Here is a 72,089-nt window from a genome sequence, read left to right as displayed (position 1 = left end):
ATTTTCATCCAAAATAACACTTTTGTACCAAATTGCCATAACGTTTGTAACTTTTTACCATTTTCATCCAAACCATAACTTAGTTTATTTTTTCTGTTAAGTTGAGGATATTTGGATGAAACTGGCAAATATAAAACTACAGAGACGATTTTGGCAATTTACTCGAACCCTTTTTAATTCCTTTTATTTAATAGTTTTGTCACATAATTTTATAAATTTTCATCCAAATCACTAACTCAGTTTATTTTTTCTGTTAAGATGAAGGATGTTTTATATTTTATAAATTAAGACAAAAATTAATTTACAACTTCTTTAGATAAATCAGTTTTATAAAGAGAAAACGTCATTGGTGTGCAACACATAACAATCAATTACAACTTTTAGTATTTATCAGTTGTAGAGATAGAAAAAAATTGTAAAACATTACATATTTTTTAAATGTGTTAAGCACCTAGGAAATATGTTGGTAGAAATAAAATATTTATTTAACTAAAATTATGAGGGTAACTAACTAATACTTATTCTGAGTGGCTTGAGTAAATAAACTTTTACTTCAAAGCATTATAATTACAATTTGGTGGGTAATTTTAAGGTTTGGTAACGATACGTTGTTTGATAGAGGGGGGGGGGCACTGCCTTCTGTTTTTCCTTAGGAGCGAATTTAAAAGAGTAGAAGATGAATTACAAACTTGGTACATATGATAAGATTTTTTTTATTTGACCTTTTTTCAATAAGGTCACCAACATTTTAGTTTTATAAAATTTAGAGGTTTAAGTAGATTTTATTTTTATAAAACTGATCTATATAAAAAATTAGAAATTAATTTCTATCTTAGTTTATAAACATCATTCACCTTAATAGAAAAATTAACTTAGTTAGTGGTTGGATGAAAATTTATAAAAATTATGTGACAAAGCTATTATTTTTTCATATAAAAATTGCATGTATATTATTTTTTATTATATATGTGTGACACCCCAGGAAAACCATGAAACCACGCAACTTAACTAGCTTCCTCAGTAACCACGCGCTAAATTTCGGGACGAAATTTTCTTAACAGGGGGAGAATGTGACAACCCTCTTACTTGCAGGTATCCATACGATTAATTAATATTAAATTGTGCTTAATGACTGTCTTAATTACAACTGATGACGTAACTGTTTTATGAGTCCTGCATTTTTTTAGCTTTTTAACATACTAGTCTTGTGCAGAAAATTGACAAAATGGTCCTGTATGTTTTCCTAAGTGTTGGGAATTAAAAGTGTTTTCAAATAGTTACATAAAAGACACTATAAGGAATTACTTAGCACTTTAACGAAACGGTATCTAACCAAACAACCGGACATTAACCGGAACACCAAAATTTTGCTAGAAACATTGTTTTATTATTTTTGGACTAGTTATGGTCCCCGAATACCCCAACACATTATATAAAGCGTCATACAATTAATACACTAGATATTACACTCAACACCCTAACCATTTATCTACTTACCCACAAAATTACAATAACCCCCCCCCCCTCTCATGCCATTTACGGTCCAAAGAGAAGGACCCCACCAAGATTTTATTTCAATATTTTATTAGATTGTTGCTTGTTTACTTGGACATGATATTGAGGGAAAGAGATTATAAGTATGGGGCATAGATTACAAAGATCATTTCATATCATTTTTCTCACTTCAACACTCAACTTCACCCCACTCCCTCAACCTCTCTCTCTCCCTCTCGGCTCACCTTAGAACCGCCACCACCATCACCACCTTGCAACCACCATCATTCCATTTTTAAGCTTAATTCAAGTGTTAGAAGGTGATTCATGGAGCTCGGTGTTTGAGGAACTTAAAGAACCTTTATCCTTTGCTTTCATCATCCATTTTTCATCATCTTCTAGTGATCTTCCCTAGCCTTTGAGCTAGTTGTAAGCTTCTTGCTACTAGTTTTTACTTCTCTTTTTGTTAGTTAAAAAGATATACATTGTTATAAAGAACATGAACACTAAAAGACTTAAACAAGAATCATGAACATGAAACTTAAAGATAATGAAATCTTGTTAAAGTAATGTTGTTAAATACATGCATGGCATGTGATTGTTGACTTCTTGATAATATGATGTTGATCATCATATGGAGCTTGTTAAAGTATGATTAAAAACATGGTTTAAAAAATTAGAAGGTGATTATGGGTTTACATGAAATAATCATCTTCTTGATCAAACATGAACTTGAAAGTGAAATGATTTTCTTGTAAAGTGACAAACCAAGTGAACTAGTAAACTTGTAAATCCAAGAGTTGTGAATGATTTTTCTAAAAGAAACCAAGTTAAAAAGATGATTCTTGAAGGATCATGGTTTTTTACTAAACTTACACTATATTTTAGTAGAAAGACAAATAAATAAACTCTAGAGAAACAAGAAAATGCTATGGATAAACATTTTTGTAAATTATCTTTACAAGTTGTAAACACCAAACCTTTGCAAGAATGAGATTTTAATAGAAGTAAACACACTTTTGAGGGTAACTAAACCCACTAAACACTTTACCAAGTTACTACGCGTTTTTTGTGAAATATCAAGTTCATGATTATTATATAAAGCATATAGTTTTTGCTCTTGGTGATGTAAAGTGTTTGTTGATGGTTATTGTGATTATTTCAAAAAAGAAAATGACATGCTAAATAGCATGGACACCTCCATTTACAAAGGAAACTGATTGTTATCTGTACCATGTTAGGACGTGCTTAATTCCTGATTATTAGAGTAACTAATCTAACCGAGCAAACCAATGTGAGTTCACACACACACTTTCTAACGCATGGGATTCCCAGTGGTTGGGAATGGGTTAATAAATTAAAACGGAACCTACATATCCTCCTTGGGGGTAGGATATGTACCACCATCCTCCATGGGTAGGATGCCAATATTAATCCTGCGTATTCTCCTTGGGTAGAATACGTATGTTCGTCCTCCTTGGGTAGGACAACAGCCTTAAAACTTACTAGACAAAACTCTATCATGAAGTCCCTCATTTTTATATCAACTTTATCGCCAGGCCAATGGCGAGCGGGTCATTAGTTAATATCGCTATTAGGGTTGACAAGCCTCACACCGTGCCGGTAGGACGGGCGTGTACTAATGGATCTGGGCACTCAGTCAATGATGATAGACATTGACTTAGGGCACAACTTACTTTCGTCAGTTGTCTATATGGTAACAGTCTAGTGGTTCACATGGGGAAGCCCCCACTGATTATGGATATGGTTTGGGGAAAAACAAAGATACTTGTTAACTCGTGGTTTACGAAACAACTTATGGTTTTCAAAACAAACTTTTAAAACTAAACAACCAATTGTGAACTCGCTCAACATTGTTGTTGACTTCTTGTTACATGCCTTGCAGGTCATTAGGTACCTAGATGGAGCTTGCACGAGGAGGGGTGGTCGTTATGGGACATGGACTGTAGAGTTCCACGTTAACATTTAAACTTTATGAACTTATTGAACTTATGTTTTGGTTTTACATTTTATGCTTCCGCTGTTTTATTTTGAACTTAGTTAACTCGTTTTCGAACACCAATTATATTGCGTGATTGGATATTATCTATTTTAAATACATTGTTGATTGGTGGCTTGATCCTGGTCAGTCACGCCTCCAAGCGGTGATACTCCGCTTGTGGATTTTGGGGGTGTGACAGATTGGTATCAGAGCCATTGGTTATAGTGAACTTGGTTTTAAAAAGGGAAAAGCTTTTTGACAAAACCATACTATAACCTGTACAGTGCTCAACGATCCACAACGACGCTTCACTCCACGTGCAAGACTCGACAAAATAGGTGGTATGATTTTTGTTTATATTGTATGTTTGATAGTTCACATAGTGCATTAGTTAACGCGATAACTGCTATTTGAACCTTGTATGCTTACTCTCTTCTGTCATCTCACGCTTACGCACTTTCACGACACTTTTCTCACTTACGTTGCTTCGTTGTGAAGATCATGAGTGGATGTTTGAACTTGACTCAAGCCCAGCTGATGGCTCTAATCAACGAACGAGTGGCTGAGGCACTCGCAGCTGTCCCTGCAGAAGGTATAACCTGCCATATCAACACATCTTAGGACGTTTAGATCCTACCCTCGCGAACCAACTCTTGTGCTTAACCTTGTCTTTTATTCTCGCGCCACAGGTCAACATGCTCAGCCTCCCGTATGTACGTTCAAAACATTCATGGATTGCCGACCTAGTACTTTCAGCGGCACAGAAGGAGCTGTAGGTCTTCTTCACTGGTTCGAGAAGATTGAGTCTGTTTTTAAGATGTGTGAATGCCCTGAAGCTCGTAGGGTGAAATTTGCTACTGGAACACTCGAAGGTGCTGCGTTAACCTGGTGGAAAGCACAGGTTCAACTGCTAGGGCTGGCGGTTGCTAATGCCACCCCATGGAACGACTTCAAAGATTTGATCAAAGAAGAGTACTGTAGTCGTGACGACATCCACAAGCTAGAGGTGGAATTTTTCAATTTGAAGATGGCGGGGTCTGAAATCGAGGCATACACAAAGAGATCGAACGAATTGGCTATCTTGTGTCCTACTATGGTGGATCCTCCTATCAAGTGTATAGAGCTGTACCTTAAGGGTTTAGTGCCAGAAATTCAGAGCCACGTGACCTCAGCTAATCTTGGCACCATTCAGCAAATCATCCGGTTGGCTCATCGTCTCACTGATCAGGCAGTTGAGCAGAACAAGCTGCCCAAGCGTGTTAGCGCTACTACTACTTCTGATGCTCCAAGTGATAACAAGCGCAAGTGGGATGGAAATTCGGGCAAGGGTTCCACTTCAGTTCAGTCTCAGTCCCAGCAGCGAAAGACAGATGAGTACAGGAGCCCCAGTCAGCAATCTTCTGGGAATCAAGGTCAGGGTGGATACAAGGGAAATCACCCTAAGTGCAATCGATGTAATTTGCACCACAGCGGGCCGTGCAACAACGGTCGCTGTCAGAGATGTAACAAGCTGGGTCATGAAGCCAAGGATTGCAGGAGCTCACGTCCTGCGAATCAGAATCGTCAACAGTAGCCACAAGCTCCACAGAATCAACAGCAGCAACAGCAGGGTAATAGGGGATGTTATCTGTGTGGTGCTGAAAGTCACTTCAAGAGAAACTACCCCCAGTTGAACCAGAAACAGAACAACAACAACAATAATCAGGGGAACGAGAACAATAACGGGGGTAAAAATGATGGCAATGGTGCCAGGGGACGTGTTTTCGTGCTGGGTCAGGGTGACCCAAGGAACGATCCCAACGTTGTGAGGGTATGTTTCTTCTGGATGATTTCTTTGTTACTGTTTTATTCGATTCGGGGGCCGATACTAGTTATGTGTCCTTAAAAGTTAGTCAAATGCTTAAGCGCACCCCAACACTTTTGACCACCAAACATATGGTAGAGCTAGCAAACGGTAAAAGTTTAGAGGCCACACACATAGTTAAGGGTTGTAATCTTGTCCTTGCTGATCAGACCTTTTCTATCGACCTCATTCCTATCGTTCTGGGTAGTTTCGACGTTGTTATTGGGATGGATTGGTTATCTCATCAGCAAGCGGAAATTCTTTGCAACGAGAAGATTGTCCGCATCCCTCGTCCTAGGAAGAACCCCTCGTGATTCGTGGCGACAAGAGTGGTGCTGTTGTGGGCATCAACTCTTTCCTTAAGGTCCATAAGTGGTTGCGAAAGGGCCACACTGCTATTCTAGCCCTCGTTTCCGATACATCCTCAAAGGAAAAGAAGATAGAAGACATTCCTATTGTGTGCGACTTTCCTGAGGAATTACCTGGTCTTTCGCCTCATCGACAAGTCGAGTTTCAAATCGAGCTAGCTCCTGGAGCAGCACCAATAGCTCGTGCACCTTATCGTCTAGCTCCATCAGAACTTGAAGAACTGTCCTCGCAACTACAAGAGCTCTTGGACAAGGGTTTTATTCGCCCTAGCTCTTCGCCTTGGGGAGCTCCAGTATTATTTGTGAAGAAGAAAGACGTACCTTCAGAATGTGTATTGACTACCGCAAACTCAACAAGGTGACCGTGAAGAATCGTTATCCTCTTCCACGCATTGATGACTTATTCGACCAGTTGCAAGGGTCGAGTTTCTATTCCAAGATTGACCTGAGGTCAGGTTACCATCAACTGAGAGTCCGAGACGAGGATATCTCTAAAACAGCATTTAGGACTCGTTATGGGCATTACGAGTTTCTGATTATGCCTTTCAGATTGATGAATGCACCTGCAGTCTTCATGGATCTCATGAACTGAGTGTGCAAACCTTACCTGGATAAGTTTGTCATAGTTTTCATCGACGATATCTTGATCTATTCGAAGAGACAGGAAGAACACGAGCAATACCTGAGGCTTATTTTGGAACTTCTTCGAACAGAGCAGTTGTATGCCAGATTTTCGAAATGTGACTTCTGGCTTCGCGAAGTCCACTTTCTAGGCCACGTGGTAAACAAGGATGGGATTCACGTGGATCCATCCTAGGTTGACTCGATCAAGAACTGGCCTGCACCCCGTACACCAACAAAAATCCGCCAATTCCTGGGTTTGGCAGGATATTACAGAAGGTTTATCAAGGATTTCTCAAAGATTGCGCAACCTCTCACTTCACTGACTCAGAAGGGTGTCACCTATCGTTGGGGGTGATGTACATGAGTCCGCATTTCAGCACTTAAAAGATAGACTTTGTAATGCGCCTATCCTCTCATTGCCTGAAGGCACAGATGATTTTGTGGTTTATTGCGACGCTTCCATCCAAGGACTTGGTTGCGTGTTGATGCAACGTGACAAGGTCATTGCCTACGCATCGCGCCAACTTAAAGTTCACGAAAGGAACTACACTACACATGACTTGGAATTGGGAGCAGTTGTTTTCGCACTTAAGATATGGAGACATTACCTGTACGGTACCAAGTGCACCATTTACACCGATCACAGGAGTCTCGAGCATATCTTTAAGCAAAAGGGATTAAACATGTGACAACGTCGATGGGTCGAGCTCTTGAATGATTACGAATGTGCGATCAAATACCATCCGGGCAAAGCCAATGTTGTGGCTGACGCCCTCAGTCGAAAGGATACTACACCTAAACGTGTGCGAGCGTTACAACTTACCATCCAATCTAGTCTTCCTACCCATATACGAGATGCTCAGGTTGAAGCGTTGAAAGCAGAGAACATCAGGGCTGAGTCCTTACGAAGATCGAGGAAGCGGTTAGAATAAAAGGAAGACGGCGCCTACTATGTAACAGGGCGCATCTGGGTCCCACTTTACGGAAACTTACGCGAGCTTGTGATGGATGAAGCGCACAAGTCTCGTTACTCAGTACATCCTGGTTCGGATAAGATGTACCACGACTTAAAGACTACATACTGGTGGCCTAGCATGAAAGCCAACATAGCAACTTACGTCAGTAAATGTTTGACTTGTGCGAGAGTCAAGATTGAATATCAGAAACCATCAGGCCTACTCCAACAACCAGAGATCTCGACATGGAAAGGGGAGCAAATTTCCATGGATTTCGTTACTAGCCTGCCTAGATCTCAACGCGGAAATGACACTATTTGGGTGATAGTGGATCGATTGACTAAGTCTGCACACTTCTTGGCTATCAAGGAGACGGATAAGTTTTCTACTCTAGCAGACGTCTACCTAAGGGAAGTAGTATCAAGGCACGGAGTGCCAACCACCATCATTTCTGATCGTGACTCACGTTTTACATTTGAATTGTGGCAAGCTATACACAAGTCCTTTGGTTCTCGATTAGACATGAGCACGACATATCATCCACAGACGGATGGGCAATCTGAACGCACCATCCAAACCCTTGAAGACATGCTTAAGGCATGTGTAATCGACTTTGGTAATGGCTGGGAAAAACACCTTCCATTAGTGGAGTTTTCATATAACAACAGTTACACACCAGTATCCAGGCCGCTCCGTTCGAGGCATTGTACGGACGGAAGTGCCGATCACCTCTTTGTTGGGCAGATGTTGGCGACAGTCAAATCACAAGCCCAGAACTTGTAGTAGATACAACCGAGAGGATTGCTCAGATACGAAAACGAATGGCGGCAGCTCGTGACCGTCAGAAAAGCTATGCTGATAAGCGAAGGAAACCACTCGAGTTCCAAGTTGGGGATCGAGTGCTACTTAAAGTCTCACCTTGGAAAGGTGTAGTTCGTTTTGGCAAACGAGGCAAACTCAACCCGCGATATGTTGGACCCTTCGAAATCATTGAGAAAATTGGCAAGGTGGCCTACAAGCTGAATCTACCAGCAGAACTCAGCGGAGTTCACAATGTTTTCCATGTGTCGAATCTGAAGAAGTGTCTGTCAGATGAGACCCTCATAGTTCCTCTCAAGGAGCTCACTATCGACGATCAGTTGCGATTCGTCGAGGAACTAGTAGAGATTACCGATCGAGATGTTAAGGTTCTCAAGCGTACCAGAATACCTCTTGTTCGAGTTCGTTGGAACTCTCGTCGTAGCCCAGAGTATACCTGGGAACGAGAAGACCAAATGAAACTCAAGTATCCCCAGTTGTTTAGGAAAAGTGCAACCACTACTGAGGCTGAAGCTACTGCCGAATTTCGGGACGAAATTCCAAACCAACAGGGGGATGATGTGACACCCCAGGAAAACCAGGAAACCACGCAACTTAACTAGCTTCCTTAGTAACCACGTGCTAAATTCCGGGATGAAATTTTCTTAACAGGGGGAGAATGTGACAACCCTCGTACTTGCAGGTATCCGTACGATTAATTAATATTAAATTGTGCTTAATGATTGTGCTTAATTACAACTGATGACGTAACTGCTTTATGATTTCTGCATTTTTCAGCTTTTTAACATACTAGTCTTGTGCAGAAAATTGACAAAACGGTCCTGTATGTTTTCCTAAGTGTTGGGAATTAAAAGTGTTTCAAATAGTTACATAAAAGACACTATACGGAATAACTTAGCACTTTAACGAAACGGTATCTGTCACACCCCAACCGATGGCGGAATCATCGGGGCGCGGCACTGAGCGAAACAGATTGTTCAGAAGTTTCCACAACAACTATCATATAATTCAGTTAAATAACACGTCCCATACCGTGTCCCAAACAATAACAAGTTATCATAGAAATCAGCTAAACAATATGGGAACTGTTCCGACAACTCATGTTCTTAGTTATTACAAACCGAATATAAATATTGTTTTAAGACTTCTAGACAGCTATCCGTAAATCTTACTGACTACAGGTGCCAGTACAAGATCTACAGATAATTATGGCCCTGGAGCAGGTACGTGGACACTGTCCTAAGGTCACAGACTCCTAGAAGCTTATTATGGCCTCGCTTCCCTAGCACGCTAGTAGCTTAAACACCTGTCACATACGTTAAAATAAAAGTCAATACATATAATGTAAAGGTGAGTACACAAGTTTGATATAGCATATAGAGTTCGAATAGTTTACGCATAACCAAGCACGTACACAAGGGCAAACGATGCATGTAAATTATCAACATGGGACCATCGATACCAACGACTTCGAGTTGACTGTCCGAGACAGTTCGCAATACATGATTACCACCGTAATCCATGCAAGTAATTGTCCTTAGCAACCCCCGTGGGAACGGGTGCTGAGTCCAAACTATAGTACTACGTTGCTAAAGCAGGTAGATAGCACTCCACGTGTAAACATAATAAACAGCAATCATTTAGACAAGTAATACATGCAAGTAGGTTAGCGTTTCAAATAGTTTGTGTTGTTTGTGGATTTGATAGATTACGTATGTAACACCCAAAAGTGCTGAAAGCAAAAAGGGATCGAGTATACTCACAGTGGTTGACGTGGATTGAAGGGAGCACTGAGAATAGGTTAGCCTGAATGGTTCGATAACACAACGATGAGTAACGCGGAAAAGTAAACAATGTACTTGGATCGAGTAGGCCATTCGATCGGACAGCAGTTCGATCGAGTGGGCTGTTCGATCGGTTTGAAAGTCCGTTCGAACATCCATTCGATCGGCCGGCTGGCTCGATCGGCTGGTTCCTTCAAGTGGATTGTTTCTCCCTTTGATGTGAAGGATGTGTTTGTGTATGATGGTTTGTACTACCTTTCAGGTTGGCCGATCGAACAGCTGTTCGATTGGTTAGCCCAACCGATCGGCTAGCACTTCATTGTTTGGCTCGGAGTTCGGATGTAATGATAGAATAGAAGGAAACAACATAAAATAAGCACATAAACTTGGTCTCTTGGTTCCTAACTATAGTCTAGGTCTCTAAGACAGCGATCCGGACTAGATCGTGTCTAACCTAATTCCCTATAGTTATGGCTCTGATACCAATCTGTCACACCCCAACCGATGGCGGAATCATCGGGGCGCGGCACTGAGCGAAACAGATTGTTCAGAAGTTTCCACAACAACTATCATATAATTCAGTTAAATAACACGTCCCATACCGTGTCCCAAACAATAACAAGTTATCATAGAAATCAGCTAAACAATATGGGAACTGTTCCGACAACTCATGTTCTTAGTTATTACAAACCGAATATAAATATTGTTTTAAGACTTCTAGACAGCTATCCGTAAATCTTACTGACTACAGGTGCCAGTACAAGATCTACAGATAATTATGGCCCTGGAGCAGGTACGTGGACACTGTCCTAAGGTCACAGACTCCTAGAAGCTTATTATGGCCTCGCTTCCCTAGCACGCTAGTAGCTTAAACACATGTCACATACGTTAAAATAAAAGTCAATACATATAATGTAAAGGTGAGTACACAAGTTTGATATAGCATATAGAGTTCGAATAGTTTACGCATAACCAAGCACGTACACAAGGGCAAACGATGCATGTAAATTATCAACATGGGACCATCGATACCAACGACTTCGAGTTGACTGTCCGAGACAGTTCGCAATACATGATTACCACCGTAATCCATGCAAGTAATTGTCGTTAGCAACCCCCGTGGGAACGGGTGCTGAGTCCAAACTATAGTACTACGTTGCTAAAGCAGGTAGATAGCACTCCACGTGTAAACATAATAAACAGCAATCATTTAGACAAGTAATACATGCAAGTAGGTTAGCGTTTCAAATAGTTTGTGTTGTTTGTGGATTTGATAGATTACGTATGTAACACCCAAAAGTGCTGAAAGCAAAAAGGGATCGAGTATACTCACAGTGGTTGACGTGGATTGAAGGGAGCACTGAGAATAGGTTAGCCTGAATGGTTCGATAACACAACGATGAGTAACGCGGAAAAGTATACAATGTACTTGGATCGAGTAGGCCATTCGATCGGACAGCAGTTCGATCGAGTGGGCTGTTCGATCGGTTTGAAAGTCCGTTCGAACATCCATTCGATCGGCCGGCTGGCTCGATCGGCTGGTTCCTTCAAGTGGATTGTTTCTCCCTTTGATGTGAAGGATGTGTTTGTGTATGATGGTTTGTACTACCTTTCAGGTTGGCCGATCGAACAGCTGTTCGATTGGTTAGCCCAACCGATCGGCTAGCACTTCATTGTTTTCAAATATGTCACTCGATCGGTTGGCATGTTCGATCGGGTGACATTCCCATGTTTCGAAAAGTCTAAGTGTTTTGAAGTATAGTATCTCATGATCCGAGCAGTAATAATTACAATCGAGTGGCATAGTCGATCGAACAGTACCTCGTCAATACTACACCTTGTGAGTTGGTGGGTCTAAGTGCTAGTCGATCGGTTAGCCTAGTCGATCGGCTGGCATAGTCGTTCGGTTGGGCTGTTCGATCGAACAGCCTAGCCGTTCGGCCAGCTTCTCGATTCGGTTAACTTATCACTTAACACTTGGTTATTCCCGTTGTTTGTTGGTGTTTTAGAGATATTTTGACTACGAGTTGAACCACAAAACTGAAATCCCCACTTAGCCTACTGACTCGAGCAGGAATCACCCAAACTCGGTCAGAGACGGTTTGGAACCCAAGTTTAACGTTTAACCCGAAATCGGTATATCTCTTGGTAGAACCCGAATCTTGAACCATGTGTTTGTTTGGATTGATTTATAAATCGGTTCAGCTCGTTTTCACCTTTTTTGAGTGTAAAAGAGTTGAAAGATAGATGAAAACTCATCTTCCAATCCTTTTCCCACCGTGAAATGTTAAGATCTTTGGTAGATTTTAAGTTATTGATGTGGAAATCGGTTAGATCTAGCTTATTCATGGTTGAATGAAGTCAAGAACATGAAGTTCTTGATGAACACCAAGAACACCATGATGACATCACTCAAGAACACCTAGATCTTGGTGATTTCATGGATGAAATTCGGATTTTGAAAGATAGAAAGATGGAGAATCGATTAATGAACAAAAACGTACAAAGATTAGAGTGAAATACTTACCGGTTTGAGAGAAATCTGAGATTTAGTGAGAAGAAGAGGCTGGTCGGTCAGAGCTTTTCCAAAAGTGGAAAGTTTGACAAGGACAGCCCTATTTATAGGCTTCCAAAAGAGGAAAGGTCAGCTGATCGAACAGCATCCCTGATCGAGCAGCTGTCCGATCGAACAGCCTGTTCGATCGGCTAGCCTGTTCGATCAGGTTGTCCTGTTCGATCGGCTTGCCTGGTTTTTGAGTGTTTCGCGACGATTTTCGATATTTCGACTTCGATGAACGATGATTTGAGAATGATAGAATTCCTAATCAAATTACTTTTAGTTCCAACTACTATATTTAACATACAAGCATCCTTACACCACGATTTAGATTCGACTTCGATTGAGTTTGATTCACCTTTGAGTCTTGATTGATTCGATTGATTCACCACACACTTTAACATAAAAAGTAAACATGCACAAGTAACACATAAGGCACACACACACGTATAAAAGCATTAAAATCCCCACACTTGAGTTCGATGATTGATTTGATTAGCTTGATTATTGATTGATTAGCTTTATTGCGTTGTTACTTCCTATCATTCACAGTCGATCGTTGATTCACCGTTCGATTATCGGTCGATTAGTTTGATTATACAACACTTACTCCAAATAATACGAAAATCAAAATGAAACTAAAATGAAATTAATCTTTATTAATCTTTAATTCCAATAACAGTCAACACTTGACTTTGACTTTGACTTTTGGAAAACACGGGGTGTTACAGTATCTAACCAAACAACCGGACATTAACCGGAACACCAAAATTTTGCCAGAAACATTGTTTTATTATTTTTGGACTAGTTATGGTCCCCGAATACCCCCAACACATTATATAAAGCGTCATACAAATAATACACTAGATATTACACTCAACACCCTAACCATTTACCTACTTACCCACAAAATTACAATAAACCCCCCCCCCCTCTCATGCCATTTACGGTCCAAAGAGAAGGACCCCACCAAGATTTTATTTCAATATTTTATTAGATTGTTGCTTGTTTACTTGGACATGATATTGAGGGAAAGAGATTATAAGTATGGGGCATAGATTATAAAGATCATTTCATATCATTTTTCTCACTTCAACACTCAACTTCACCCCACTCCCTCAACCTCTCTCTCTCTCCCTCTCGGCTCACCTTAGAACCGCCACCACCACCACCTTGCAACCACCAACATTCCATTTTTAAGCTTAATTCAAATGTTAGAAGGTGATTCATGGAGCTCGGTGTTTGAGGAAGTTGAAGAACCTTCATCCTTTGCTTTCATCATCCATTTTTCATCATCTTTTTCTAGTGATCTTCCCTAGCCTTTGAGCTAGTTGTAAGCTTCTTGCTACTACTTTTTACTTCAACACTCAAAGATATACATTGTTATAAAGAACATGAACACTAAAAGACTTAAACAAGAATCATGAACATGAAACTTAAAGATGATGAAATCTTGTTAAAGTAATGTGGTTAAATACATGCATGGCACTTGATTGTTGACTTCTTGATAATATGATGTTGATCATCATATGGAGCTTGTTAAAGTATGATTAAAAACATGGTTTAACAAGTTAGAAGGTGATTATGGGTTTACATGAAATAATCATCTTCTTGATCAAACATGAACTTGAAAGCGAAATGATTTTCTTGTAAAGTGACAAACCAAGTGAACTAGTAAACTTGTAAATCCAAGAGTTGTGAATGATTTTTCTAAAAGAAACCAAGTTAAAAAGATGATTCTTGAAGGATCATGGTTTTTTATTAAACTTACACTATATTTTAGTAGAAAGACAAATAAATAAACCCTAGAGAAACAAGAAAATGCTATGGATAAACATTTTTTGTAAATTATGTTTACAAGTTGTAAACACCAAACCTTTGCAAGAATGAGATTTTAATAGAAGTAAACACACTTTGTAGGGTAACTAAACCCACTAAACACTTTACCAAGTTACTAGGCGTTTTTTGTGAAATATCAAGTTCATGATTATTATATAAAGCATATAGTTTTTGCTCTTGGTGATGTAAAGTGTTTGTTGATGGTTATTGTGATTACTTCGAAAAAGAAAATGACATGCTAAATAGCATGGACACCTCCATTTACAAAGGAAACTGATTGTTATCTGTACCATGTTAGGACGTGCTTAATTCCTGATTATTAGAGTAACTAATCTAACCGAGCAAACCAAGGTGAGTTCACACACACTTTCTAAGGCATGGGATTCCCGGTGGTTGGGAATGGGTTAATAAATTAAAACAGAACCTACATATCCTCCTTGGGTAGGATATGTACCGCCATCCTCCATGGGGAGGATGCCAATATTAATCCTGCGTATTCTCCTTGGGTAGAATACGTACGTTCGTCCTCCTTGGGTAGGACAACAACCTTAAAACTTACTAGACAAAACTCTATCATGAAGTCCCTCATTTTTATACCGACTTAATCGCCAGGCCAATGGCGAGCGGGTCATTAGTTAATAGCGCTATTAGGGTTGACAAGCCTCACACCGTGCCGGTAGGACAGGCGTGTACTAATGGATCTGGGCACTCAGTCAATGATGATAGACATTGACTTAGGGCACAACTTACTTTCGTCAGTTGTCGATATGGTAACAGTCTAGTGGTTCACATGGGGAAGCCCCCACTGATTATGGATATGGTTTGGGGAAAAACAAAGATACTGGTTAACTCGTGGTTTACGAAACAACTTATGGTTTTCAAAACAAACTTTTAAAACTAAACAACCAACTGTGAACTCGCACAACATTGTTGTTGACTCCTTGTTACATGCCTTGCAGGTCATTAGGTACCTAGATGGAGCTTGCACGAGGAGTGGTCGCTGTGGGACATGGACTGTAGAGTTCCACGTTAAACATTTAAACTTTATGAACTTATTGAACTTATGTTTTGGTTTTACGTTTTATGCTTCCGCTGTTTAATTTTGAACTTGGTTAACTCGTTTTCGAACACCAATTATATTGCGTGATTGGATATTATCTATTTTAAATATATTGTTCAATATGATTGGTGGCTTGATCCTGGTCAGTCACGCCTCCAAGCGGTGATACTCCGCTTGTGGATTTTGAGGGTGTGACAATATGTATCAAAATTAATTAAATAAAAGAAATTTAAAAGAGTTAGAGTAAATTGCCAAAATCGTCCCTGTGGTTTTATATTTGTCAGTTTCATCCGAATATCCTCAACTTAGCAGAAAAATAAACTAATTTAGTGGTTTGGATGAAAATGACAAAAAGTTACAAACGTTGGGGGCAATTTGGTACAAAAGTGTCATTTTGGACGAAAATGGCAAACCTGCCCAAACCTCAGGGACGATTTTGGCAATTAACTCTTAGTTTAAAGTGTTCAACTATAGTCTTTAAACTCTATCAAAAAAAAAGGCCCTATCAAATTAGATAAACGAGCAATAATTATCAAAAAGAGATGTTTAATTTCAATGCCGAAAAGGTATCCGTTAAGGTGATCCTCCTTCGCCCTTCTTGTTTCTTATTGTTATGGAAGCATTTTCTTGCATTATTTCTAAAGCTTGTGACATGGGGAGGTTTAAGGGGGTTAAGTTACCTAATGGGGGCCCGGTAATTTCACATCTCCTTTATGCGGATGACGCTTTAATTGTGGGGGAATGGTTGGAGGAGAACATTAAAATGATTGCCAGAATTCTTCGGGTTTTTTATGCGTGCTCAGGGTTGAAAATTAATTTTAACAATCTAACTTGTTTGGTATGGGAGTTAATGAGGTAGATGTTAATCATTTGGCTACGGTTTTGGGTTGCAAAAAAGGGGACTCTCCGTTTAACTACTTGGGAATTCCTTTAGGGGCCAACATGAACCGTGTTAAAAACTGGGATCCTATTGTGCAGATTTTCAAAAATCATTTGGCTGCTTGGAAAACAAATTCTCTGTCTATCGGCGGGCGTGTGGTTTTAATCAAATCGGTCTTAGAAAGTTTACCCATCTATTATTTCTCTATTTTTAAAGTGCCGGTTAAAGTGGTCTAGAAGTTGGAGTCTCTTATGAGAAATTTTTTATGGGGTGGTTCAGAGGAGGTTAGAAAAATGCACTGGGTTGCTTGGGACAAAGTTACTCATCCTAAAAAATATGGTGGGTTACGTATCTGTAAGCTCAAAATGGTGAATGACGCTCTCCTAGCGAAGTGGGTGTGGAGATATAGGGTGGAAGAGGAGAATATTTGGAGAAGAGTCGTTACGACTTGTCATGGTAGGAGCAGAAAATGGTCGAGTTTACCATCCAACCCGGCTTTGTCTAGGGTGTGGAAAAACATTATGAGTATGGAGTTCAAAGTTTTGGTTGAGGGTAAGAGGATTCACAACCATATTAAAGGGGTTTTGGGCGATGGATGTAGTATTCATTTTTGGATTGACCATTGGTACGGCGAGTCTCCTCTTATGTTTAAATGGCCAAGGCTGTTTGCTCTAGAAAAGTATAAATCCTGCTTGGTTTGTGACCGGTAACCAGCGGAGGGAGAAGAAGATATCAAAAACTGGAAGTGGACTAGACCTCCGTCATCCCCGGATGAAGTTTCAGAGCTGGGTAACTGTTCGGTTCAGCTGGGCGGTATTTTTACAGCTTCAGTGAAGGATAAATGGATGTGGAAGCCAGATGTTTCGGGTCAGTTCTCTACTAAATTGTTTACAAGGATTGCTTTGGGTACTTTGAACGAGGAAGACTTGTATCCGACGAAGAGTTGCGGATGGGTTCCAGCTAAGTGCAATATCTTAATTTGGAGGGCGGCGCTCGATCGTATTCCGACTAGACAAGCTCTCGTCAGGAGAAATATTGCGGTTGAATCATATGTTTGCGCTCTTTGCGGGGAAGTGACAGAAACCGTAGATCATATTTTCACGGCTTGCAGTATATCGCTAAAAGTATGGAATCGGTCATGCGTTTGGGCTAAGCTTCCGCCGTTTTTTGCTTTTTCTTTCAAGGACATTCTCGACTATCATAAAAGTGTAGGTGGGGATAAGAAGACTAAAGAGTTAGTCTGTGGGCTTGTTGTCGTGGCAGTTTGGTGTATATGGAAAGCTAGGAATGAAAAGATTTTCGCAGACGGAAGAGGCGACAGTGAGGAAATTTTGGGGAGTTTAGATCACTTGGATTTTTTTTTAGTTAAAATGTAGATCCAAACATAGAAACATTGTTTGGAGAGATTGGTGTAATTTTCCTTTGTATATGTTGTAGTTGGTTTTTGGTGTGGTCCTGCGTTTTTTGGTCAGGCCGGCCTGTTTTAATGAAGTTTACCCCTTTAAAAAAAATTAATTACATTATTATTTAATGCTATTCGTTTATAATTATTTATATTTTAAACAAATCACCTATATATATATATATATATATATATATATATATATATATATATATATATATATATATATATATATATATATATATATATACTAAGTTAGAAAGTCGTATATTATACGAGTTTGAATCATTGATATATTAAATAGTTATTAATAAAGGAAATATTTGAGAAATAAAATATTCATAAAATATATATGAAAAAGAAAGAGTAAAATGTCAAAATCGTCTCTGGGATGTTTCATTTTTGTTGCATTTGCATCCAAATCACTAACTCAGTTCAAATGTATCCTTAACTCAGGGACGATTTTGGCAATTCCCAAACCTCAGGGACAATTTTGGTAATTTACCCATTAATTTTTTTATATTTTATATTTAAAAAAATAATTATAAATATAGTATATATACATATACACACATAATTTTTTTCCTAAAAATAATAATAAATTAAATGATGTTTGGTACGATGGGAGAGACGTGTGGTACTGATGTTTGGTATAGCGAGTAGGGAAGATGAGGTATGAGCGTCGAGATAGACAAAGTGGTTGTGGCGGCGGCGATGGTGGTGATGGAGGTGGAGAAAAGAGAATGATAGAAGAGAGAGTGTGTGTATGATGTTTTTGTATATATAAAATTATAAGTGTGTGTGTGTGTGTATGTATGCATATATATTATAATTAATTTATTATTATTATTTTATTTAAAGGTAAAAAGAATATTAAATAATAAGTGTGTGTGTATATATATATGTATGTATATATATTATATTTATAGCTATTTTTTATTTAAAGATAAAAAAGAAAATTAAAAAAAAAGAATAAATGGTAAACTATTAAAATCGTCCCTGATGTTTGAAATTGCGAAAATCATCCCTAAGTTAACGATACATTGTTTAACTAAGTTAGTGATTTGAATTAGGGGTGTTCATGAGCCGATCCAATCCGATCGAGAGTCTGCTCATGCTCGGATTGAGTTACAACCAATCTGATCCGGGCGGATCGAATTTGCAAAACCGAGCGCAAAAGTGATGCTCATACTCGGATTGAATTTGAATCGATCGGCTCGGTTTCGATCGGTTTTTATCAAATCCTAAAAAAATCAAGCGTTTCGCTTGGTTTTGGTCGATTGAATTATAAGGCTTCGTTCAACAAAAAAAAATTCTAACTTAACTAAAACATGTCCAACACTTCATTAACAAAAGCAATACATAACTCAAATCATGATTCTAAAAATGTTCTTAACAATGCATATAATCTGTGTTGGTTTGACGATTAATTAACATAACAACATAACAGAAACATTTGTAACAGAAACATACATACTGCATACAAACATAAATTATAACAGAAACATACATACAATTTGTGTTGGTTCGACGATTAATTAACATAATAACATAACAGAAACAATTATAACAGAAACATACATACAATCTGGAGCGGCGATATGTTGCAGATTGAAGACTGGAGCACAATCAGATCATCTTCGATTATGGTAGCGAGTGACGAGTCCGACGATTAGGGTTATTTTTGTGTGTGTGAGTGTGACTGTGAACCAGAGAGTGAGAGTCAGAGACTAGAGGCAGAGCGACGATATGAATTATGATATGACTGAATATTGTTTTAGGAATAGGATTTAGGGTTAGATTTTCATATTAAATATTAAGTTAGGCTGAATATTTTTTGGGCTTTTAATTTTTTTTTTTTTTGGGCTATTATATTTTTTTGGGTTTTTAATCTATAAAATCTATAATATATATAGGGCAGGAGTTGGCTACAAAGCCATTTTTTTTCCTACAAAGTGTAGGAAGTCTCCTACATGTGACATGTGGCAATTGGAGTTTTTAATCAAAAGGGTATTAAGGTAATTTAATTATTATTTTAATTATGGATTATATTAATAGATTAACTAACTAAGCAGATAATTAAGGAAAGTAGATATCTCATTGAAATCAAATCGACAGTTTCATTTAAATTATACAATTGATATAACATATTCCTAGAGTATTCATATTACATCTTACATCTGGTTCTTCATAACATCTTTACTGATCAAAATCATGGTGTCAAATGTTATGGTTGATTGTGGTGATGGTAAAGTTTTATGATATTGCATAACTTGAATTTTTGTTTGATGTGTTGTAGCAATTGTATGATTTATCTAACAATAATTACGATATTGAATTAATGTTGGAGGATTTCTTGACAGTGTGTTTTAACAGCAAGCAGACTAATACCGTTGTGCTTTAGGAGTTTATAATTGGATTAATTAGAGGATTTGTTGTCGTTGTGTTTTACTAGTGTCTTTTTGTGGTTTCTTGATCTTGTGTTATATAATTTTTGGGTTCTTCACGATGTGTTATATTGTATAACACACCATACAAGTTAAATGACGTTGTGTTATACTGTATGATTCACGATATGTTTTCTTGGCTTTCTTCACGATGTGTGATATTGTATGATTCACGATGTGTTTCTTAGCATTGTGTTTCTTCATGAAGGAGAGAGAGAGAGAGAGAATCGCTAGAAATGTGGAGTGATTTATGGGATGACTATTATTTCCATGTTTAAAACAAGCTAAATGACACATCTACCCCTAATTAATTAAATCATCATATTTTTAAGACACACATACTACCAAAATGTCACCAAGATGATCTCAACCATCAAACACACTCATCCAATGATACAAGATCACTTCCTACACTTTGTAGGAAAAATACACTTTGTAGAGGAACCTCACCCTATATATATATATATATATATATATATATATATATTAATAAAAATAATTCGAGCAAAATCGAGCGATCGATGAGCGAGCGGAGTTTTGCTCATGCTTGATTGAATTTGAATCGAACCGATCCGAGCGGCTCATTTACAAACTAAGCGGGAATCGAACAAACATTTTTCGAGCGATCGTCGAGCAGTTTAAACAACCCTAATTTGAATAGAAATGACAATAAAAATGAAACCTTAGGAGTCCAGTTAAAAAAAAAAAAAAAAAAAAAAAAAAAAACCTTATTTTGGATGTAACAAGTAAAAGTGCTCAAACCTCTAAGGACGATTTTGGCGTTTTACTCAAAAAGAAAATAATAAATAGTTGAGAAATAATAAGCAGTAAGAATTTCGTTGTTTTACTTATTTATTGTGTATAACTTGTGCTCATAGAAAATAAGCGAGAAAATTTTCATATGTTTGCAAGAATTTTGGGCACACGAAATTGTGACACGTAGCATAACCAATTACTAATTTATTAGGTATAGTTTAGTGTCAAATATGTGTAAAAATGTAATTATTTTGATTATAATATAACAATCTAACTATAATTATTTGCATTAAATTTAAATTTAGTGTGACTTTCAACCCATATGCCTTCTCATTTTAGACTACTTTTATTTAAATTTTAACCGTTTGACCCTACAGATAAAATATAACCTATATCGATCTGTTCATAAGAAAATAGATTGAAGTTGCCACATCTACATAACATATATATAAACATATAAAAAAAGCTAAAATAAGCCATGATATAAATTAAAATCTAAAAAAAAGATAATTACATGAATATTTTCGACTGTAATGATATAACAAAAAATACAATGAGATTCAACAAATCACATCAAATATTATTGAATAATTACTTAATTGAATCCTAAATGGTCAGTTTCTAGAATTCACAAAAATATGATCTGAACAATTTAATCGATAAAAAACAAAAATTTGAATTCAAAACGCTGTAAACAAATTTGAAACAATTAATTAAATTAATTAATGTAGTCTTCTAAAATAGCGGAGTTCGTGAAAATATAATAACAATATAAAATACTAGGGTTGTTCAAATCGCTCGCCGCTCGTTCAAAAATTGCTTAGAAAATACTTGTTTGATTTGACGCTCGATTGTAAACGAGCCGCTCTGCTTGGTTCGGCTTGTAAACAAGCCAAAATGAGCAAAGGTCCGCTCGGCTTGGTTTGGCTCAAATTATTATTTTTAATTAGTATATATATATATACATATACATATAAACACACATATATAAACATGTATATACACACATATATATACACAAATATAAATTATACATATATATACACACGCACACACATATATATACACACACATATATACTTAAATATAAATTACATATATAGTTTTTTATATACCACTCTATTAGATTTTGATCCTCTATATACAAATTTACAACTATATCTATATGTACTAGCCCAACCACACTTGTAAAAAAATTAATATCAAATCTAAAAGTTAAACCCTAAACCGATAAACGATAGGTTGCTCATCACCTCAATGTTTGATGTAATTACCCTAAGTCGATCATCTCCTTCTCTCAACGTAATTGTTCGTGCAATATGATCATCACCTCGGCGGCCAAAACATAGTTATTCATAAAAAAATATTATACCATGAAATGTGCATGTTTTTAAAGACATAAAAACTTAAGACCAAACATTGTCACTATCTCTCTCAGCAAATTTAAATCGGGAGACGTGGTTGTCCGAATCGCTCGACGCTCACTCGGAATATTTATTGATCGAAAATGTTCGATTGATTTGAGGCTTTGTTTTAAATGAGCCACTCAGCTCGGTTCGGTTTGTAAACGAGTGAAGCACAAGCAAAGGTCCGCTCGGCTCGACTCGACTCGTGAACAACCCTAGATATAATAAAGTTTATTTAAAAGAATGATAAGCAACGTCTAGGGGTGCTCACAAGTCGAGTCGAGGAAATCTCGGGCTCGGTTCAATTATAAACCGGGCCAACTCAGATTTGAAACCGAGCTGAATATCTAAGCTCAAGCTCGGTTTGGTTTTTAACCGAGCAGGCTCGGCTCGACTTGGTTTTGTTCGAATTTAAAAAGAAAGTTTAATACATGGCTTTCAAAATTCAATAGTCTAAAATATTATTCAACAAGTTAAAACAATATATCCAAAATAGGGACAATTTCATATATACATCTAGAAACTTGTAAAATATCATATATATATATATATACACACACACACACACACCCTTACAAAATTATAAATATCCTATATACCCTTACAGAGTAGTTGAAATATCATATACACCCGATTCATTAAAACAATTTAATAAATGACAATTTTACCCTTATTTTCTAAAGCTTTGAGATCTCATATATGACGTTTAACTTCAAATACTATATTTACTCATTTCTAGCTTAATTTACTTAGCTTAAATATTATACATGAAGAATACTGTTGTTTATGAAAAAAATAATAATAATAAAAGTGGGTAAAAATGAATTTAAGCTTAAAATATGTTATATAAGAATATGAAGTTAAAATATGGTCATATATGAAAACTTGAAGTTGAAAAAATAAGGGTAACATTATTATTTATTAGGTTGTTATTAATGAATTTGGTGTATTTAATATTTTAACTATTTTGTAAGGGCATATATGATATTTTTAGTTTTGGTTGAGTATGTATGAAAATTTTTAAGTTTGTAAGGGTGTATATGAAATTAATCTAATTCTTCAAAATAAGTAAATCTAATACATTATAAGCCAAAATCATGTTCACCCAAACACAAAACATGTTTCAAATTTCAACTAAATACAATATAAGTTTTTTAGCGGTATCAACCCCCTAAATATCTTGTAGATACCAAATTGCACTCATAAATACATACAAATAGTAATCAATTTTTTTGCAATATATTATATGTATATAAAAATAAAATATATTAAAAGTAAATTAATCCGTGCTCATACGAGCCGAGCTATCGAGCGAGCCAATCTGGTTCGTTACGAGCCGAGCCGAGTTAGGCTCGCTTTCTAACTGAGTTGAGCCGGCTTTGCTTAGTTTCAAAATGAGCCATATCAAGCGAGCTTTTTTCGATCTAAATCCAAACAAGCTCCGAGTCACGAACTTTTTGGATACTCATAGTGCCAACATCAGAAATTATCTATAATTAATTTCATATTAAATTAATTTAGCTATAATATAATTACTATTATAATTAAATTCATATTAAATATCTAAACATATATTCTTTTAATACGAGAGAATTATTATTTAATATGAGAGAGAAATGAAAAAAAAAATATTATTTAATATTATTATTAAATATGCGAGAGTGGTGAGATAACAATAGTGAGGAGATATCAGAGAGAGTGACATGTATCCTCAAAGTTTTTTATTTATAATAAAGTATATATACATGCACACACACATACACACACACACACACATATATATATATATATATATATATATATATATATATATATATATATATATATATATATATATATATATAGGGTTAGGTTCATTTGTGAACAACCCATTGATTGTGAACACTAGTGTACTAATCATAACCCTTGATTATCAATACACAAATGTAAATCAATGTCCAGGGTAGGATTTGATGATATGGTGTATTTTATGATTTGATGATGTAAATCAATGGACAGGATTTGTTCACTCATCCACAAATACAATAGTGTTCACTCTAGAACCACACCGTATATATATATATATATATATATATATATATATATATATATATATATATATATATATATATGCATATATATATACACATATATATAGGGCTCGGTTCAAATGAGAACCACCAGGAGTTGTGAGAACCGTGAGAACTTTTTCTTCCCACGCGAGTTGGGCCAAAATTTTTTAGCATAAACGTAGTTGGAAATATTATAAACACATCTGTAAAAAAATTAAAAAAAAATTGTCGGGTTGGTAGTTTTGACTGATGCAAGGTTTTTTTACGTGCTGGTGTAAATTTTGTACGGAAATAAATATTTTTTACGCCTCATGTAAATGTGGGTATGCGGCATTTTTTTATTTATTTTTTTTTTTTTTGCTTAAACAAGTGAATTTTTTATGACTTTAGGGCAAAAAAAATTGGAAAAACTTTTTGGATGTCCTAGTTCTCACGGTTCTCACAACTCAATGTGGTTCTCATTTTAACTCATCCTATATGTGTGTGTGTGCGCGCGCGAGAGGTTAAGTTATAAGGTGTGTTTTGTATAAATAGTGTAAGAAGTGATGTGAACTTTTAGATTTAAATAATTTATAGGTTGCTAGAGTTTGAATATGATCTTTTAGTAATCTTTATTCTGTTATTTGTGAGTGTTTTTTGGATAATAAGGCTCTGCTGTTGTTTAATGTTGATTATAGTGTGTTTGAAGTTTTTATGGACTGTGAGTTTTAGATGTGTTAAAAAATATATATATAAAACTAGGTTTTGTATACCACATTCTTATACTTTTTAGAAAGTTTGGACCATGTGACCTGTAACATTCTAAAAAGTTAGTAAAATGGCATAGTAAATGATTACAAATTCAATTATTATTTAAAAGTGACAATCTAATTAATGTGATAAAACAAATTTATCTTTTCCAAGTTTAATGTGCATTGAATTATATTGTTTAATATTTTTGAGAAAGCACGTTCCTTAAATTGCGGTTCAAGAAAAAAATATAGTACTTTTTTTTGAACGGCAAATCACTTTATATATAAATATAAAGAGCCAGCAACTGGGAGAACAACAAAACGAAAGAAAGGAAAAAGAAAAAACGAGACAGACGACAACTACATCAAGTCGACTACATCAAACGAAACCCAATTCTCCCATTTCGGCTTCTTTAAATTTGAGCGAATACTAACCCAAAGAAAAGAATCTTCCTTGATGAGCTCCACCGTCTTCATAATAGGGATGAAACTATCTTCAAAGACTTTGGCGTTTCTCGCACTCCAAATTCTCCAAACCGTAGCGATAACAACCGTAGAAACTAGCCTCTTCCAAACTCTGCTCCCTGGGCAATCTTTAACAAATCTGACTAACTCCAAAAGCGTCTCACAATTTAGCGGGAAACGAATACGAAGCCAAGCCAGGACATTCCACCAAATACTTTTAGCCCACAAGCAATTAAGAAAAATATGATTAGGACTTTCAACCTCCAGCTCGCACCTAGGGCAGCCCACATCGTGAACGGCCACCCCCCTACTTCCTTGGAAGCAACTCGACCGAGAAGAGCCCGCCAAAGCAGAATGTTACCTTTAGCCGGGGCCCAGCTGTTCCAAACTAAATTCGGGTCAACCACCGGGGTGGGCTGCCGAACGTTTTCCAGGTCAAGACACAACTGCTTGACCGAGAAACTCTCCTCAACTGAAGATCGCCATTTCCACGCCCCGTTCTCCTCAAGGGAATTAAAATATGCCGAATCCATTTTGCCGATGTCATTCCACACACGAGGGATCGTCTTCTTCAAGGGAATTAAAATATTAGAATTATTATTATGAATTGACAAAATTACTTTGGCCCATAGATGATCCGGGTTCGAGTTATATCTCCACCACCACTTAGTTAACATAGCCAAATTAAAATCTTTAATGCTCCCCACACCTAACCCACCTTTTTTTTTTGAATTTAAAAGACCTTCCCAACGGACCCATCTAAGTTTCTTAATCGAATCAGAGAATCCCCAAACAAAGTCTCTGCGGATCTTCTCAAGCTTATTGAGCACACTCTTCGGAGCAGAAAAAAGAGAAAGATAATAAGACGGTAAACTACCTAAAACCGATTTGGCTAAGGTAACTCTTCCAGCGAAAGATAGATACTTGGCCTTCCATTTGGATAATTTAGCCATAAATTTTTCTACCACCGGATCCCAATATTTAGCTCTCTTCATATTAACCCTATGGGGATTCCGATATAGGTAAAAGGAAGCTTACCGACTTCACAATTCAGAATATTTGCCAAACGCATCTTCTCACCTTCATTGACTCCAAACCCGAAGAGCTTGCTTTTCTGAAAATTCACTTTAAGCCCCGTTACCAAATTTAACCACCGAAGGAGATGACTTAAAGTAACCGCATTACTATCCGACCAACGGCCAATGAAAAGGACATCATCCGCATAACATAAGTGGGAAAGAGTTGGACCACCATTTGGAAGGTTAAACCCATGGTAGAGGCCGGCCCCCGTAATCCTGTTCATAAACAAGTTGATAATTTCCATAGCTAAAATAAAGAGAAAAGGGGAGATGGGGTCCCCCTGTCTAAGCCCTCTTTTAAACTTGAATTCCTCCGTTGGAGAACCGTTGACCAAAACCGAGCCCGTCCCCGAAACAAGACATCCTTTAACCCAATAGTATTAAAGCCACAAGAAAGATTACAACTATAAAGAAAGATTATAACTATAATTAGATCTTTCAATTTTGTTAACTCATACGTTTTTGTTCACGCTTAATTTGGAAACCATTTCAAAACTTTAACCACCGGCCAAAGATTTGTAAATCTCGTTAGCTTTATCACTTTCAACCCTACGGCCCTCTTTCATCCCCTCCATCCGTGTGATATTCGCTGTCGCGCACAAGTCATCGTACCACCATACACAACCGTGTCGCCATATTCGCCACGAAACCAATTGACAGTTGCCTGTCATCTTTCCGGTTACTGGTTACCGCCGCTACCATCGCGCACTCCGCCATAAACCATCGGCCGCTGCCATAATCTCTGAATAGTTTATGTTCGACTCTGGAGGTAACAATTGTATTCTTTATTTTGTTATAGCTACCGTGATTTTTGATTTGTTCCGGCGACGAGGGTTTAAATTGCTAAAATTGAATTGTGAAGAATACGAACACAATAATAATTTCTATACATAATAAAGTATTGCTCGCTTGATTTTCTTTTTTTCTTTTTATTTTCATTTTTCATTTCATTGATATGGGATTCGATTTCGTTAGAGAAGATAAGCAGGTAAAATTATTTTGTTTGTTCGGGATCGGTTTCTGGTCCGGTCATGTTATAAGCCTTTTAAAACCAGCACACACAATTAGGGGTGTAAACAAGCCTAGAGGCTCGAGAGCTACTCGTGATCGGCTCGGTTAAAAGCCCGAATGAGCCGAGCCTTAACGAGCCCGAGCCCAAGCCCGAGCCTGAAATAGAGCTCGTTTTGTTATCGAGCTCGAGCCTAAAATACAAAGCTTGTTTAGGCTCGCGAGCCTAAACGAGCTCATACAAAATTTTAATTTTTTTTTATATATAATATATATAATATATTAATAATGATGATAACATTGATGAGCCGAGCTCGAGCCGAGCTTTGGCTCGTTTAAGCGATGTTGAAGTGAGCTCGAGCCGAGCTTTTAGCTCGTTTAAGGTTGTTCTCAAAATAGTTCGAGCCGAGCTCGAGCTTTGGGTGTTACTCGCGAGCCAAGCTCGAGCTCAAAGAAGTAGGCTCGAACCGAGCCGAGCTTGAGCTCGAGCTTCATAAAAACCAAACGAGCCGAGCTCGAGCCTAGTCGAGCTCGTTTACACCCCTACACACAATCCACAGTTTTGTTGTTCTCGTGGAGTTTTTCTGCCGTAACTCTAATATAAGTACCTAGCCTTAGGCCTACACTTCTCCAAACAACTTAATATAATGAGATGACTAGCTATTGAAATTCTAATATCTTGAAGCCTTTTATTATATAGAACATATGGGAACTATACCCATTTTTACGAGCTCCGACAGTGAAAAATTTTTCTAAATATAGATGGATTGTATTGAGATGTTTAGAAACTAATCGTTTAAAATAATTTATGATGTTAATAACCGTTCACATTATTTTTGGAATCAAGCTACTAAGTGTAGAATAGCACAACTTTTAGTATAATAAAATTATATTAAAATCTAACACAACTATTAATATAATAATTATATTATAATCCTAATAGTTTTCGTCGCTGGAACAATAATGTCTAATAAATACGGTAACTGTACCGAAAACTCATAAATTTGACTCATCTAAAATAAATTATAGGCTCTCATGTTCGTTCGTTATGGACTACTTGATCTGTTTTGCCCTTGCTTTGCATGGTTAAACTAAGGTACGGATTCTGTTTCATTTTCATCATAGTATAAATATAAAATTGTATCCGTTACTTTGTAGTATGGATTTTTGTCATCATGGTCAGTCTTCAATAATTCCTTATTATGTTATTTTGATACTTTTTAGTGTTTTGGAAATTGTCCGTTATCTCTGGTATCGTCTGGTTTGATTATTATTATGTTGTAGCATGCCATATCTCAGACTTGTAATCATGGTCGCATGTTCCCGTTAGTTTTATTTTAGTTGCCTTTAGATTATTTACAAGGCCTTAGTATTTGTACTCTGTCACCCGAGCATGTCTGGCTTGCCGTTTGGGCGTCAACAGCATGGCACTTATCGTGACAGTGCGTAATAAAAGTTCACGGTGTCTCTAGCTCGTGCTTGTGTAGCACCTTGGCCCCTAGAGGCTATAGATCGATCTTAGCTCTGAGTTTGAGTCTGTTGTCTGGAGATGGAATAATGGGTATACGCCACACTCACCGTCTCATAGGTACATAGAGTAGCTACCTGTGTACCATTCTGTTTGTTTGTAGCTCTGGGTGCTTCTGTTTTACACGATTTGTTCTGTTGATATACATCTGTCGTGTAAGTTAGTATATGTTTTCTGTATGTGAATATGTTTTCTATAAGTTTGTTCTGATATGTCTGATAAGTTTTGTACGCGTTTGATTATACTCCCGATTATGTATCAGGTTATGCTTCCGATTATGTTCAGTACCTTTTCTGATATGTCTGATATGTTTTGTTCGCATCTGGTCATGTTTCCGATATCGAGTTAATCATGATTCTAATTACGTTCACTATCCGATTATGATCTGTATTAGTTATGTCTGTTTTGACTGAGTTTCTGTTTTAGTTTCGTCTGTGACAACCCTAACTTTCAAGGTCAGTATCTCTTCGTCACGTTATCTTGTTTCTCGTATTTCTCTTTCATATGTTCCCTGCATTGGGCTATGTCCTCGTGTTCGTATTATAATAGCCGTTTTAATTGGGCCGCACCTCAATTTTATGAAACCCGCCAACCCATTAATATCTATTTATTGACTAAAGCCCAAGTCAGTGATCATAGGCCCAGATCGGTTGAGAAGTCCAACAGCCACAACACTTTAATTCGTATCACACTACAATTCGTATTGGTATCACATTAGTTTTTGTGGGGCACAAACTTAAATAATAAACCCTACAGCCTTTCCCCTAGATCATGCACGACTGAAGAAATCCCCTCCCCCCCTCTCGAAGCGATCTTGTAGTCTGAGGACATCAACTTGTTTAGTCGAACATCTTGGTTAGTATACTAAATCTCTTGTGTGAGTTGATTGTTTTGGTAACTTGGATTAACATAGTTGTCTGGATGTTTGATTGCATGCGAAAATAATCGTGATACGCACTAGTAATCTGCATGATCAGAACCTGTTTAGTGTTGTTTATAAATTGATCCGAGTGCGTGCTTAGTTGATATAATCGAACTAAGAGTTGGTGATATAGGTTGCTTATGTGTGATGGATTAAGTTATAGATCAGGTAGTAGGGTCCTTGATCGATATATGAAACTGTTCGATAGATCATTGTAGTATAAGATGTTGTGAGGCTTTGTATGATGATGTGTAATTAGCAAACTAATCGATGTAACGTGATGGTTAATGATGACTGAATAAATTATCAAACTCATAAATAGTAATTGAACTTATTGTACATGCAATTGCCTGACAAACTCACACCTAGCTATTACACTATTGGACCTTTAAACTGGATATCAAACTCCTTTCGGCCCATTGTCAGGTGCACATGCATTGTTGATTTAAGTCAAAATATTCATGAATCAAGTAATGGTGGGCTGAGATGTCACGCAATTACCAAAGTTCATTAATTGCATTGGGGTATTGCTATTGGGCCGAACAGAAAGCACATGGGCGGCTGGGTTGATTGAATTGAACCTTGGATGGGAATGGTGGGCCGCACATGCTTACTGAACACACACACATCCCCTTAGTTTAGTTGATTGGTCTTGGGCGTACATGATAAAGTTTGACTGAACATTGAACGTTTTAGATGTGATACTCATTGTGTTACATACATGTTTTATCTTTGGGTCGTACATATTAATAGTTGGGTTTGAAGCATGTGATAACTGTTTGTTAGTGTTGTTCGTGTGTTTGGTAGTATGACATTGAATTACTTGAATGTGGGGAATTGTTTATTAATTATGGGAACATTGGGCTTGAGTATTAGTTTAATAGTTACTAAACAACAAAATCAATCACAGTAACATATATATATACATTAAGTGGGCCGAGATATATTAAATCGATTACATAAATTGGTAGGTGGAATTGTTATTTGGGCCGAATTTATTCTAAGTAATACTGGATCACTTTATTTAAAATATATGTTGGTTTGACTGAATGATAAGTGTGGGCTGATAAGTTTGGTATGGGCCGAACATTTGTTGGGCCGCATCTCTCAGATAGGGAGTTTGGGCCGTAAGAATACGTGTATTAATAGTGTGTGTATGATTATACGGTGTGTTTAACTGATGAGCGATAGATAAACTAAGGATACCATGTACATGTTTTATCATGATTTCTGGTGTGACAATATGATCCACATGGATGCGAACTGACTGTTATATACATATATATGAACCTTTTAGGCTTTGAATAACTGAGTGTGGTTGAGTAACTAATCTTACCGAGCAAACCCAAGGTGAGTTCACTGCTCTTTTCCAAGCATGCATCCCGGGTAGGGATATTGGGTAACGTTCCAGGGGGAATGCAGGTTATTGGGATGTTGGTTATTACTCAGTTTCTATCATATAAGACCCCTTACATCTACCGACAGTTGCCGGGAAGGCAACGAGGTTATTAGTTGATAGCGCTATTAGGTTTGGCACCCTCACCCCGTCTCAGGGAGGTCGGGCGTGAACTAATTTCCTTAAAGCATGACCAATATTTTGATAGAGACATTGGGGTTGGGCAAACACATCTTGTAGCCATTTCGGTAATCGAGTTAATAACAACATCAAATCAAATTGTTAAACTGTTTTATCCATGTATCTAGTAAACTCACACGGTAACAAAACTTTGAACTCACCAGCGTTGTCTGACACACTTGTTTGCATGCTTGTAGGTCGTTAGCTGTTTGCATTGGAACTTGCTGTCTGGAGTAGCTGGAGTCTCATGGGTCGATTGGAGGGTTTCGTGTTCTGATTTGTTGATACTTTATATTGGGTTTAAACTATTTAACTTCGTTTGGTTTTGCTTCCGGTGAATACTTTGGTTTTCTTTTGAACTTGGATGGTGTTTTATTATTAATCGAGAACTTTATTTTAAAAACATGTATGGGTTTTATGTAATTAGTGGCTCATGGCTGGTACGTCACACGCCTATCAGGGACACTCCCTAAGTGGTATTTTGGGGGTGTGACATCGTCCCAGTATGAGTCTCAATTTGGATTTCGATTCCGGGTTATACGTATAGTTTGTATCTGTGAGTACCTGTATTCAGTATTTGATTCAATCTTTGATCTATACTTGTCGTTGAATCTGTCTTGTTTCGTGTCAATTCTCTCAATCGGTTTAATAAATTTTGTTAGAATTAAATTATTCTACTTTTGAAGTAACAGAAATAATTATCTTAATGCAAACATTTTTTTAAGATGATAATTTCGGCAGTTTTTTTCTTTTAAAGGTTAGGGGATTTTTAAATGGTATTCTAAATGTTTTGGTTTACGTATTTGTTTTCATTTATGTATTGCTTTCCCACACCGGTTTAGAAATTGTCATAAGTACTTGGTTTGAGGTCCAAGTTATTTGAATTATTCTATTTCTTAAACGTAAGTTTTCAAAGTTAGAAAATTAGTTATTTCTGTCTAATGATGATCCGCTATGAAACTTGATAGATTATTTTATTGATTAAATTCAGACGTTTATCACAAGAAAATAGTTTTGCAAAGTATCTTGTTTTGACAATAACAGTATTATTTAATGTTGTTCAAAATATTAGATAATTCTTAGTATTTAATTTGCTCAAACGTTTCATTTGATAGGTTAGAAAATCTCTTTATATGAGTACTAGATTAGTTAAACGATATTTTAAAATAAATTTGTTTATACAAGCTAAATTGTTCTAGTCATCTTGGTCGGCGAAGTATCAGTCTCTACAACCTCTACAACGGTTTTGTGTTTGGTTCGGTATCAGTTATGCGTATGGCTGACTTTTGTTTCCGTGTAAGTTTTCGTTAAAGTTTCAGATCGGTCCGTGTATCAGTTTTTTTGTATCAGTCTTTTGCTGCATCGGCTTTCGGTACTCGTGTCTGTAATCGTTTCAGTTCAGTTTTAGTTATGTTATGTTTTTCTTTCCGCTGATATGACTTTACTTGTACTGTTGATTTCTCCGTTACCGAGCAATTTTTGGCTCAGCCGTATTTTTCTTTTTGTGTTTTTTTTCCTATTTGTCTTACAGGTAATATGGAATGATCTGGGATTTCAGTGAGGAGCGTTAGGAAGTTGCTGGCCAAGTTTCGTTATTTCAGTAATGTAATAAATGTAACTAGGATTTTTTATTTAATGCTATGGATTGGTTTTTAGTTTTGATATCTGTAAGAGTGACATGTCAGCCCTAGCGGGGTTGGGGTGTTACATGACCAACTCCTGATCTCTCTCTCTCTCTTCACACACACATATATGTATATGTATATCTATATATTTATATGCAGTTAATGCGGTAAAATATCCGATATCGGTCAAGGACCGATATTTGTGATATAGGTTATCTCAGTAAGATATAGGCAATTATAATAATGCAGAATTAATATACATAGCAATTTAACACTAATAATTCAATGATATATCGGTCAATATCGCCGATAATATCGGTACCGATATTTGACATTGATTTTTTACTAGGGGTTGATATAACTGATATATCACCGATATTAACTGCATATATATATATATGTATATGTATGTATGTATGTATGTATGTATGTATGTATGTATGTATGTATGTATGTATGTATGTATGTATGTATGTATGTATGTATGTATGTATGTATGTATGTATGTATGTATGTATGTATGTATGTATGTATGTATGTATGTATGTATGTATGTATGTATGTATGTATGTATGTATGTATGTATGTATGTATGTATGTATGTATGTATGTATGTATGTATGTATGTATGTATGTATGTATGTATGTATGTATGTATGTATGTATGTATGTATGTATGTATGTATGTATGTATGTATGTATGTATGTACACAACATAAGAAAAGGTTTCTAATACAAAAATAAATGTTAGTAAAAAACTTAATAGATAAGTTGTATAAATACCAATGAGGTGGTGGTTAATTAGCAAAGGTAAAATCTTTAAGCACTTGAGTTTGAAAGAGGAAGACTTGAGGTTAAAGTCTCACAGAGGACATATATTAAAATAAATTTTTCGTTAGAAAAAAAAAGATAACTTGTATAAATGGCTTTATTAATCATTTTCTTTTTGTTAAGTTGTTAAACGATAAATTTATAAAAGTAACTTTATGTTTTCTAGGATTTCATAAAAATATAATAGATAAATTTATAAAAGTAACTTTATGTTTTCTAGGCTTTCACAAAAATATAATATATAATACTTTCTTTTAAGTTATAGTCAAACTGTAGTTTTATCTTGCATTATATTTTTTTGTCAATAGTAACTAAATATTTATTAGTAACTTTTATATTAGCAACTTCCTTTAATTATATTATATAAAAGGATTGGTGTAAATACTCTCTGTACATGTTGTAATTTGTTGCTCTTTACTCGCTTGGGTTAGGGGTGTCTCTGGTTGTATGGCCTTTTACCCGTTTGGGTCGAAGGTGTTTTTAATGAAGTTTATTTTAAAAAAAAAAGTAACTTTTATATTACAATACTTATACATGGAATAAGTATAATCTTTAATCTAAAAGGTTGTTTTCAATAAATACTTATTAATAAATGCTAATTAAACAAAAAATTGAATCATTTTTGGTTTACGAGCAAGCAAGATCCAATTAATTTCTGTTACATTACTAAATTGGTCTCTCACAACTTTCTTTCATAAACTCAACTTGGAAATGCGTAAAAAAACAAAGAAAAAATCATTCAAATTATTAAATTCAAATTTATAGATGTGTAATATTCAGTTGTCTTGATATTATTTTTTTTAAGTTTTACGTTTAAATCTCTTATACTCTAAATAATATGTATTTTTAATTTATTTGGCTTTTATTTAATTTGATTTTTCTCTAATAACACTATATATCAAGTGATGGTAGCATGCTGATATCGTAACGAATCGAATCGATACTGACCAATTTTTCGTTGTAAAGCAACAAAATATGCATTTTAGTGTTTTGATATTCTTTTTAATAAACAACAAAATTTACATAGTGTAATTTTTCAATCAATTATATCATTTATATGATTTCTTAAATACATTAAATTTTAAGCTGAGATTGATAATTTTAAAAATCAGCTAATTACAAAATAAATATAAGTTCATTTTTAACTTTGGATCATCATTTATTACTTAACGGTTATAAATGCATTTCATCATTAATTTTAATCTTTACATAAAGATTACTTATATCACATACAAGCAAACAAACATCTCTATTTAAGAGTCATTCCCTCTCTAGCTTTCTCACTATCTCTCTCTAAGGTTGTCGAGCATGGAAGCTTCGAAGAAGATGCCTGAGACTGGATCAGAAGAATCAAGATCAATCATCGACTTGACTCAATCAGATAACGAAGACATTAAAAAATTGGAGAAAAGGTGTGTGGATTTTTATCATTTGTGCATGTGTTTATAATCTTAAATGTGTGAAATTTTATACCATTTTAAATAAACAAAATTGTGGTGCGCTATTCCCATTCTGTTTGCTTTCTAATCCCAAAGTGTTTTTAAACAGTCGTTTGAGGATGCGTCAAACAAACGCTTGAATGTAAGGGCTTGCGTCATCGTCCCTACCTTTAAATAGTCGTTTGAGTTTTTTTGTCGATTTAAGCTTAACCCTCAAAATTAGGGTCTTCTTTTTCTTTCTTTTTTTTCTAATTTAAGGGCTTGCGTCATCGTCCCTACCTTTAAACAGTCGTTTGAGTTTTTTGTCAGTTTAAGTTTAGCCCTCAAAATTAGGGTTTTCTTTTTTTTCTTTTTTTTTTAATTTAACATTTTCTATTTTTATCGTCATAGTTGCATTGAAGTGCATAACAACGAGGGAGAAGCAACAAATGGCGAAGAGACTCCTTGGGATGATGAAACTAAAGGTCATCAAGAAGTTAATGAAGTTATAACTGTGGGTGGAGTTGTTGTGTCTGATAAAAGTGAGGTGGTGTCCACTGGAGAAGATGGTGGTGATGTCATGAAGAAAGATAAGAAAAGGGCAGAATGCAGTGGGGATAAAGGTGGTGTTGTTGGTGGTGAACCACCGGAGAAGAAACATAATTTTAAGTTCAGGTTGTGTTTGGGTTCGATATTTCTTGTTACAAAGATGACCTGGGTCCAAAAGATGGTGAAGGAAGTAGTGGTTTCACTTTAGATGTTGGTGTTGAAGAGGCTGGAGGTGATGGTGGCAGTGCTGGTGGTGGTGGTGATGACGGCAGCAGTGATGCTGTTGGTGGTGGTGAAATAAAATATATCAAAAAGAAAGAGTAAAATGTCAAAATCGTCTCTGGGACGTTTCATTTTTATTGCATTTGCATCCAAATCACTAACTCAGTTAAAATGTATCGTTAACTTAGGGACGATTTTGGCAATTCCCAAACCTCAGAGACAATTTTAGCAATTTAACCATTAATTTTTTTATTTTTTTATATTTAAAAAAATAATTATAAATATAGTATATATACATATACACACATCAATTTTTACCTAAAAATAATAAAAATAATAATAAGTTAAATGATGTTTGGTACGATGGGAGAGACGTGTGGTACTGATGTTTGGTATAGCGAGTAGGGAAGATGAGGTATGAGCGTCGAGATAGACAAAGTGGTTGTGGCGGCGGCGATGGTGGTGGAGAAAAGAGAATGATAGAAGAGAGTGTGTGTGTATGATGTTTTTGTATATATAAAGTTATAAATGTGTGTGTATACGTATGCATATATATTATAATTAAATTATTATTATTATTTTATCTAAAGGTAAAAAGAATATTAAATAATAAGTGTGTGTGTGTATATATATATATATGTGTGTGTATAGCTATTTTTAGTTAAAGATAAAAAAGAAAATTAAAAAAAAAGAATAAATGGGTGAACTATTAAAATGTCCCTGATGTTTGAAATTACGAAAATCGTCCCTAAGTTAACGATGCATTGTTTAACTAAGTTAGTGATTTGAATAGAAATGACAATAAAAATGAAACCTCAGGAGTCCAGTTACAAAAAAACAAAAGAAAAACAAAAAAAAAACCTTATTTTGGATGTAACAAGTAAAAGTGCTCAAACCTTAGGGACGATTTTGGCGTTTTACTCAAAAAGAAAATAATAAATAGTTGAGAAATAATAAGCAGTAAGAATTTCGTTGTTTTACTTATTTATTGTGTATAACTTGTGCTCATAGAAAATAAGCGAGAAAATTTTCATATGTTTGCAAGAATCTTGCGCACATGAAATTGTGACACGTAGCATAACCAATTACTAATTTTTAGGTATAGTTTAGTGTCAAATATGTGTAAAAATGTAATTATTTTGATTATAATATAACAATCTAACTATAATTATTTGCATTAAATTTAAATTTAGTGTGACTTTCAACCCATATGCCTTCTCATTTTAGACTACTTTTATTTAAATTTTAACCGTTTGACCCTACAGATAAAATATAACCTATATCGATCTGTTCATAAGAAAATAGGTTGAAGTTGCCACATCTACATAACACATATATAAACATATAAAAAAAGCTAAAATAAGCCATGATATAAATTAAAATCTAAAAAATAAGATAATTACATGAATATTTTTTACTGTAATGATATAACAAAAAATACAATGAGATTCAACAAATCACATCAAATAATTATTGAATAATTACTTAACTGAATCCTAAATGGTCAGTTTCTAGAATTCACAAAAATATGATCGAACAATTTAATCGATAAAAAACAAAATTTTGAATTCAAAACGCTGTAAACAAATTTGAAACAATTAATTAAATTAATTAATGTTGTCTTCTAAATAGTGGAGTTCATGAAAATATAATAACAATACAAAATAACTAGTTCAAATCGCTCGCCGGTTGTTCGGAAATTGCTTAGAAAATACTTGTTTGATTTGACGCTCGATTGTAAACGAGTCGCTCTGCTCGGTTCGGCTTGTAAACGTGCCAAACATGAGCAAAGATCCGCTCGACTTGGTTCAGCTCAAATTATTATTTTTAATTAGTATATATATACATATACATATACACACATATATATAAACATGTATATACACACATATATATACACACATTACACACACATATATACTTAAATATAAATTAAATATATAGTTTTTTATATACCACTCTATTAGATTTTGATCCTCTGTATACAAATTTACAACTATATCTATACGTACTAGCCCAACCATGCCAATAAAAAAATTAATATCAAATCTAAAAGTTAAACCCTAAACCGATAAACGATAGGCTGCTCATCACCTCAATGTTTCATGTAATTACCTTAAGTCGATCGTCCCCTTCTCTCAACGTAATTGTTCGTGCAATATGATCATCACCTCGTCGGCCAAAACATAGTTATTCATAAGAAAAATGTTATACCATGAAATGTGCATGTTTTTAAAGACATAAAAACTTAAGACCAAACATTGTCACTATCTCTCTCAGCAAATTTAAATCGGGCGACATGGTTGTCCAAATCGGTCGACGCTCGCTCGGAATATTTACTGCTCAAAAAATGTTCGATTGGTTTGAGGCTCGGTTTTAAATGAGCCGCTCAGCTCCGTTCGGTTTGTAAACGAGCCAAGCACGGGCAAAGGTCCGCTCGGCTCGACTCCTAAACAACCCTAGATATAATAAAGTTTATTTAAAAGAATGATAAGCAACGTCTAGGGGTGCTCACAAGTCGAGTCGGGGAAAGCTCGGGTTCAGTTCAATTATAAACTGGCCAACTCAGATTTGAAATCGAGCTGAAAATCAAAGCTCAAACTCGGTTTGGTTTTTAACCGAGCTGGCTCGGCTCGAATTGGTTTGGTTCGAATTTAAAAAGAAAATTTAATACATGGCTTTCAAAATTCAATAGTCTAAAATATTATCCAACAAGTTAAAACAACATATTCAAAATAGGGGCAATTTCATATATATATATATACCTCTACAAACTTGCACAATATCATATATATATATATATATATATATATATATATAGGAAAAGAGTAAAATACAAATGTGCTTATCATACGATACGTACGCGATCATCCCAGCCGTTCGATCAGGTGCGGATCTGGTGCGAATTCAATACATATCGCATGTGAAAAAATGGGTAGCATGGGGTAGTGTGAAAAATGGCATGGGGTAATGTGAAAAATGGCATGGGGTGTGTAGAATCGCATGTGGAAGATTGAAGATCGCATGTGAAAAAATGGCTAGCATGGGGTAATGTGAAAAATGGCATGGGGTGTGTAGAATCGCATGTGGAAGATTGAATATCGCATGTGAAAAAATGGCTAGCATGGGGTAATGTGAAAAATGGCATGGGGTGTGTAGAATCGCATGTGGAAAATTGAATATTGCATGTGAAAAAATGGCATGGGGTAATGTGAAAAATGGCAAGAGGTGTGTAGAATCGCATGTGGAAGATTGAATATCGCATGTGAAAAAATGGCTAGCATGGGGTAATGTGAAAAATGGCATGGGGTGTGTAGAATCGCATGTGGAAAATTGAATATCGCATGTGAAAAAATGGTTAGCATGGGGTAATGTGAAAAATGGCATGGGGTGTGTAGATGGAGAAAATCGCATGTGGAAGATTGAATTCGTACGGCTCGTACAGTTCGCATGGAGGTATTAAATCGCATGGAGATGAAGATCTGACGGCTGGGGTTATCGCATACGTAATGTACGATAAGCCCTATTGTATGTTAACCGGCCTCTATATATATATATATATATATATATATATATATACCCTTACAAAATAATAAATATCATATATACCCTTACAAAGTAGTTGAAATATCGTATACACCCGATTCATTAAAAACAATTTAATAAATGACAATTTTACCCTTATTTTTCTAAAACTTTGAGATCTCATATATGACGTTTAATTTCAAATATTATATTTACTCATTTCTAGCTTAATTTAGTTAGCTTAAATATTATACATCAAGAATACTGTTGTTTATGGGAAAAAAAAGTGGGTAAAAATGAATCTAAGCTTAAATTATGTTATATAAAAATATGAAGTTAAAATATGGGGATATATGAAAACTTGAAGTTGAAAAAATAAGGGTAAAATTATTATTTATTAGGTTGTTTTTAATGAATTTGGTGTGTTTAATATTTTAACTATTTTGTAAGGGCATATATGATATTTTTAGTTTTGGTTGAGTATGTATGAAAATTTTCAAGTTTGTAAGGGTATATATGAAATTAATCTAATCCTTCAAAATAAATTAAATCTAATACATTATAAGCCAAAATCATGTTCACCCAAACACAAAACATGTTTCAAATTTCAACTAAATACAATATAAGTTTTTTTAGTAGTATCAACCCCCTAAATATGTTGTAGATATCCGATAGCACTCATAAATACATACAAATAATAATCAAATTTTAATATATTATACGTATATAAAATAAAATATATTAAAAGTAAATTAATCCGAGCTCATATGAGCCGAGCTATGGAGCTGTAGGACCGGTTTTGCGACCGTTCGATTGCGTAACGAACGTTTCACGTGCGGAATCCGTGAACGAACGTGACCGAACACCCGATAACGTACTACTAATGTGATTCCATTGATAGAATTGACGTGTACGGTACAAGAATCACAAATACAATACTTTCTCTCTCTACTTTCTCTCTCTAGAAAGTCTTCTCTCCAAGTCTTCTCCAAATCTTCTATCAAAATCTCTAAAATCTAACTAAACTAGTGACATAATCCCCTATTTATATGGTCAAGGCTATTTAATGAAAGTTCACACTAATTACAAGTTTGCCACCTTGCCATTTCTAACTAAATATGACATTATGCGCTTGATTCCTTCCGGCTTTTCACTACGACTCGGATTGACGAAGGCGATAGACAAAATATGCATCAACAATCTCCCCCTTGGATATTGCCGTAGTCAATCTCGTAGTGAAACTCGTAGCGACTTGACTTTCTCTCTCTCTTGAGTTCCTCTTGCTTGAACAGAATCCCGGTGGATCTGTCTTCAGCTTCCGTTGCTCTCTTTCTTCAGAATCTTCAGGCTCCCCCTTGCGTCAAGCTTCCGTGCTTTTGGGATCGACACCTGGCTTTGCGTATCAACAGATTGAATGTTGACGGAATCTTCAGTGAGAGTCTTCAACATGACATTCTCGGATATAGCTTGGTCTTCTTCAGAAATTCTGCCTGGATCTTTCTTTCTTTGGCTATAACTTTCATCAGACTTCCCCTATCACCCTGCTAGGATAGTCGTCTGGGATTTGTTACCACCAAATAAATTATCTCCTGGCTTCTCTCTGTTCAGCTCATCATCTGCATCATCTGCATACATCTCAAACACTCTATCACAAACAAATAATATAGTGATTCAATTTAATGAATCAACTAAACATTTGAGAATTTTTACAATTTAAACACTGATTACAATATTTGAAACATTCCGATTTCTAATTCAAAAAAAAATTAATGAATCATTTTAAACATTTCAAATGTCTTAACCAACCTGTATGTTCATCAAGTTTAGCCTTTGAGATTTTGAAAATCAGCTCTTCACCATCAGTTGTCGAAAATCTTTTTGGATTTTTGAAAATACGAAACATAAATGCAAAGACAGAAATTTAAATGCAAAACAAACATATTTTTGTGAGTTTGTGCAAGAGGATCATATCAGTTTTTGAGACATAACACAAGCACCGTTAAGCTTTTAATCGTTTAAGTTCTAAACGATTCACGTAGATTGACGATATAATTGTCCTCTTAAATTTTCATACAATTTTCAATCTATTCAGGATACTATTTAGGTATTTTATGAACTTAGTTCAATTCATGTGTCCCACCTCTTGAATATACTCCCGTATCCAGAATCCCAATATTCAGTCTTACAGGTATGAACACTACAATGATGTCTGTACATAAATTAGGGGAAAGATGCGAGAACTGAGGGATCTCAGGTCAGAACTTCCGTTCAGCAGAGAGATATCAGCTTCGACTTAGCAGTGTGTCCCCTTTAGAGGATCTTTTCAGCTACAACAGATGATTATCAATTTTATTGTCTAATCAACTGAGGGCTTTATGCTATATTTCAAGCATTTTGTGGAAAGTATTAGCCAAGGACTAGGTCAGAACTTCCGTTCAGCAGAAGTCCCGGAATAATACCCCAGACATCATAGAGTATAAACACCTAGTATATCAGAATACGAGACTTTTCAAACGAGATTTCAGGGGTTACCTATATATCCAAGTAGTGTTCCCCACGAATTTCACAAGTTTGAAATTTTAGGTTTATATCCCGAATAAATCTACTAAATGTACAAAAACCTATCGTCACATCATCAGTGAGACCGTTTATCACATTTTACATTACATTTCTTTAGCATGCTGTGATAGTCCACTGATTTACAATCATTTCCTCTTTTTCACAACAAAACTCATTTTTAAATTTTTAATGTTTTTGACATTTTCAAATTTTCTAATTTTTTAAAATTTTTCTCCCCCTAAAATCAAAATATGTTTCAATTTTGATTTTCTAGGAAAATTTGAAACAAACTATACAAACTTGACAACCTGATGAGAATCACTTCAATTCTCTATCCACCTGGCATAAACAATCAGAACTCCCCCTCACAACAAACTATTTTCCCATTGTGATTTCAAAACACTTAAGTTTGTTTTAATCAAAATGGCTTTTCCGGAAAACTTAGTTTGTTTACCAAACAGTTTAGGTACGGGGTTACTTCATCATCTTGTTTTCTACACAAAAGTAGGAAAATCCAAGTACAAGTTAATGTCCTTGATTTACCATTTTCAGTCCAGAATCCTCTGTACCACTTGTAAAACATTCACAAACACAACCAAACCTCTTTACCGTTTGCATGATTGACGTTACCGAATAAAATTCAAGAAAGATGCCGATTCATGATCCACGATACCATCTTGGGATCTCCGGCAATTCCTGCAAAATCTTCAAACACAGATTTAAAAAGATGCTGATTCATGCTCCACGCTTACAAACCTGGGAGCTCCGGCAAGTCAGGTTTTTCTATTTGAAAAGTTTCACCCAAGCCTGACCAGCCTTGGGTGATTTTGAATTCTTGTTCAACAATGGTGGAAAATTTTTCTCATCCATTGTAAAACTAGAATTCTCGACCTTTACCTCAACACATGGCTCTTCTGGTTTTACCATACCAGAATCATTGCCTGAATGTGGCTTGTCTGACTTTAATGAGTCAGATTCATCGCCGACATGTGGCTCCTTTGTTTTCGAAGAAACAGATTCATCGCCAGGAAGTGAAAACTTCACTTTCTTCTTTTTCTCCTCTTTTGTCCTCAGATTTGCATCTGATGAATTCGACTTGCTTGACTTTGCAGTTGAGGAAATTGATTCATCAGCACTCTTCTTCGATCTGTCGGGTGAACCCGAGGACAAAATCTTCTCCAGATATTCTCTGGCCTTCTTCCTCTTCTTTCGCAGTTTGTCTTTTTGCCCCTGAGAAAGCTTCACTTTCTTTTCTTGAACTTTAGGTTCTTGGACCTTCTGTTCTTTGACTTTCTGGTCTGAAACTCTCAGTTCCTTTGGCTTGACAGTGACTGGTTTCTTTGCCAATTTCTGAGAATTAACCCTCAATCTTTCACTTGATTTCCTTGGGCAATCTCTGGCAATGTGTCCTTTGATTTGACAATTATAGCATCTTCTTGTCTCAAATCTCTGTCTCTGGCAGTTAACAGCAATGTGTCCTTGATAACCACATTTGTAACACATTCTGTTATCGTACCAATCACCATCTTCATACCAAACGCTCAGATCAAAGCATTGTTTGGCTTGGTGATATTCCTTTCTCCTCTTGATTGTTGGATTTGTCTTTTGAGCACTGTGGTCAAACCTGCACCACTTATTACCAACAAATTTTGAATTTTCATTTTTTATTTTTTGTAATTTTTTCTTTTGATTGGATGATTGATCTGATGAACTTTTATTCTCTTTTTGTTTCTGTTCCACTTTCTTCTTTAAAGGCTTTTGTTTAGAACATTCACCTTTTTCGGTCGATTGCAAAACAGTTTTCTGAAATTTTTCTTTCAAATTTAAAAACAATTTTTGTTTTTCTTTTTTAACATTTTCATCATCAGGTGTCTCATCACAATCTTCAACTTTGACAGTGTCAAAGTTTGTGACATTGTCACTTATTGGAACTGAATTGATCGGTTTTGGACAAGGAATATTCAACTTGTCAGATTTAGTCGCAAAACTGATCAATTTCTTCTCAAGTTTATCTATCTTGATCCTGGAATTCTTAGCTTCTTCCTCAAGCTGAGATATTCTCTCAAGATGAGACTTGATGGAATTTTCATTCTCAACCTTCAAATTTTCAAGAACAGACTTTTCATTTATCAAAATTTTGATCTGTTCCTGAAATTTTGATTCATTCGCTTTCAGGTTTTTGTTTTCAAGCTTTATCCAGAAATCTAAATCTTCTGAAGATTTCTGTTTGATTTCAAGCTCTTTTACCAACTCTTTGATTCTTTTTTGAGCGCTTTCACCTTCTTTTTCAAGTTCGACAATCTTCTGAAGATGGGAATTTATCATCTTTTGTTTTTCAATGTTGTTTTTACTAAACACATTTCTCCCATCTTCAAGAATTTTCACTTGCCCCTCAAATTCTTGATTTTTCAAAGTCAAACTGTTAAAACCAACCAACAGTTTGTCATTTTCAGCTTTCAACTTCTCACAATTTTCTTTCAGAATAAGAATCTGATTTTCAACAACGTGCTTCTCGTCTTTCAACTTTTTGACTTCAGATGCCAAACTTGCCATGTCTTTCACGAGTTTGTCATTGTCAGTCTTAAAGTTGTCACATGTTGAGCACATTGTTTCATTCTTCACCGATTCTTCAGCTTTTGAAGTTTCTTCTGCTGTCGCTATAAATGTACCTGCACAGAACATTTTAACGAAATCAAAAGGATTTCCATTATTATCAATATAACAACCTCGTTTGAAATCGTATTTCAGCACATGTTTTGTCCTGATACATTTAGTAACTCTTTTGTGCATCTCTTCAATCACATCTGAACTTAGATCTAGCACATTATACTCCAAAACCTTGATCAAATCTTTCTTTTTCTTTCTAACTTCAAGTTCATGAGCTTTAAGTTTGCTGATGAATTGATTTAGAGGTAGTTTTGAAAAATTTGAGTTCTCCCTTAAATTCTTCAAACATTCACCCCATTCAATCGGTAATGCATCTGCAAATTTATCCAATTTTTCAACATTTGTCGGGTATATCTCATGATCTTTCATATAATTCAGTAAAACACTATATCGGTCTTTAAGATCATCCAACGTTTCGTCTTTCAAACACACAAAATATTTGAACCTTTTTGCCCATCCATCTTTGCTCACTTTTCTATAACCCTCATCTAGAAATCCGTGATGCCAATCATTAAATCTTTCGAAATAATAATTTTCTTCTTCATCAAACATTTTGATCTCACTTTCTTCGCTAAGTGACTTGATTCAAAAATTTGTTTTTCGCTCAAATCTCACACAATTTCAACTTCTTGGAATTTGCCCCTTGTAGAAATCCGTCGAATCACCTGTGAACACACAACCAAATGATTAGTAAACAAAATATCAAACTCCTAAAAACTGGATTGGGCCTTATTCTCTTAATGGACGGTGACTTAAAAAAACTGAGATTGGATCTTTGAAAAATAATGGGCAGTTGGACGGTGAACTGACTGGGATTGGACCACACAAAGGTAGTGGGCGGTGCAAAACTTCTCACTAAATGGGTCGGCACAACCACCGCAATCACCTGTGATTGGGCCAAATGGGAATAGTGGGCCGATGCACTAGACTTCACAATATTAATGGGCGGTGAAGAAAAAAAAATTGATTGGGTTGTATGGACGGTGCATAATCACTCAACCAACAACTGAATTTCACACAAACTTATGATTGAGAAATTTTGAAAGTGGGTCGGTGAGTTAATGAAAACACCTAGCTGACCAATCAATCAAAGATAATGAGTCGGTGGTTATTTTCCTCTTGCAAACAAATATCAGCCTACAAAACTTCTATCACATGGGCTGCCATTGGGCCTTTTCTTTGTAATGGGCGGTGCAAGTCCTAAAATCAGTTGTCAATTAACAACCCTACCACTGACCCATATGTCGCCAATCTCATCCAATTAAATGTGTAGTGGGGCGGTTAGGGTGATAACAAAGGACTTTGATTGGGTTAAGTTTTCTTAATGGGGCGACACAATAAATCCAATCACATGGGAGGCGGTGAACTTCAAGGACTGTGATATCAATGGCCAACAACCTGTAAAGTTCAGACAATCACATGAAAACGATGACTAATAAGCGACCCCCAAACCTTTGAGCGGACCCTATGCTGACAAATAAGCGATTCTAAAACGACCTATACGCGGTTCAAAGGTTGACTTAAAAGCGAGCCATAATCTGTCTTAAAAGCGATCCACAGTATATATTTTTGAGCGGTTCACACTTGTCACAATGAGCGATCCTCAATTAAGACCAAAAAGCGATCCTGAGTTGTTCATAAAAGCGATCCACAGCTGAAATTTGACGCGAATTCGGACCGAAAAACTGCGATTTCTCCAAAACGGCTTGGAGTTTCGATGTGAAACTTGGTAGGGTTTTGATTCAATGATATTCGCACAATATACTAGAATTTCAGACGAATCGGACCGTGAAAACACGTTCAATTTGTCGAATTTCCGTAAAAACCGTGAGAAACGAGTAGAAAGTGATGAAATTGACGAATTTGAATCTGAATCGGCTCTGAAATCTGGTACGAATGATGTGTTTGATCAAGCAATCGAGCTCCTAGCTCTGATACCACTTGTAGGACCGGTTTTGCGACCGTTCGATTGCGTAACGAACGTTTCACGTGCGGAATCCGTGAACGAACGTGACCGAACACACGATAACGTACTACTAATGTGATTCCATTGATAGAATTGACGTGTACGGTACAAGAATCACAAATACAATACTTTCTCTCTCTACTTTCTCTCTCTAGAAAGTCTTCTCTCCAAGTCTTCTCCAAATCTTCTATCAAAATCTCTAAAATCTAACTAAACTAGTGACATAATCCCCTATTTATATGGTCAAGGCTATTTAATGAAAGTTCACACTAATTACAAGTTTGCCACCTTGCCATTTCTAACTAAATATGACATTATGCGCTTGATTCCTTCCGGCTTTTCACTACGACTCGGATTGACGAAGGCGATAGACAAAATATGCATCAACAGGAGCGAGCCAATCTGGTTCGTTACGAGCCGAGCCGAGTTAGGCTCGCTTTCTAACTAAGTTGAGCCGGCTTAGCTTAGTTTCAAAACGAGCCATATCAAGCGGTCTTTTTTCGATCTAAATCCAAATAAGATTCGAGTCACGAACTTTTTGGACATTCCTAGTGCCAACATCAGAAATTATCCATAATTAATTTCATATTAAATTAATTTAGCTTATAATATAACAACTATTATAATTAAATTCATATTATATATCTAAACATATATTCTTTTAATACGAGAGTATTATTATTTAATATGAGAGAGAAATGAAAAAAAATATTATTATTAAATATGCCAGAGAGGCGAGATAACAATAGTGAAGAGATATCAGAGAGTAACATAGAGAGTAACATGTCTCCTCAAAGTTTTTTATTTATAATAAAGTATACACACACACACGCACATATATATATATATATATATAGAAACGGGATCAGGAGAAAACGCTCAAAAGTGTGAGAACGGTGAGAACGCTTCCTGGCCTAACACGTGTCACGCGGCATATAGAAGGGCGGGGGGGGGGGGGCTTTTTTGTCCTTTCATATTAATTTTTTTAAACGGGTGTCACATCCTGTTTTCATTTTTTTGGCGTTTAATAAATACGCCGCGTTTTATTGTTTGTAGATCAGGATCATAGTTAATATTTTGTCGTTCTAATTATTTTTTGGCGTTTTTATTGTTTTTTAAATCAGAATGCATGTCTATGATGTAAAAAACATCAGTAATTTCTTGATGTTTATTATATCAAGTAGGATACAGGTCTATAATTTGACAGACAATTATGGCGTTTTGAAAAGATAAATAAATTCAGTTTTCCATGTAGTGGCTTTTAATATAATAAATGTTAGGCAATAATGTTACCGTCTCTTCATTTTACTGTTTAGCAATTACTGTTTCGTTCAATTTCATCGGTGAATTAGTGTTGATTTTTCAGTAATACCTTGTTTGGCATTTTTGACATTTTATTGCAACATCGTGCTTTGCTAGCATCCATTCTCTCAGTTTTCACACTATTAGTCGTTTTGGTGTTTTTGGCGTTTTATATTAATTTTCTTTTTTGTAGAGAATTAGATGATAAAATCAGAGAATTAGATAACAAACAATATAAACTGAAAAAAGGGCTAAAAGTCTTTTTTTTCTTCGTTTTTTCATGAAAATTTGTCTATCTCATTCAGCAAAAGCTTATAGATATACCCATCTCAGAGTAGAATCCATTCAAAGAAACTTCATTCAGAACAGTACTCAATAAAGAAGAAATGGCGTTCCGCATCTGTAGCTTTTTTAAGTATCTTTTTTTGGCGTTTTAAAGTGAACGGTTTGTTGGAAAGATGGCGTTTATTTTTTTGGTGGTGTGATCAGTTGATTGTGCAGAGACATCTCTCTTATAGGATGTTTTTGGCGCATAGTTTAGGCGGGATTTTTATTTATAATAAATGATATTAATAAAGTAGTCGTCTTTTCAGTTTCTGTGTGTATTTTTTACTTATTTTGTTCAGGTTTTTATGAGTTTTTATGGTCTTAGACATTCCATCTTCCAAGTTTGGCGTTTTTTAATGGCTTTAAGTAGTTTTTGGCGTTTGTTTCCATTTTTAGCTTTTAATAATTCTTCAATAAATTACTTTTATTATAGGTTGGGAGTTTTTTGAGTTTTACTTCATTATGGCGTTTCACAATAATTATGACTTTTGGCGTTTTATTAATATAATGTTATTTTTTTATTCTAAGTTGAAAAATACATAACAAACAACAGAAAAAGAAAATTAAAAAATGAAAATAGAAACAATTCATCTTTCAAATCTTTACTATCGTCAGTCTCTTTCTTCTTTGAAACATGTTCACTGGCGGTGTGGCTTTGTCATGCTTGTGTTTTTTTTGGCCGTTTGGAAAGACAACATGACATGAGTTTTTTGTTTGAATATGTATCTTCAAACCACTCATCAGTCTCATTCGTCTAATTCATGCCATTATAGTATTCATCAATAACAAAACACAAAAACTGACATAAGTCTGACCCAGTATCTTTTTCTTGAAGTTTTGTCCATCTCATTCAGCAAAATGTTATTTGAGTCGCACCACCTCAGGAAAGAATGCATTTTCCGAAACTTCTCGTAGAACAATATTGAATATACAAGAAACGATTTTTGGTATTTTTGGCGATTTTCTAATGAAATAGTGTATCTGAAAGAAAAGTCCATTTTTTGGAAATTTTTGATATTTGAGAGATTTGGCGTTTTCTAAGATGATTGGTATATAGTAAAATATGGCATTTTTTGAGTAGGTGTGTTTGATGTTTTGGATTTTTGGCGTTGTAAGGTGAATGTTAAATAGTAGAAATATGGCGTTTTCAGGTTGGGGAGGTGTGTGAGAATGTTTTGTTTATATAGGGATGCGTTTTGGCCAGTAATGGCGTTTTATTCATTAGTTGGTTTTTTGGTATAGAAGTGTAAAGACCTTTTTACCCTTAATAAAGCGCGTCGACTCAATAGAATTCGTGTTATTTACGAAAACGCCACCGCGCCAATCTAGTCCATAGATTGTTTTGATCGGACAATCGATAAGCGTTCTCACCATTCTCACACTTTTCATCGTTTTCTCTGAATCATGACCCTATATATATATATATATATATATATATATATATATATGTGACACTCGAGGTTTTTCCGAACGATCACCTTGTAATATTTTGTGTATATATATATATTAGTAAATGAAAACGTGATTTTTACTTGATATGTGACGTATGTATGTATTATATATGTAAATATGAGAGCCGAAACCACGACCCGAGACCATGACTCGCAACCGGGCGGTTGCGAGTGGGTCACTCGGTTGCGAGTGGGCCTTTGGGCCGTAACCGGTTTGGGTCGAAACCCCCAAGCCCAACCCGAAACACCCTATGAATATATATCCCACCTCCTCCTCATTTCCTTCATTTGTTACACCAAACAAACACACACCTCTTCTATTTTCTCTCAACTAAAAACCCCAAGCCAACAACATCCAAACTCTTCCAAACTTTCGGTTCAAGCTCAAGGATCTCGGACAAGGAAACTCGGTCAAGACCAATTCGGACACTCCATCTTCTCGGTTCTCTTTTCTTTGTTTTCGGCTCCTCCTTTCATAACCGGTTAGTGTTATCTTTGTGTATCTTTTGTGTATAAGATTTATGTGGGTTAAATGAACTAGAAATATTATGCTTGGTTAGAAATACTATGCATGATTTTTAGGAAGATTGTGAAGTTTTGACTATGTGTGTTAAACCCTATGTATGATACTTGCTAACATGCTTAAATGGTTATGGAATAATGGTTTAAGGATGTTTAGGGCCAACCGAGTTATGTTAATGCCACTAAGTGTATGTTTTACTTGTTCTTGCATATTAATCTTGTTAGAAATAGGTGATTTTCGGTCCAAAATGTGTGATTATGTTGGCATGAAAACCCTAGAAAAACTATGAACTTGATGAACTTGTTGAAGATAGTTTGAAGATTTTAAAATGGTAATGTTTGATCTATTGTTGTATATGGTCAAAATTAGGAAAAGTGTTTGTAGAAACCCTATTGGCTGTTTCCAAATATGGGTCTGATTTCATATGTACAATTTGGACTGTCTTTTCTGCATCATCACGTGTATATGAAAGTGACAGATTACGACTCGCAACGACAGCATTCCGACTCGCAACGACGGCATTACGACTCGAAACCACACGGTTGCGACTCGCAACCAAAGCATGACAAGTCGAAACCACGAGATTTCGACTCGAGACTACGACGGTTGCGACTCGCAACCAACACGTGACAACTCGAGACCACGATTGCGACTCGCAACCATAACGAGACAAGCCGAGACCACCTGGTTGCGACTCGAGACAAGCTGGTTGCGAGTGGGCTGTCCATTTTGGTTATTGGGCCATTCTGTGTTAACTTGGACTATCTGTTAAATGGACTATGTGATGCGGTTGACTGTTTAATTGTTTAGGCCGGCCCAATAACCCAATGACTGTTTACTTATATGCTTGATACGTGCCTATATGTGTTTTACGTGAATGATTGTGCACCGAACCTGACCTATACCGGTAACCATGTTAGGACGTGGTGACCAACGTGATTGACAAGTAACCTAAACCTACCGAGCAACCCAAGGTGAGTTCACAACTTAAAAGCATGCGTCCCGGTGGTTTGGGACACGAGACTAAAACAATCCTATCCCCTGGTAAAAGGGGATACCATTTACATACCTTCCCTAGTCATTGGGAACAAAACTTACTTTTCCTTCCCGGATATTGGGAAACCTTTTGGTTAATTACTGTTTATACGGATTGCAACTAACGGCACTAAACGAAACTCTATCACTCAAGTCCCTACTACAAATACCGATTAGTCGCCGGGTTAGGCGAACGGGTTATTAGTTGATAGCGCTATTTAGGTGTTTACCAGCCTCACACCGTGCCCTGGTCTGGGACGGGCGTGAACTAATGTACTCAGATATTCGTCAATGATGATAGAACATTGACATCGGGGCATCCTGCGGATACGCAACGGTTACCTAGTGTTCGGTATTGGAAAAACAGTTTAGTCGCTAACTTTTGGGGTAGCTCCCCAGGGCATGTATAAACGGATAAATTAACCGGCGAAACAAAGTTTTTGGTAATTAAAACTGGACAACTAGTGAACTCACTCAGCATTATTGTTGACCCCCTTACTGCATGCTTTGCAGGTAACCAGTGACGAAGGAGCTTGCAGCTTGGGAACGTGTAGTGTCTGTTCACCCTTGTGTTGGGTGTTACCTTATTTTGAATCATGAACTTTGTTTTAAACTACCTTACTTATGCTTCCGCTATTTATTACTGTTTTGAACTTAACACTTTAAACTCTGAACTTAATATTTGCTAAGCTTATGATTAGTAAGTATTACTTTTGTTATCAACTTAAGTATTCAGTATAATTGGTGGCTGGATCCTGGTCGGTCACGCCCCCGAAGCGGGTGTTATCCGCAGGTGGATTTTGGGGGTGTGACAGATTGGTATCAGAGCCATTGGTTATAGTGAACTTGGTTTTAAAAAGGAAAAATCTTTTTGGAGAAAACCAGACTATAATCCGTGACTCGTAACGACACTACACTCTAAGTGCAAGGCTCGACACTTTTGACCTCATAGCTCGGACCAGTGTTTACTTGTTTGCTTTATGTTCCTGTTATGCTATACGTACTAGTGTGCCTAAACTAGATAGATACACCTCTCTCTTCTATCTCATTCTCGCTACACTACGACATCACACTCATACTATGTTTTCTGGTTATGAAGACAATGAGTGGACGCGGAAGAGGAAACATTAACATGACGCAGGCTCAGTTCACTAACCTGCTCAACACAGTGGTTGCGGCTTTTGCAGCCCACCCCATAGGTAAGCTCGTTGCTTTAGGATGTATAGATCCTACCGCCACATCGACTTTTCGCCTCTAAACCTATACGCTTCGCTTCTCACGAACAGGTCAGCATGCACCTGCGCAACCACCAGTGTGTACTTTCAAAACTTTCATGGATTGCAAGCCTCTCCCTTTCAACGGCACTGAGGGTGCCATAGGTCTTCTGCATTGGATTGAGAAAATTGAAGCTGTTTTTGCTGTTTGCGAGTGTCCGCCTGCAAATTGGGTGAAATTTGCTACTGCTACGCTTGAAGGAAGCGCGCTTTCTTGGTGGAAGGCGCAGATTCAGATGTTTGGTTTGGAAACTGCAAATGCTACGGCATGGGAGGATTTCAAGGATATGATTAAGGATGAATACTGTCACCGGGATGACATCCACAAGCTTGAGAACGAGTACTATGAACTCAAGATGGTTGGGTCGGAAATTGAAACTTACACCAAGTTGTCCAATGACTATGCTGCTCTCTGCCCGAACATGTCCCGACCAATGTACCGAAGGATCGAACTGTACATCAAGGGTTTGGCTCCAGAGATTCGAAGCCATGTAACTTCAGCCAACCACACTACCATTCAGCCGATTGTTCGACTTGCTCACAAACTTACTGATCAGGCCGTAGAAGAGGGCCGGTTGCCCAAAAGGATCAATGCTACCGTCGGAACTTCTAGTGACAACAAACGTAAGTGGGAAGGAAATCCAAGCAAGGATGCTAACCCCACTCAGGCCCCAGCACAGCAAAGGAAAACCGAAAACAACAAGGGCGCTCAACAACAGGGTGGCTATCGTGGAAACCACCCCAAGTGCAACAAGTGCAATCGACATCACAGCGGGCAGTGTGTGAAGGGTCAGTGTCAGCGATGTAACAAAATGGGGCATGAGGCCAAGGATTGCAGAAGTCAGTTCCCAGCTAGACAGAACCAGCAGCAACCCCAACAGCAACAGCAGCAGGGAAACAACCGGGCATGTTTTAAGTGTGGAGCTGAGGGGCACTTTAAGAAGGATTGCCCTGAACTGAATCAGAATCGCAACAATAATCAGGGAGCTGGGAACAACAACCAGAACAACAATGCTGGGAATGGTGCTAGAGGAAGGGCTTTCGTGATTGGAGCTGGTGAAGCAAGGAATGACCCCAATGTCGTGACGGGTAAGTTCCTACTCGATGATCGTTATGTTTCTGTGTTATTTGATTCCGGTGCCGATGCTAGTTATGTATCCCTACGTATTAGTAAGAAGCTTAAGCGTCCGCTTTCGTTACTAAGTTCTCCTCATGTCGTCGAGTTAGCTAATGGTAGAAACATCGAGGCCTCACACGTTGTCAAGGGTTGCAAACTAGAGTTGTCTGGTCAGACATTTAGTATCGACCTTTTCCCTGTTACTCTTGGAAGCTTCGACGTCGTTATTGGTATGGATTGGTTATCCAAGCATCGCGCTGAGATCCTCTGTCAAGAGAAAGCAGTTCGTATTCCTCGCCGTTCTGGCAAACCCCTCATTGTACAAGGTGGCAAGGGTGGAGAAATCTCCGGCATTATCTCGTTCTTGAAGGCCCAGAAGTGTTTACGGAAAGGGCACACCGCTATCTTGGCACTTGTTACCAACACGCAGGAAAAGGAAAAGAGGATTGAAGACTTTCCAGTAGTACGCGACTATCCCGAGGTATTTCCTGAGGAATTACCTGGACTCCCTCCCCACCGTCAGGTCGAATTCCAAATCGAGCTAGCTCCCGGAGCAGCGCCTATAGCTCGTGCACCTTATCGACTAGCCCCCGCAGAATTGAAGGAACTCTCTATTCAACTACAGGAACTTTTGGATAAAGGATTTATCCGTCCTAGCTCATCACCCTGGGGAGCACCGGTACTCTTTGTTAAGAAGAAGGATGGCACGTTCCGAATGTGCATAGACTATCGTGAGTTGAACAAGGTTACCATCAAGAATCGTTACCCTCTCCCGCGAATCGACGATTTGTTTGATCAACTGCAAGGATCGAGCTACTATTCTAAGATTGACCTGCGATCAGGCTACCATCAGTTAAGGGTCCGTAACGAAGACATCTCCAAAACGGCATTCAGAACTCGTTATGGTCATTATGAATTCCTCGTTATGCCCTTTGGAATGACCAACGCCCCTGCAGTGTTCATGGATCTCATGAACCGGGTATGCAAACCCTACCTCGACAAATTTGTGATCGTGTTTATAGACGACATCTTGATCTACTCGAAAAGTCAGGAAGAGCATGAACAGCACCTACGCCTTATCCTCGAACTCCTTCGCAACGAGCAACTGTATGCCAAGTTCTCGAAATGCGACTTCTGGCTTCGAGAAGTCCATTTCCTTGGGCACGTGGTTAACAAGGACGGAATCCACGTCGACCCAGCTAAGATCGACTCTATAAAGAATTGGCCTACCCCTAAAACTCCCACTGAAGTTCGCCAATTCTTGGGATTGGCAGGTTACTACCGCAGATTTATTCAGGGATTCTCTAAGATTGCACAACCTCTCACGACACTCACTCAGAAAGGCGTCACCTACAAGTGGAATGAAGCACAGGAATCTGCTTTTCAGAGGCTTAAGGATAACCTCTGCAGTGCTCCAATTCTCTCGTTACCTGAAGGAACGGACGACCTTGTGGTTTACTGTGATGCGTCTATTCATGGGCTCGGTTGCGTGTTGATGCAACGCGAGAAAGTTATTGCTTATGCCTCTCGACAACTTAAGACACATGAAAGGAACTACACAACACACGACTTGGAGCTAGGAGCAGTGATATTTGCGCTTAAGATATGGAGACATTACCTGTACGGTACCAAGTGCACCATTTACACCGATCATAGGAGTCTCGAGCATATCTTCAAGCAGAAGGAGTTAAACATGCGACAACGCCGATGGGTCGAACTTCTGAATGATTATGAATGCGCCATCAAGTACCACCCGGGCAAGGCCAATGTCGTGGCAGACGCCCTCAGCCGAAAGGACACTATACCAAAGCGCGTGCGAGCATTACAACTTACCATCCAGTCTAGTCTCCCTACCCAGATTCGAAATGCTCAGATTGAAGCTCTGAAACCGGAAAACATCAGGGCTGAGTCCCTGCGAGGATCAAGACAACAGCTAGAACAGAAAGAGGACGGCGCCTACTATGTGGCAGGGCGCATTTGGGTCCCACTTTACGGAGACCTACGAGAGCTTGTGATGGACGAAGCCCATAAGTCCCGTTACTCAGTACATCCTGGTTCAGATAAGATGTACCACGACTTAAGAACCACCTACTGGTGGCCTGGCATGAAAGCCCACATAGCAGCCTATGTTGGCAAATGTTTGACCTGTGCAAGAGTCAAGATCGAGTATCAGAAACCAGCAGGCCTACTACAGCAACCCGAAATCCCGAAATGGAAATGGGAACAGATTTCCATGGATTTTGTTACAGGGCTACCTAGATCTCAACGCGGGAATGATACTATTTGGGTGATAGTAGATCGTTTGACTAAGTCTGCACACTTTCTGGCCATTAAGGAAACAGACAAGTTTTCTACCTTGGCAGAAATCTATTTAAAGGAAGTAGTCTCCAGGCACGGGGTGCCAACTTCTATTATTTCCGATCGAGACGCTCGTTTTACTTCCGAATTGTGGCAAGCTATGCACAAATCCTTTGGCTCACGTTTGGACATGAGCACCGCTTATCATCCGCAAACGGATGGGCAGTCTGAACGCACCATCCAAACCCTGGAAGACATGCTTAGAGCATGTGTGATCGATTTTGGCAAGAACTGGGAGAAGCATCTACCGTTGGTGGAATTCTCCTACAACAACAGCTACCACACTAGTATTCAGGCGGCACCTTTTGAGGCATTGTACGGTCGTAAATGCCGATCACCTCTTTGCTGGGCGGAAATAGGTGACAGTCAACTCACAGGCCCAGAACTAGTGGTAGATACAACGGAAAAGATTTCCCAGATCAGGCAACGCATGGCGGCAGCTCGTGACCGTCAGAAAAGCTACGCTGACAAGCGTAAGAGACCGTTAGAATTCCAGGTCGGGGACCGGGTTCTACTTAAAGTCTCACCCTGGAAGGGTGTGGTTCGTTTCGGTAAACGAGGCAAACTGAATCCACGGTATGTTGGACCATTCGAAATTACCGAGAAGATCGGTAAGGTTGCTTATAGATTAAACCTGCCTGCAGAGCTGAGTGCAGTGCACAACGTTTTTCACGTATCTAACCTGAAGAAGTGTTTGTCGGATGAGACACTTGTAATTCCTTTTAAGGAACTGACGATTGATGAACAGCTACACTTTACTGAGGAACCGATTGAGATCATGGATCGAGAGATCAAAACCCTCAAACGTAGCCAGATACCCCTTGTACGAGTTCGTTGGAACTCACGGCGCGGCCCAGAGTTTACCTGGGAGCGGGAGGACCAGATGAAGTCCAAGTATCCCCAGTTATTCCCAAACGAAAACCCCAGCACTGAAGCTACAACCGAATTTCGGGACGAAATTCCAAACTAACGGGGGGATGATGTGACACCCCGTTGAAACACGCCAGCTTGGCAGTGGCTGCTTCAACTTTCGGGACGAAAGTTCTTAAAACTTGGGGATAATGTGACACTCGAGGTTTTTCCGAACGATCACCTTGTAATATTTTGTGTATATATATATATTAGTAAATGAAAACGTGATTTTTACTTGATATGTGACGTATGTATGTATTATATATGTAAATATGAGAGCCGAAACCACGACCCGAGACCATGACTCGCAACCGGGCGGTTGCGAGTGGGTCACTCGGTTGCGAGTGGGCCTTTGGGCCGTAACCGGTTTGGGTCGAAACCCCCAAGCCCAACCCGAAACACCCTATGAATATATATCCCACCTCCTCCTCATTTCCTTCATTTGTTACACCAAACAAACACACACCTCTTCTATTTTCTCTCAACTAAAAACCCCAAGCCAACAACATCCAAACTCTTCCAAACTTTCGGTTCAAGCTCAAGGATCTCGGACAAGGAAACTCGGTCAAGACCAATTCGGACACTCCATCTTCTCGGTTCTCTTTTCTTTGTTTTCGGCTCCTCCTTTCATAACCGGTTAGTGTTATCTTTGTGTATCTTTTGTGTATAAGATTTATGTGGGTTAAATGAACTAGAAATATTATGCTTGGTTAGAAATACTATGCATGATTTTTAGGAAGATTGTGAAGTTTTGACTATGTGTGTTAAACCCTATGTATGATACTTGCTAACATGCTTAAATGGTTATGGAATAATGGTTTAAGGATGTTTAGGGCCAACCGAGTTATGTTAATGCCACTAAGTGTATGTTTTACTTGTTCTTGCATATTAATCTTGTTAGAAATAGGTGATTTTCGGTCCAAAATGTGTGATTATGTTGGCATGAAAACCCTAGAAAAACTATGAACTTGATGAACTTGTTGAAGATAGTTTGAAGATTTTAAAATGGTAATGTTTGATCTATTGTTGTATATGGTCAAAATTAGGAAAAGTGTTTGTAGAAACCCTATTGGCTGTTTCCAAATATGGGTCTGATTTCATATGTACAATTTGGACTGTCTTTTCTGCATCATCACGTGTATATGAAAGTGACAGATTACGACTCGCAACGACAGCATTCCGACTCGCAACGACGGCATTACGACTCGAAACCACACGGTTGCGACTCGCAACCAAAGCATGACAAGTCGAAACCACGAGATTTCGACTCGAGACTACGACGGTTGCGACTCGCAACCAACACGTGACAACTCGAGACCACGATTGCGACTCGCAACCATAACGAGACAAGCCGAGACCACCTGGTTGCGACTCGAGACAAGCTGGTTGCGAGTGGGCTGTCCATTTTGGTTATTGGGCCATTCTGTGTTAACTTGGACTATCTGTTAAATGGACTATGTGATGCGGTTGACTGTTTAATTGTTTAGGCCGGCCCAATAACCCAATGACTGTTTACTTATATGCTTGATACGTGCCTATATGTGTTTTACGTGAATGATTGTGCACCGAACCTGACCTATACCGGTAACCATGTTAGGACGTGGTGACCAACGTGATTGACAAGTAACCTAAACCTACCGAGCAACCCAAGGTGAGTTCACAACTTAAAAGCATGCGTCCCGGTGGTTTGGGACACGAGACTAAAACAATCCTATCCCCTGGTAAAAGGGGATACCATTTACATACCTTCCCTAGTCATTGGGAACAAAACTTACTTTTCCTTCCCGGATATTGGGAAACCTTTTGGTTAATTACTGTTTATACGGATTGCAACTAACGGCACTAAACGAAACTCTATCACTCAAGTCCCTACTACAAATACCGATTAGTCGCCGGGTTAGGCGAACGGGTTATTAGTTGATAGCGCTATTTAGGTGTTTACCAGCCTCACACCGTGCCCTGGTCTGGGACGGGCGTGAACTAATGTACTCAGATATTCGTCAATGATGATAGAACATTGACATCGGGGCATCCTGCGGATACGCAACGGTTACCTAGTGTTCGGTATTGGAAAAACAGTTTAGTCGCTAACTTTTGGGGTAGCTCCCCAGGGCATGTATAAACGGATAAATTAACCGGCGAAACAAAGTTTTTGGTAATTAAAACTGGACAACTAGTGAACTCACTCAGCATTATTGTTGACCCCCTTACTGCATGCTTTGCAGGTAACCAGTGACGAAGGAGCTTGCAGCTTGGGAACGTGTAGTGTCTGTTCACCCTTGTGTTGGGTGTTACCTTATTTTGAATCATGAACTTTGTTTTAAACTACCTTACTTATGCTTCCGCTATATATAGGACAATGCTAGACAGAAAACCCTCATTTAGGTAGAAAACTCTTGAAACCCAAATCTCCACCCATTTTTACCCAACCTCCAGACATTTTTTTTTGAAAAAAATAACACATGTAATATACATGTTTTAGAGTGTTTTGGGCCAAAAAAACAAAAAAGCGCCGAAGAGATTTTTTTAAAAAAAATAAACAAATTTCAGTGCCTAACATGTGTTAGGCGAAAAAGTCAGAAATTGCGAATTTTTTTTTTTAAATTATCCCTTCGGCGCTTTTTTGATTTTTTTTGGCCCAAAAGTCTTAAAAACATGTATATTACATGTGTTATTTTTTTCCAAAAAAAAATGTCGGGAGGTTGGGTTTTCTAGGGTTTTTTATATAGATAGGGTTTTCTATATAGCCCAACCCTATATATATATATATATATATATATATATATATATATAGGTAGGTAGAAGATCTTGTACATTAATTCAAAAGTGTGAGAAGTGTGAGAAATATTGTGGAGATGACATGTGTCCTCAATCTAAATTAATTCAAAAGGGTAAACAAGTAATTTTCTTATTGATTTAATTAATTGATAACCTTCCATAACCGCCACCCTTAATTATAGGAATACGAATTAAGAATTAATCTACGAATTTGTGTCATCTCGTTCAGAACTGTATAGTGTTATATATATTTATATAGTGTTATATAATGTTACATAGTGTTATATGGTGTTATATGGTGTTTTTTAGTGTTATATAGTGTTATATAGTGTTATATGATGGATGTATAGTGTGATATGGTATTATATGGTGTTATATAGTGTTATAGTGTTATACTTGTCTGATAGCATGTCTATGATAGATGTATAGTGTTATATATTGTTTTACAGTGTTACATAGTGTTATATGGTGTTATAGGTATTACCTAGTGTTATGCGGTGTTATACGGTATTATATAGTGTTATATGATGGATGTATAGTGTTATATATTTCTTGTAACAGTTACATATTTCTGGATTTTTTAGAATGTCCGAATTTTAAAATAAGTTTAAAATTGAATCGCTAGAATTTAGGAGTGAATCGCTAGAATTTAGGAGAGGTTACCAAATTTGAAACATATACAAATACACTATTACCCCTACAATTTTCAAATCAGTCCAAATTATTAAAACACAATTATAATTGGGTCCCTATTGATCTCAACCATTAGATCAAAGATTTAATGGTTTAAAACACTACTCACACTTTTGAATTAATGTACACTATCCCTACCCTATGTATGTATGTATGTATGTATATATATATATATATTTGTATATAGGGCAAGGATCATTTCAGAACCATAAATATTTACAGAACTCGCAGAACTCCTAATAAACAATCTTTTTATTCATATATTTTTATGTTTAGGATAATTTTATCATTTATTATGTGTATTTTTACGATTACATACATGTAAGAGCAATTTTATCATTTTTTTATATGTAATTTTATAATTACACATATGTAAACTGGTTTTTTTACATATATATAATTAGTTATGACACATATATATAATTTTGGCAATTAAACATATGTAAACTACTTTTAACATGTATGTAATCAATGAAATACATATAATAGATCATAAAAAAATCCTAAATACAAACACTTATATATAAAATGATTGTTTATTAGGAGTTCTGAAAGTTCTATAGTTATATAGGGTTAGGTTCATTTGTGAATAACCCATTGATTGTGAACACTAGTGAACTAATCATAACCCCTGATTATCAATACTCAAGTGTAAATCAATGTCCAAGATTTAAAGATATGGTGTATTTTATGATTTGATGATGTAAATAAATGGACAGAATTTGTTCACTCATTCACAAATACAATATTGTTCACTCTAGAACCACACCATATATATATATATATATATACACACATATAGGGCTCGGTTCAAATGAGAACCACCACGAGTTATGAGAACCGTGAGAACTTTTTCTTCCCACGCGAGTTGAGCCAATTTCTTTTTGCACAAACATAGATGGAAATATTATAAACACATATGTAAAAAATAAAAAAGATTGTCGAGTCGTTAGTTTTGACTGATGCAAGGTTTTTTTACGTGCTGGTGTAAAATTTGTACGAAAATAAATATTTTTTTACACCTAATGTAAATGTGGGTATGCGGCATTTTTTTTAATTTTTTTTTTTTTGCTGAAACAAGGGATTTTTATGACTTTTAGGCAAAAAAATCGAAAAAACCTTTTGGATGGCCTAGTTATCACAGTTCTCTCACAACTCAAGGTGGTTCTCATTTTAACCCATCCATATATGTGTGTGTGTGTGCACGCGCGCGAGGTTAAGTTATAAGGTGTGTTTTTTATAAATAGTGTAAGAAGTGATGTGAACTTTTAGATTTAAATAATTTATAGATTGCTATAGTTTGAATATGATCTTTTAGTAATCTTCACTCTGTTATTTGTGAGTGTTTTTTGGATAATAAGGTTGTGCTACTGTTTAATGTTGATTATAGTGTGTATGAAGTTTTTATGGACCGTGAGTTTTCGATGTGTCAAAAAATATATGTATAAAGCTAGGTTTTGTATACCGCATTCTTATGGCTTTTCATACTTTTTAGAAATTTTGGACCATGTGACCAACTGTTGATCTCTCTTTCTCTCTCTCTCTCTCTCTCTCACACACACACACACACACACACATATATATATATATATATATGCAGTTAATGCCGTAAAATATCCAATATCGGTCAAGGACCGATATTTGTGATATAGGTTATCTCAGTAAGATATAGGCAATTATAATAATGCAAAATTAATATACATACCAATTAAACACTAATAATTCAGTGATATATCGGTTAATATTGCCGATAATATCGGTACCGATATGATATTTGACATTGAGTTTTTACTAGGGGTTGATATAACTGATATATCACCGATATTAACTGCATATATATATATATACACACACACACACAACATTGGAAAAGGTTTCTAATTCAATAATAAATGTTAGTAAAAAACTTAATAGATAAGTTATATAAATACCAATGAGGTGGTGGTTAATTAGCAAAGGTAAAACCTTTAAGTACTTGAGTTTGGAAGAGGAAGATTTGAGGTTAAAGTTCATAGAAGACATAAATTAAAATAAATTTTCCGTAAGAAAAAAAAATAACTTGTATAAATGGCTTTATTAATCATTTTCTTTTTGTTAAGTTGTTAAACGATAAATTTATAAATGTAACTTTATGTTTTCTAGGCTTTCATAAAAATATAATAGAAAAATTTATAAAAGTAACTTTATGTTCTCTAGGCTTTCACAAAAATATAATATATAATACTTTCTTTTAAGTTGTAGTCAAACTGTAGTTATTATCCTGCATTATATTTTTTTGGTCAATAGTAATTAAATATTTATTAGTAACTTTTATATTCGTAACTTCCTATAATTATATTATATGGGTGGATTGGTGTAAATACCCTCTGTACATGTTGTAATTTGTTGCCCTTTGCCCGCTTGGGTCGGGGGTGTCTCTGGTTGTATGGCCTTTTCCCCGTTTGGGTCGAGGGTGTTTTTAATGAAGTTTACTTTAAAATACTTATACATGGAATAAGTATAATGTTTAATCTAAAAGGTAGTTTTCAATAAATACTTATTAATAAATGCTAATTAAAAAAAAATTGAATCATTTTTGGTTTACGAGCAAGCAAGATCCAATTAATTTCTGTTACATTACTAAATTGGTCTCTCACAACTTTCATAAACGCAACTTGGAAATGCGTAAAAAAACAAAGAAAAAAATCATTCAAATTATTAGATTCAAATTTATAGATGTGTTGGTGGTGGTGATGGCGGTGGTGGCGATGGCGGCAGTGATGCTGTTGGTGGTGGTGATGGTGGTGGTGGCAGTGATGCTGTTGATGGTGAACCACCAGTCCAGCAGCCATAGTGTCTTGATTCCAGCTGCTTGAATAATGTGTCTTGACCCTATATGTTATGTGTTTTTGGTTCCAATAATGAATAAAACAGTCTTATGAAGTTTTTATTTTATTATATTTTTCATGAAAGAAACATTGATGATACATGCTTTCACCTTTGTTCTAATTTGTGAAAGCATTGTTTAATATATATGTGTGTATGTGTGCGTGAGTGTGTGTGCGCGTAGACACACTCATGCAGTTACTTTTCTTTTAAATTATTGTGTGTATTTAATAAACTTGACAAGCTAAATTTTTAGAATCAAGTGTTGAATTGCAATTAAGCTTACTTTGTCCAATTGTTAAATAAGGTTAAACTTGGTTTTGGCTAATGTGATATTTTTAGTATTGGATTAAGCCAACACTACAAGAAATTAGGGTGTTTACCCACACATAATTTACCTACACATGTAAATGTGTGGGTATTTAACTACACATGTTTGTATATGTGTGGGTAATGGTTGATAATATATTTTCATAATGATTAACACTTAATATGTGTTGGTAATGGATTTTAGCCACACTTGGTGTTGGTGGGAAAATTTCCCCCTAAAATTGGCAATCGATGAAATATTAAATTACCTACACACGTGGCAGATTTTCTTCATGTGTAGGTAAATTATCTACACATATGTAAAAAACTAATATATGTGTACGTAAATGACTATGTTTGCCAACACATAATTTTTAAAAAAAAAAATATGTAGATAAACTAAGTTAATATGTATTTATTTTTTTTAAATGATGTGGCAAATTAAATGCCTACACATGTTTAAATGTACAATATGTGTAGATATTAGGGACGATTTCTTTAGAGGGGACAAGAGCAATTAGGGATGATAAATTCAGTCGCGACCAAAAAACATGACACGAACCTAACACGAAATTTGCGTGTTAAGTTTAATGTAAACGGGTTCGGGTCAGTTTCAAGTTGAACCCGTTTAGGTTAACGGGGGTCGGGTTGGCGGGTTGACCAGTTTAATACATTTATATTATATTATATTTTTGTACAATATGTTTTATGTCATAAATTAAATGAGGTGTGTATTTTATGTTATAAGTATAATTTAAAAAGAGAAATTAGGATAAAATTTTATAATTCAAATATAATTGTATTATATACATTTCTGTGTTTTAAGTAAAATTTTATTTTAATATTCTAATTTCAAATAAAAAGATAAAAATTAAAAAATTCGGGTTGAACGGGACGTGTTCGGGCCAATCCATGAAATTTTGTGTCGTGTTAGGATTCATATGATTGAGACGATTTTCGAGTTTGGGTTGGACCCGTCAATCCGCGAACCCGACCTGTTTATCACCCCTAAAAGCAATATGGCCAGACATGGGTTGATCCATGTGCACTCACTACAAAAAAATGCCATTTAGTGGCATACACTTTTAATGGCATATACATTTTGTGCCACTAATTTAGGTTTTTAATGACACTTTTGGTATGCCACACTTGCTTAGCCACTAATTTTGGTTTTAATGGCACTTTTCGTGTGCGGTGTGTGCCATATTTGCTTACCACCCACTTTTATTGGCATGTAGCTTTTATGCCACTAAATTAATTTTTCAATGGTTGTTTGCCCGTGCCATTGAAACTTCTAATAAACTTTCTGATGACACTTTTCATATGCATTAAAATTAGTGGTCCAAACGAGTCGTGTCGAACCTAAGCTTGAACTCAGTTTAGTTCAAGTCCGACTCGTTTATTATTTATTATTTAATTTATATTAATCATAATTATTATTTTGTATACGTTTGTATAAACCTCTCTCTCTCACACACACACACATACATATATATATATATATATATATATATATATATATATATATATATATATATATATAATTTAGGTATTTCAAAATTTTATAAAGAGCAAGTATTATTATTAAAATATATTTTTAATATATTAATTAAAATTTATAAAAATAATGACTCCATTTGGGCTCGCGAGTCGGCTAAAGCTCCATAAGTGAAGTTAGGGCTTGAGCTCGTTTACTAAATAGACTTATTTTACGCTTGAACTCATTTTATCCCGACTTATTTCAAGTTTTTTCTAGAACCGAGATGAAACACTTTTCTAATTACTTCCGTTTAACCTCCTTAAAATCTTCTAATGTAATTTTATCTAATTTTCTTCCCTCCAAAATGTATTAGCCCCTAATTTTCTTCCCTCCAAAATACATTAGAAATTTTGAACATTTCCCCACAAAATCAATTTCCCAATCCAAAATCACGTTTTATTCAAATTAACTTCCCTCGTTCAAATCAACTTCCCGTACAAGTTAGGGCAACCCCAATTTTAAAATTTCTTCCATCCCCTCTCCTAACCGTGTTCATTGTTACAGACAAATCCGGCTCTCCATCGTTGTTTGTCTTCGTCAGAACTGGAACTCGTCACCTCGCTACCGAATCGACTGCTAACAGCGATTGGTACCTGCAAATGAGTCTGTTGATGCGGTCGGATTTGACAGATCTGTGTCTGAAAGCACATTTACTGCTTCAATTTATGATTTCATGGTAAAAACCCTAGTTTCAACTTCTTGTTTTTTCAGCAAATTAATCCCTATTCAAATACTTGTTCTTGGTAGTTTATAACATCTTTGATAAAGTAAAGTTAAATCAAGTTTGGATCCCTAAAAATATTTTGAAAAAGTTTTTTTGTGTGTTCTGATTACACATGTATTTTAGCTTATGGTTTATAATAATGGTGGATTTGAAGTCTAAATGTCAAATATTGGATTTGTTTGTAATTAACTACTGGTTGTGTAAAAATGAAGATAACTGATTGAATTTATAATTGTGATGATGAATGTTGGTCATTGATTTTCTATTTTGACAAGCCTATTTGAAAGCTCTAAATTCATATCTATCATGATACAGGAGAAACACACAGATCTTAAAAGGGGAAAATGTACCAATCAATTTTACTTCTACCAGGTTAGTTTTTTCTTCTTTCCAAAACTATGGAACAATACATCAGCTTCATTTTGTGAAAAAAATGTTTTTATTCACAATATTTTTTGTCTTTGATTTGGTTTGAATCACAGAGATCAGTCTCAAAAGGAGCTCTTAGCAATCCTAAAAAACGTAAGCTTGACTTCTCACAGTTTAAATTTACTTAGTTTGATTGTTATTATGTTAATTTGTTTAACCTGTAAATTATATTAAATCATTAAACTAAATATGGTACTGAAAAAATTGAATGGAAATTTGTTTAATTTTAATTGATGAAATATCTAATGATTTGAGGGAGAAAGTGTGTGGTCATTAGTTTGAAGGTACGCGGTTCATTGTCATTAATCGTCACAGACTTCACTTCAAAAGGCATCAGCTCATTTTTTTAAAGCAACAATAGTCTGAGAACAAAATAGGTATAAACTACTTCAACTCTTGATCAAAATGTACTAATCATAGAGTATTTAGGTGGCATACCTTTGGGTATCACATAGTATTTACTGGTCTGTTTGAAACTATACATGAGTGTCCCTGAGATATATACCCTTATTATTCTGGGCAAAGAGGTATCTCATGTGATATTCTAGGATTATGAGGAGATTCGAGGGAAAAAGGTGTTGGTTATCAATTTGAAGCTAGGTAGTTCAATGATGTTAATTGTCTAGACTTCACTTCTCCACCTTTGATCATCTATATGTACATTATGAATCTTCAAAGAAAGATTATTTTAAGGTAAACTTTATTTTAGACTGAATGAATGAATCCCTCTTAAACTATAGAAATCTTAACATATTTCAGTAATGGTCAAACCTTATCAATGGTGGTATCATCTACTTTGGCTTCATCAATCACACTTTTCATGTTTTCAGGTCTTTAACAACTGGTGTTTGTCCGCATAAATGACTGTTGGAGACAGATTGCCAATAAGTATGATCTGCTAAAAAAAACTTAGCTATGCTAGACATACAACTTCCGTTAGGTATTGATTCTGTTCTTACATGCTACAGGAAATCATGGCCAATACTGAGAATCCAGTTATGTGTTTGCCCCCACTTAACCTTGATGTTACCCATATGGAAGGTTCTGTAGTTCAAGCCATTCTAAGATTAATGTAATTTTCTACTAATGAAGTAAGGTCTTGCTTGCAGTTATTTTAGTTTATTGATACTTTTAGTCTGATTGATCCATTTTTTTTTTGCATAAACTGAATTTGACATGAAAAAAAATCAATTTTAATAATTTGTTGATGCTTGTAGGAATATCATTTGAAACTCAATGGCAAATCAAAACCATCATCTAACTGTCAGGAGGGTAGCTAGCCAGCTACACCTTTCGCAACACGCTCTAGCTCCGTATGGCGGCCTCAACAAACCCGCTTCAACTCAGAAGCAATTCATTTACGGGAACTACACAAACGCAGGGTTCAGCTATCCAGTGACACAATCATTGGTGGCTGCAAATGCTTCTCCCGTTTTTGTTCAAGCGCCAGTAGAGAAAGGGCTTACTGGTTTCGCTATTGACTTTCTTATGGGTGGGGTTTCAGCTGCTGTATCTGAAACTGCTGCTGCTTCAATCGAGCGTGTCAAACTTTTGATCCAAAACCAAGATGAGATGCTTAAGACCGGCCGTCTTTCTGAACCATACAAGGGCATTGGAGAATGTTTCAAAATAACAATCAGGGATGAAGGTGTCATGTCTTTGTGGTGAGGAAATGTTGCGAATATTATCCGTTACTTTCCTACACAGGTTCATTTCAATATCTTTTTAATGGCATTTTGTATTCAGTGTGTATTCAAGTTTTCTGAATTTGTGGTATTGTTGAACCCTACAGGCACTTAACTTTGCGTTTAAGGATTCCTTCAAGAGTTTGTTCAACTTTAAGAAAGACCGCAATCCTTACTGGAAAGTGTTCGGTGGTAACATCGCGTCTGGTGGTTTTGCTGGTGCTTCCTCTCTTGTCTTTATATTCTCTCTAGATTATGCTAGAACTCGTTTAGCCAATGACGCTAAGGCAGCGAAGAAGGGTGGCGAGAGGCATTTCAGCGGTTTCATCGACGTTTACAAGAAGACATACGCATCAGACGACATTGCTGGGTTATACCGTGGGTTCCCTCTTTCAGCTGCCGGTATTTTTGTTTACCGTGGTCTGTATTTCGGAATGTATGACTCTCAAACGAATTCTCCTCACCAGATCATTGCAGGTTAGTGTTGTTATATATATATATGTGTGTGTGTGTGTGTGTGTATACATACATAAGCTGATTTGGGAGCGGTTTGTTGTCAATTTTACTGCAGGATAATTTCTTTGCTAGCTTTGCGCTCGGTTGGTTGATCACAAACGGAGCTGGTCTAGCCTCATACCCAATTGACACAGTGCGAAGAAGAATGATGATGACATCTGGGGGAAGCCGTCAAGTACAAGAACACATTTGATGCATTCAACCAAATCGTGAAAAAGGAGGGTGTCAAATGATTGTTCAAGGGTGGAGGTGCTAACATCCTCAGAGCTATGGCTAGTGGTGCAGGTGTGCTTGCCGGTTGACAATGGTCAAGATCCAACTCTTGATTCTCTTGTTATGTTGACAAGCTTTTTGATTATTTATGATTTTACTACCTTATAGTTTACATTTGTTTCATGTATTAATCAAATTTGCACTTTGTTTCATGTATTAATCAATGGTGACGTTTGTGACATTATGTATGATTTTACTGACTTTTAGTTTACATTTGTTTCAACACATATTAAGATCAATACCAACACATCTTCAACATTTACCTATACAAAATATTACTTTTACCTACATATAAGATTACTTTTACCTACACATATATTCATGCCATGTCATTCACCACGTCGGATGCCATGTCACCTGCCACGTCAGTCGCCACGTCACCTGCCACATCAGACACCATGTCACCTGCCACGTCAGATGCCACGTCAGTTGCCACGTCAAATGTCTTCTAAACAAATTGTTGTACTTTTAACCACACATATAAATGCCTTTTAGCCACACATATATGTGTAGGTATAGCTTGCTATATACCTACACATAACTTATGTGTGGGTAATGGCCTATATCCACAGTCACAAGTCTACACATCATTACACTTAACTTATGTGTAGGTAAAGACAACTTCCAACACACTATATGCTTTTTCCCACACATACTTTGTGTTGGTAAAGCACCAAATTTCTTGTAGTGCAAATTTTGTTTGAAATTGGCTTGATTCCAACTTGGATTCAGTTAATCTATGGATTTGGATATGGTTATACATTTAGACTATGTTCAATTTTAGATAGATATCGACTTGGAATTTGGAAATTAGCATTGCTTTGTGTCACACCCCTATTTTCCACGTGTCACCGGTGGGCCCGGTGGGGAGTATCGTGACGTAGTTGATATCATCATAGTCAAACAACACAAATTTAAAATGCACAGCGGAAGCAAAAAGATAGATTTATTTCAACCGAAAAAATGTTGTAATATTTAAGTATCACAATGTAGTTGAAACAGATCCACAGGCGGATCAAAATAAAGAGGAAACATAGTTCAACAGAATTTGGCATCTAAGCTTGCGAGACTTCTAGTTCATGCTAGGAGAGATGCCAGCCTATTTCGCGTAGTACCTGCATTTAATCTTTTTGGGAAAATACGTCAGTTTGCACTGGTAAATACAATTTAACTGACTCATTTTGAAAGAGGTTTAAAAATTGATTTGAATGCACATGGCACAAACAGATTTTTATAACTTGGGATAATTATTTGAATATAATACTTGTAAAGAATTACATGTTTACTTTGCGTCTAGTGGCCCGGTTCATGCCGGGTTAAAGATTAATAGACACACCACATAGTATAGTCCCACAGCGGGAAACCAGCGGTTATACCTTGATAAATGTAAATGCACTGACGGGTGTACGCCTACACCCGTGTGCTAAGGTTGTGGCCATTCTTTGAATGATGCCAAGGATATCCGGGACATGGTCATTAAACTCCCAAAGGCATTAAACAAACAAAACAAATTTTTAAACGGGTCATCTTGATAATACTTAACCACTAATCGATTAAGGTCAAATGCCCGACGAAGCGGTATTTTATATACCGTACCCCAAGCCCGTATAAGGGAAAATAAGTTAAAAGTATTTACCTAAGCAAGTATTGTCACAATTACCAGGTGCAAATATCTTTTACTGGATCTCCTATTCTGGAACGAAGGTTTATAATAACCTATTAGAATCCTAACGGGTCTTTAATTTAGCCTAAGGTTAGACCGGTTAGTTTTAAAGAAAGAATACGGTTCAATCGCATGGAAGGCGAAGACCGGTTTAGAATGTGGATTTGACCCGACAAGCTTGCATGCTTGTTTAATATGGGTAACATAATCACATTCTGGATTTTGAGACAATAAGGATAACACGTTTCGGCTAAAGTGTGTAAACTAGTTACATACGCCGATCCGAACGCGAAAGTGCTTAACGGGTAACCATATGAATCATATACAAGTTCCCTGAGTTAATATGCACTAAATATGTTGTGATATCAGTAAGATATCTCCTATTATGCCAAAAATGATTTTAACACAAACTATGCCTCATAAGGGCATTTTGGTCATTTTAAAGGGTATAAAAGAGTTTAATTTGTAATCTGAGTTATAGGTCTGATTCATTTAGTAAATATACTTAATTTAATAATTTATAATAGTAGGGTATCATATATATGTGAAATTTATTAATTATAACCATTTTATGCACCGTAAGGGCATTTTGCTAATTTCACATAAGCCTAAAAGGTCAAAACTGGAAACCTGAGTTTAAAACTTTTGTTTACTGTTATAATATAAAAAAATACTGAATTTATCAGTAGGTATCCACCCTTACATATATATAAACTAGTTTGATACTTACTATGTCGTAAAAATGCCCAAAAAGGCGATTTGGAGCCATTTCCGGGTTTTGTAAAGAAAGCTGATATTTTTAATATTCCAGAAGGCTCAAAATAATTTATTTAACATAATAAATCAGTAGAAAAAGGTTTGAGGTCAAAAGGATTTATAAAACTCGTTTTATAGCCCAAAAGGGCAAAACCGACAATAACCGAATTAAGCTTAAAACTCTAAGTTATGCTCAGCCTAAAAAAATAAAAATCTCTAAAAATCCCAAAATATTATTTTATATCAGTAGATAAAAAGTTTGATATTAATATTTGGGTTTAGATAGGCTATATGCCAATTACGCCAATTAATTACTAAGGATGCTTCTAATTACGCTAATGAGCATAACTCTTAATCTAGACCTCAAACTGTTGGTGCATACATCTGTCAACTTCGTCTTGTATCGAGTCTTAGTCTACATTGTATAGATCAGGGCAAGTTTTACGAGAAAGTAGCATGTTTAGGGTGTTGAAAAGTCTGATTTCGCTCCTAGGTCTAATTCCGCTCCTAATGTTTTTTGGCTGATTTCGGGCGGAATCACAAGTGTCTGATTCCGCTCCAGATGGTCTGATGTCATTACGGGCGAAATCAGAACACTAT

General features: G+C 36.4%; 2 protein-coding genes, 1 long non-coding RNA gene and 1 pseudogene across 3 annotated transcripts; all 4 read left to right on the top strand.

Moving 5' to 3' along the window:
- Positions 1 to 16,591: 16,591 nt before the first annotated feature.
- LOC110927200 lies at positions 16,592 to 17,602 on the top strand. The gene is made up of 2 exons (XM_035988387.1): positions 16,592 to 16,823; positions 16,941 to 17,602. Exons 1-2 carry the CDS (start codon positions 16,592 to 16,594, stop codon positions 17,600 to 17,602), a joined length of 894 nt encoding a protein of 297 aa, XP_035844280.1.
- A 9,304-nt stretch (positions 17,603 to 26,906) lies between these two features.
- On the top strand, positions 26,907 to 32,253 carry LOC110871986. Its single transcript, XR_002554041.2, has 3 exons — positions 26,907 to 27,332; positions 28,601 to 28,667; positions 31,795 to 32,253. It is a non-coding gene; the product is annotated as an uncharacterized LOC110871986 (long non-coding RNA).
- Positions 32,254 to 35,361: 3,108 nt separating this feature from the next.
- LOC110927220 lies at positions 35,362 to 63,562 on the top strand. The gene is made up of 3 exons (XM_022170871.1): positions 35,362 to 35,465; positions 35,883 to 36,146; positions 63,445 to 63,562. The coding sequence occupies exons 1-3, from the start codon at positions 35,362 to 35,364 to the stop codon at positions 63,560 to 63,562; spliced, it is 486 nt and encodes a 161-aa protein (XP_022026563.1).
- A 4,230-nt stretch (positions 63,563 to 67,792) lies between these two features.
- LOC110871992 lies at positions 67,793 to 69,099 on the top strand (annotated as a pseudogene).
- The last annotated feature ends 2,990 nt before the right edge of the window (positions 69,100 to 72,089 follow it).

The sequence above is a fragment of the Helianthus annuus genome, chromosome 1 (assembly GCF_002127325.2).
Source record: "Helianthus annuus cultivar XRQ/B chromosome 1, HanXRQr2.0-SUNRISE, whole genome shotgun sequence".
Taxonomy (NCBI): Eukaryota; Viridiplantae; Streptophyta; class Magnoliopsida; order Asterales; family Asteraceae; genus Helianthus; species Helianthus annuus.
The sequence above is the reverse complement of the archived record's forward strand: the minus strand, read 5'-3'. Positions and strand labels throughout refer to the sequence as shown.

Coding starts and splice junctions, on each gene's coding strand:
- LOC110927200 (XM_035988387.1), top strand. CDS start 16,592: ATGGTGAATGACGCTCTCCTAGCGAAGTGGGTGTGGAGATATAGGGTG. Junction 16,824..16,940: donor AGGGGTTTTGGGCGATGGAT/GTAGTATTCATT, acceptor ACCGGTAACCAG/CGGAGGGAGAAGAAGATATC.
- LOC110927220 (XM_022170871.1), top strand. CDS start 35,362: ATGGAAGCTTCGAAGAAGATGCCTGAGACTGGATCAGAAGAATCAAGA. Junction 35,466..35,882: donor ATTAAAAAATTGGAGAAAAG/GTGTGTGGATTT, acceptor TTATCGTCATAG/TTGCATTGAAGTGCATAACA. Junction 36,147..63,444: donor AAACATAATTTTAAGTTCAG/GTTGTGTTTGGG, acceptor TCAAATTTATAG/ATGTGTTGGTGGTGGTGATG.